Below are 72089 nucleotides of genomic sequence, written 5' to 3'. Positions count from 1 at the left end.
ATTGACTCTCTTAGATGGCGCCTCTATCCGCTAAACTCTGTGAAGCGGCCACCACGAATAGCCGTGGTAGTTTCGGAAGTGGCGATCCAAGCATACCTCGAGACGTTTTACAGGCAATAAATGTTTGCACCACCACCATAACCACAGAGCGCTGCTCAAGAGTTTGCCATCCGTGATATTGTGGTCAAAGAGTTCGGAACTGGGTGCGCTCTTGAGAATGGTGTCCTATGAAGTACTCTCACTTTTTCTCTTAATGAAGAGCAAGAACTGCGAGAGCTTTTCAGTACTTTTATGAAACACTCCCTCTGCCATGGAGTTCCTAATCACAAAATCCTAAAACCATTTCCCAAACTTAAACCTGTAAAATCATTGTTATTCGGCGATAATTTATCCGTCCGTGTGGTTTAACAAGATCAGTGGATCTTCATTACGTGCAGAATCATATTCTTATTGCAGATATCCTTCGATTTGACAAAAACCGCAGAAAATATGTTATTCGCTCAATCGCCAAAGCAGTGTTGCCTCTGGGAAGCTGTTGTAACTCTCTGCGATGAAGAGCACAAGCTACGTTAAGCGATGAGCTAAATTCAACATACATTCAGCGTTGTGGGATACTTATGCAGACAACATAATAATTAGGGAGTCAATGGTTTTCTCCGTTAATGTAGCAGTAGGAACAGCCACTGAGCTCTAAGATGTAGGCGTAACTGAAAATTATGGTGGTAGTGCGAAGCTATAATAATGGAAGGGATAGGCGTAATGTTAATGTTGGAAAGAAAGGAGTTTAGATCATTGAAAAAGGGAGGTCTATATCTTGCATAAAAGTAAAAAAAATTTAATGTACTTTGACAGTGCAGGTTAGGGTTTTAAACGGTAACCTATAGTCGATTAGAGTGACCTAAGGGCCACGAAAGAAACACATTGTCGGTGGTCACAGAGGATAAATAGGAAGAATGAAGCTGGAAAATTTTGCAAACAGTGGAAGTGGCTTGAGGTCGGAACGACTAATTGTAGATATATGCCACTAGAGTTAATCTTGCGATCGTTTACCCTCGGCTCATCCTTGCACGGTGTTGCCAATAGTGATCAGAGGACGAAATGTAGAGGTTATGAATGATGTCAGAATCTTGAGAACAATAGAGAAGGGTGAAGTTATAGGATTCATAAAGTGCCCCGAAAGAACTTTATCTCACTGAAGCTCTTAGAAGTATACAAAAATCTTGCTCTATGCAGCGGTGCTTTCCCGTTTCGGGCATATTTGCGCTCGAAAGTCTAGCTTAGTTTAGAACTCTAATAAATGAATGGCTGCTGAGCAGCCCAGTGATACTGTTTCTTCACTACACTAACCAAAATGGATCAGGATCGAGGGAGCATACAATCTGCATGCCATCTCTGTCCACTGTGTTTCTTGAGTATGAATTTTAGCGCTTCACTGTTGCAGCCATTAAGAAAGCTTTAATAGCGCTGCATTCTTGCAGATTCGCTCCTGAAAATGAAGCCAACATAAAGAAGATGGCGTTTGTGCCTTTTGGCATTGGTCCACGTAATTGCGTCGGCCAAAGGATCGCAGACCTGCAGGTGAAATACACAGTGGCGAGACTGCTCCAGAAATATCGCTTGGAGCTCGGTTCGTCTCAACTGGTGAGTCCCTAAAGCGTAGGTTGTGTGCCGAAAAAAAGATGTTCACTCACATCAAAAACGGAAAGCAGCATCACGACCATCTCACTGCGACCGGCAGTGTCGTGTTTTTGTAAGCACACGATAAGTCACATGTTACTAGGAACTGTCTCTATTGCCTCAAATACGGAAAATACAAAGAGGAGGAACTCATTAAACTAATTTTCTTCATAACGAACGATCTTGGTTTTAATCCGAGAGGAATGGTTTGTCAACTGCTGGTTATAACACATCTCCGGGAGACTGGTCGTGGCATCAGAGGGAGGGACACAAAAATGATTCTTCATATGTACACTATTTAAAAACATACACGCACTGTCAAGCCATGAAAATTCTCGGTTGAACTCGAAAGACTGTGGGTATCAAATTCTTTCTCTGTTAAACCAATAGCCTAATCGATAAAGATGAGCTCCGTTCTTTTGTGTGTTTTATAGGATACTCAGTCATTCGGCAGTCGCATAAAGTTTCGACGTTTACGCTATGTCGCGTAAGATGCGAATCTCAGCGATAGTTTTGCTGCATATGAACTTGCGCGGCTTCGCGTAATATACTTTAAGTGCGTGACATTTGCATGTAAAGAGAGCGTGCCGGCGCTGTGTGCTCTCATATTGTAGCCTCGGCCATCTCTCTGCAAAAAAAAAAAACAACTGAAGGTAACACCAGTCACAATGGTGGCCTCGAGGCATTCGAGGCTTATGGCACGAATGCCTTATGTAGTGTGACGTCATCAGGAAAGGTATCGTTGATGATGAATGATCATTGTAGAATAAATATTACAGGCGCAGAGAGGGTTAATTACCGATGTCGAAAAAATAACTTGGTGAACAATGTCCCTTTTTCAGGGAGCAATGAAGATGGGCTCACGCGCCATGGTGTCAATGCCAGCCAGGGGCCCATGGATAACGTTTCACAGGCTCAAGAAATCTACCTAATCCGGGTGGTTTGTCAATCGCAGCGAGACGTTGTCCACTGATTTACTGACAACGAAACGAAAATATTGAGAAGGAAAAAAAAAAGCGTTTTATTGAACCGGTGTTAAATCAGTGTGTGACCAGCTGGAAGCAAGCTGATATCTAAGAAATACGTAGCAGTAGATAAATAGCAGTACATGTATATAAAGGAAGTAGGCGAAGAATGGCACAAATGTGACAGTCGACACAAGAAATGCATGTTTTAGCGTATAAAACGTATATTAGACTAATTCTTGAGAACGCCTCAATAGTACGGGGCCCGTACACCCAGGAAAACGTTACACAATTAGAAAACATCAAAGGAAATTGGTTATATTTCTATTTAACTCCTATACCTGGCAGTTATCTCCGACGGGTCTTATAAATTAGCCCAACTTGGAGATATTAAAAAATAAGATGTTATAGGGGCAGACTAAATTACGTGCATTGACGTTATAATAATATGCTGGGGATAGACAAGGTTGTACATACTGATTTAATTTCTAGGCGCCCATAACAATATAACTATCCGAAAAAAGTTTTCTTGTAGAGCCAACGACTATGAACACTCGTTTTTTAAACTAACAGTAAGTGAATGGAATGGGCTCACCGTCAGTACAGTGGAAAGCCCGAACGTCCAGTCCAGTCATTCTGCTACATGCTCAACAGCATTTAGAGCAGATACTTTTTTCTTTATTGCATTTAGACGGGATATTGTTTCATTGTACGTTAGGTATTAAGTGCTTCGTTTGCTTGCTCATCGTTAATCTCCGTAGACTTCATTTCCTGCTCTAGCAATCGAGCATGCTTGGTGCATTTCAGCATATCAGTACGATTGTGATGCCTTTTCTGCGCCTTGTTGTCTATGTCGCGTTTTCCTTTTCGTTCATATTATTACTGCTTGATTTACTCCTGTACAACTTGTGCGGATCAAGAAATGCTTGATTGTCTGCTAGACTGGCAAATTTTTCTCCAGCCGTGTTGTGCGAAATTGTTTCTTGTGGTATTTGTATTGTTGTTCTTTAATTGCATTATTTCAATGCTTTATATGCTGTTCATATTTTTCATGTGTTTATCGCTCGGCCCACTTCTACCCAAGGCCTAAGACTGAGGTCTGCATGCAGTATCTTCCAAATAAAACTTTCAGTAGAACGGAATGCCTATTGATCATGAACTGTTATCCAAAGCTAGCAGAACGTTAATGTCTTGAAATTTTTGTCGGAGAAAATTTCTACCCTTTGGAATGAATATCATAAAAATTCTGTGGCGTCCCCACCTCCAGCCACTAACAAAATGAGCGTCTGAGCACTCAACGACTTTATGCTTTGCAGCCAAAACAAAAGAGCAGAAGGAGCTGAAATGACAGTTTTAACATACGTATTGCAGTTACATATCTAGAGAACAAAACTCTCAGCTTACGGTGTGCACAGGAAGACGTGATATTTACGGCCTCATTATATTGTTCTTTCAAAAAAAGAATTTTTTGTTGCATTCCATTCTTTTGAAACGAAGAAGCATGTGTGCTGGAGAAGTAGTGTCCACGTACAACGGCTGCCATGAACTAATATCTGCTCTGCTCATTTTGGTCTTCATCTTTTTCTGGCTTGGTATTTTGAGGCCAAGGATTTGCCCCAGCTTTGTTTTCCGATTAAGGCAAGAATATCGAGAAAATTATGCATGATAATTTCAAACACTCCGTGGTGGATTTCTGCAGTGTAACGACACAGCGTCATCGATGTTCCCAAACTTTCCCACATTGCCATCCGATCAGTTGTCGCTTGGCATGCTCTGGAAATTTCTTGTAGCTGATATGTCACATGCTGTGACGCGTTTTGAAAACATCATCTGGATCAAAAATATGACTTTGTCGTCGACTGCAAGCAGGATCATGGCATCTGTATGCATGGCAGGGACAAAGTATTTGCTGCACAGCAGCGAAATTGACGCAGTGGGCCACATTAAGCCCGATTGCGTATGCACGTTAAAATTGGCAGCATGATATCTAATAAATGGAGCTGTATAATTCTTTATGCGAAAACAGAAAAAAAGAATAAGCTAACCGAATTCATCAAGAAAACCTTCCACATTTTATAGTCGAAAATGCATTGCTTTAAAGTGACAATTAGAAAGACATAGTCAAGGTGACTCAAAAAATTTGCTAGTGCCTGTTTACCTAAGACATATACGCACAATATTTTATTGAGTAACGTCGGTAAAATCAATGAACACTTGTTATTGTTTAAAAAAGGAGCTGTCACTTCTCTCCATTAGCTTATTAGCTTTCTAAATGTCGTTGCCAGGAACAATATAAAACAACTTGCGTCTCATTTGTACGCGTGGTGATCTGAAAGAATACATCCCTTCGTTAGGCCAAGTGAAGATTTCGGCTTGTACGGCATGTGTTCTTTATCTACAGATACATTTCTGTTCCTAAATCCTAAATTAGAGAGCCGTCACATTTGTTTAAGGACTAATAAGAAAAGACCTGGTGCCATAAATGTTATCCTGAACAAAATTGTTCACAAAAGAAAATGCTTCGTTTAGGTTTTCCAGAAGAGAACGCAGCCTGTTGCCTAAGGAAGCAGTACACTGTCACTGCAAAGACTTGCTGTTCGCTAGAAACCCGCGAATTTCGAAACGGAGGTTGCTCTTTAGCACGATGATTGTGTTTTTTAAGTGTGTAGCTTGAATATTTTACACCTTCAAGGAATAACTCCTTGGAGCTAAGAAATATTGTATTCTTTATTACTTTAATGGGCTTGGCTCTCAATTTTGCAACCTTATTTTGTACCTCTTCCGACGTGGTCGGAGGTTTTAATGTAATTAAGTCTTTAGCAAAAACTTTCGAAGCGACTATATTTTGTACTAAAGCCAGCGCAGCTTGTTTTGTGATGGCACCTAATGAAGATTAATAAATTAGCAGAACAGATTCCAAAAGCGCTCTTCACTAATTCCTCAGACATACAAAGCTTGATGATGGCAAACAAAGTGTTGAATATTAAGTAACTCTGAGGACATTATCCTTCCCGCAGGTCTAAGATATGAAAAGAAAATGAAGCTGTTATAGCCCTTCTTCACGCCGCTACGCTACGAAGATGCGGTGGCACTGATGTTAGAAGCAACCTTCGTATAGTACTCAAAACATGTTTTGCCTGTCCGGGTCCAGCGCAGATGCCGCAGCTACATGCGGGTCTGCGCCACCGAGTCGTTTCCGCGCCCAGAAGCAGTATATGTTGGCCAGCTGCGTCCCCGTAGGATGCAAATAATAGGATAAAAAGTGAAATAAGCGAGCCCCGATAGGTTTACCGTAAACAGATGCGGCAGTAAGAAATTGGCCGTGTTCGTCAAGCTCAAAGCCTGGGTCTCGGTGGTGTCATTGATTGTATGCGGCAAATATTTCGCACCGGGGAAGCTGTTAATCTCATTCGCCGATAGATAAACTTAGTATGCTTAAAACTGCGTAAAAAACACTAACATTGATTTAACCGCCTCAAGCAGTGTTTGGTGCGCACGGGGCTCCGGCTTGCTCACTTGCAACCAAGCAAAGAGTTCTTTTGACAATGCAATTTTTTTTAACAGATATGGGTGTTATGTGAACACGTAAGGCCACCTTCATGACATTTATTATTTACTTGGCTCTATTCCTTAATATGGCAGACATAATCAGTTTATTTCCTCAATATTTGTATTCATTTATTATTTGGTTTCTTTATTTATGCCCTGAAGGCATGCCGCATTCAAGAGGGAAGTGCGTAGCTTGACGGTTGGCACATCATATATCGCAGCACGCAAATAATAAACAATATCACATGCACAAAAGTATTGGCAAATTCGTCCAAGACTTTCGGTATTACAGCATGTTGACCAATTCATGTTAACAGCGTTTCGAAATAGTAAAATCTCAGCAGTCATGACAACAGAAGAAAGAAGTCTGCTGAACTGTGTCACTGTTACCCAGTCACTAATAAGAACAGAAAGTTTGGCTAGTTGGTGTGGATTCATACTTGGCAGCGAAGAAAAAAACGAGCACAAAAGCGAACGAGGAGACACAACGCAAGCGCTTGTGTTGTGTCTCCTCGTTCGCTTTTGTCGTCGTTTTTTTTTTTGCGCTGCCAAGTATGTACCCAGTCACGTTGGTATCGTACAAAAGAGCGTGCTTTGTCATTCGCGATAGGCAACGTAATTACGTTTAGCTGCGTTCATTGTGTCATACGTCATTTCCTGAAGCGACGCGGGATTGCTAGCTTGTGTTCTAGAAAACAGTCCCGGGTGGCCATTGCCCGAAAGCAGAGTGCTTTTTTCTTTCCTTCTGCCATCGCATGAATGGGGCGGGCAAAGGATACCGTTAAGCATGCAAAAACAAGTGCGAGCAATGCTAGTTTAGTTTATCCAACGCAATTTGCATGTGTGTGCTATGTTTCAATCTCAGCAGCGGCACGTTTCAAACGCCAACTTTGATCCGCAACCGATTCGTAAGCGGGGTTAACTAAAAAAAAAATCGTCGGGTGAAACATTTTAGCAAGGTGCGTAAGATTAGGACAATTAACTGCAGCACTACCTGGAAGCGCAAAGAGCTGCAGGTGTGTCAACAGACGGCGAGCTCACATCTGTTCGGCTGAGGCGATGCCAGCGTTCATCCTAAGTATTGTCCCGAAGATCACGCCGGCTATTACAAAGTGTCACGGACTGGAGATTTTATGCAGTGGCTAGCGTAGAAATAAAGAGCAAACAACGTGCTTCAAACTTACCGCCAGCCACATTTACTATACATTGCCGGAGTATTTCCCGGAACACGCCGTACGCGTTCAACGGAAGCCGGTGCACTTTGAGCGAAATACTAAGTTCAAAACATAAACCAACATGGCGATTCGAATAAAGAAAAACCGGAGCGGACACTTAAGCTCCACCTTAAGTGTATGACGCGATAGCTTTAATAGGTGAATGCCCATATAAGCGGAATACCCCTTATAGCGGACATTTAGAGCTTTTGACGAAATAACACAGCTCAAGGCGTCAGCGTTATGCTGTGTCGATCGCTATGCATCACCAATGTTTCAAGTCTTTTGAAGGATACAAAAACACGTAATCACGCCCACCAAAGTTACTTCTTCCACGGACGCTGCACAAGAGTCCCACTCCACGACTTTGAATCCAACCATTTGGGCTCTGCTTCATGCCACATTCATCAAACTCCGGACGTCATTACAAACCAGATAAAAAATGCCACTTTTCAAATGCTACAAATGCCACACTCAATGATGAATGTGGCATGTATGTGCGCTTGCGCAAGGAGTGGCTTTAAATATGTAGTAGAAGCAATAATAAATCAGTTGAAAGTCCGGCGACAGTCTGTGTGTGTCTTCTCCTGGTCCTGCGTCTTTTTTCGCGTGTTTTTCTTTTCTCTTGAATATGTACCAACTCGCCCAGCAATTCAAGCTTCTGAATTCTTTTTCATTTGCTGTATGTGCTTGGCCTGTGTGAGTAGGCTCAATGACCTCAACTCTGTAATAGCAAGCAGGCTCGCTAATGTAATTTTGTCGCGAATGGTTTGGTTTATGGGTTTATGGGAGTTTAACGTCCCAAAGCGACTCAGGCTATGAGGGACGCAGTAGTGAAGGGCTCCGCAAATTTCGGCCACCTGGGGTACTTTAATGTGCACTGACGTCGCACAGTACACGGGCCTCTAGAATTTCGCATCCATCGAAATTCGACCGCCGCGGCCAGGATTGAACCCGCGTCTTTCGGGTCAGCCAGCCGAGCGCCATAACCACTGAGCCACCGCGGCGGCCTGTCGCGAACGCGAATGTCATTCATTCTTAAAGTGACAATATATATTTATACTGTCCCAACGTTGTGAATATCTATCATATTTTGAGAGCAATCTGTTTCTCTTCCATAATTATTTTTATAAAGCCTAAGGACAGCTTGCTATTATGTATTAGGTAATATCTGGTTTCCAATTTTGGGCGCGGCGGTTTTCGTTGTCAGCTGTTTCCATCCAAGCACGGTATGCAGTTGTATGTAACTGGACCTGAGTGGTGACAGCTCTAGGCCTACTTCCAAGGCGAGGCGTAATCGTTCATTATGTTTTTAATATTCTGCATGACATCAGTGCGCAAAGATTACTATGCGGGAGACACTGAGGGGCTGTTTCGCAAGGAAGCCGAGTAGACGGTTTACGTAAGAAGGATTTCAACATCATCAGAACCAGGAAAGCACAGAGAAGTGTTTCTTCTTTTTAAATTTGTAGTGCTGATCAATCAAAAAAATATTAAGGCAACTTTTTTTGTGGCTCAAAGATAAATGATTATACGGTAGAGTAGTAGAAGACATCGACATGCCACCGGTGAGATTTGCAGCCACGACTTCCAAATTTTGCGCACGATGCAGTGCCAACATAGCCAAGCAGGCGGCCGTCCAACCTTCTACTTTCGTGGGCATTTATGTAGCCTGCACCTAACCTTGAGTTTTTTGACCAGCGCCACCCCCTCCATGGTGGCGGACATGATACATCCTGGTTTGGTAACACAGGCGGGGCAGACGACAATTTGGATACGTAACATCAGAAATAGGGGCAAGCGGTGTTAAAAAACTAACTATTCTTATGATTTCGACAAACGACGCGGACTGTACATGTCTGCTGCGTTTACGCATTCAAGTGGAGCGCAATGTTTTGATGTTGACGAGACTGCTTTGAGTCATTACTTCTACAGGGGGACGTCTGAAGCAAACAGATGAATGATACCACAGCAGAGGTTTATGAGTTAACTTAGCGTTTATGAGTTAAGATTACCCGACAGTCCTGTACTATGGGACCTCCTTGTGTACTGATTTTATTGTAATCACTATTACTGTGTGCGTTACTCAATAAACTTGAAACTTGAAACTTTAAATTACCATTATCTAACTCTAGATGTAACTGCGCTCCTCTCCCAGCTCTTTCCATCAGGAATGGATAAAGTCGTTAGGTGATGCCCAAATTATCAACCGTGCGAACGACTCAAGAAGCGTGTTCTCCCGTAGGGTGACGCAATGAGAATCGCGTCGCGTTAGGAGTTGTTTTACGTACTAGATTTTCCCCCCTAATTCAGTGGCCCTCATTAATGCCCATGTTTCCTCGTTTGAGCACGCAATGTACTGTGGCCGTCGAGAAAGTGCCACGTGAGAATGGATGCAAGGTAAACAAGAAAGTTAAGGAAGATAAGCTTATTTGGAATCCATTTAGTGAGCAACGCCCGTACTCTCATTGGTCTTGCAAGCGAAATGATTGATTACCGCTTCGACAAAGCTGAGCGTAACTGCTTTGTTTTCCTTCGAGCGCTCACGCGAGACTCGACAAAACCGCTAATGATGGTTGGAGAAGCGATGTTTTGTAGCCTAAACAGCAGCGCATGTGACTTGTCCGTTCGCCACATTGTCAGCCTACTCTTGTTCAGCAGTCCTTAAAAGTTGGACTCCTGGCTTCTTTTTAGCTTGTGGCCTTATGGGCCTTGAGAAGCGCCCCATGCGGCCTTATGAGCACGTATGAAGGAAAAACTGGTACGTATATGTCACTGCTGTTTAGATTACTTAGAAACTTCCCGCAGCTAAACCTTTCGGACACCTCGCTGAGTGAAGGCGTGACACTCCTTTAGCGCGTCCAGTGCCCTGCCCACCTCGGTCACGGCACTACCTGTGGCGCATTCTTGACTGTCCGTTCGTAGGACACGTAGGCCAGGCCAATTTTAATCCCATCGCCACAGTGACCACATTCTTACGGCTCACCAGCACAGAACTCTCATCAGCAGAAATTTTCGATTTCGATGTACGAGTATAACGGCGACCATGACACGGTTTCTGCCAGGAAAAATCATTCGTACTACTTGTAAATGTGCGAACATGTGCTACTTTGAGCTGTATTGTGAAAGAACACTTATGAAGCCATTTTGAAGTTCAGAAATAAGGTCCACAAAGCAAATACGAATAATAGAAAGCAATAAGGATTTCGGGAATAAAGGTGAGGAGTGTAATATTACCTCACTACTCACAGTAACACAACCCAGCGAAACTGCGTCAAAAAGAACATGTGCCAAAGGATCTGTGCCATCACAAGTCCGTGCTCGCCAGTAGTATACCTACACGTCGAGAAAACAGGCTTGGCCCAGAGAACTGCTGCTCGTGACATCAAAGGCGCGTATAATGCAGGTAATGCCACATGTACCGGCGTTGATCTGCTGCACAGGTGTTCTTAACAGAATTCCTTGTTGACTGCTGGACTGAATAAAGAAGAGTGCTGTTGCCTAAGTAGGCGAACGAGAAGTAACCAATTAAAGGCAACCGATGTTTCATGCGAGAATAATTCAAATCACGACTGACCGCCCTACAGGCAGATAACTGATCCTTTGGTAGAAGACAAATAAAAATGAAACGAAAGGAGAACAAAGACAGGCAGTTTATTGTTTATTTGCGCCTAAAAACAACACACACACACACACACACACACACACACACACACACACACACACACACACACACACACACACACACACACACACACACACACACACACACACACACACACACACACACACACACACACACACACACACACACACACACACACACACACACACACACACACACACACACACACACACACACACACACACACACACACACACACACACACACACACACACACACACACACACACACACACACACACACACACACACACACACACACACACACACACACACACACACACACACACACACACACACACACACACACACACACACACACACACACACACACACACACACACACACACACACACACACACACACACACACACACACACACACACACACACACACACACACACACACACACACACACACACACACACACACACACACACACACACACACACACACACACACACACACACACACACACACACACACACACACACACACACACACACACACACACACACACACACACACACACACACACACACACACACACACACACACACACACACACACACACACACACACACACACACACACACACACACACACACACACACACACACACACACACACACACACACACACACACACACACACACACACACACACACACACACACACACACACACACACACACACACACACACACACACACACACACACACACACACACACACACACACACACACACACACACACACACACATATATATATATATATATATATATATATATATATATATATATATATATATAGCAAAAAAAGAAGTAGTCTCTGAGACGAGGAGAAAAAAAACGCTTAGCTGCTGGAAAGCTCCATAGTTTTCCTCTGTAGCAGTACGGCTGCATTTGGATGAATGGTGATGAGCAATTACTCTCTTACTGATAATGTTACTCCACTCTGGCGATTCCTTCGAACACAGTGTAGTGGTTTCGAGGCCGTTTACTGTGATTGTTTACCATGGCTTTTCAAGTGATTCTTTAGCATTTACGATGACAGGTTCATTGCTTCGCTTGGTATTTGGTTGTTTTGTTCAGAGTGTAGGAAGGTTGCTATTTTTTTCCTTAATTGATTTGGCACCCGCAAAACAATTTGTGGCAGGATGCAGCGATGACGTACAGGTAGCGCAACCGCCTCGCGTGCAAGAGAACCATGGTTCAGATCCCGATGCTATGCAATTCTCCATAGGAAAGATATCTTCTGTCGATAGAATTGCATAACTAGGCCGACAACGCACACTCTCTCCAGAACAGCCCTTGGGAACGCTAGAGTACTACTGCGCCCCCAGATATTTTATTAACACACCAGTTAACCGCGGTATTCAATCCCCAGCGGATGCGAAACAACTGACAAAGGGGGCGGTGTGACCTGTGACGCAGCGGAATGCGCTAAGAACCTCAGGATCCGGACAGGCCTCCATTAGAAACAGGAACTGTCTATAGTGCCAAAATCCGGAGGTCTTATTGTTCCTAGAGCTGCACGTTGGCTGAGTGTCTCGCCACTCCCACAAACTGAAACGTCAGTGAGACAGACTGCTCGGGAAGAAGCTTACACGGAGCTGCGAATAGCTAATTATTCAGCTGATTGGCATCATCGCCATCTGCTCACCGCACGAAAGTTGGCACGAGAAATGACCGTGTTTCGATGGCGAGTTTTGTGAGCGATAATATTGCACTCAGGGAACAACACACGAAAGTTACCCAGGGCCTCACTAGTCGGCTGCACATGCACCGAGCGGCACGCGCTTCCGTGTTTGTTGATATAAAGTGCATGATTGCACCTAAGGGGCACAGTATACAACTCGAAGCTCATACAATTAACCCATCAGAAACCAGATGCTAACCGTCATCAGGCGTCATTGTGCCCTTTGCGGCTACGATGGCATGAATGGTATGTGGTGCTGAACTGTCCGATGCTACATGCAGGCTCTGATAGACGCCAGTGATGCAGGACACCTTATTAATTCCTACCACCCAGGGATCTTTCCGTCCATTGACATACGTACATTACATGAGAGCTCTTTTCATTTTGATTCCATCCAAATGCAGCCACTGCGGCAGGAGCTTTGATCTAACAACCTTGTGCGCAGCAGTCGGACTTTACAGCCATTGAGCCACCATGGCAGTTAGTCGCTATGATTATATAAAGCGAAATTTAAAAAATGATGATCGATTGCATAGTTAGCCCAGATGCAAATTATCGCGATAGCAATTCGGTTTTCTCTTCGGTTCCGGTGTTCAGATGCAGTGCTTACGGATGGCAGTGGTTCGTGTAGCGATAATGGGCTAATGTTCATTTATGCGGAATTGGCCATTCTTTATTTTCATAGTTCCCTGGGAGTCTTCCTACCACTCCTGGCGCAGTGGTGCAGCGGTCAAGCGATACCTCACTGCCCTTCTATGGCATCGGTCGGACGTGGGTTGGGTTGCGACCCAGGTAACTCTTCCCATGCAGTCTCTCATGATTAAGTGAGCGGCCGCCTGACACGGCGGGCAGGTTGCTAGGTGTATATATAGAAATATAAACATATTTGGTTGCTAGAGGTAAAATGGGAGGTTGAGAAACGCTTCATTTAGGTAGAAATCCCTACCTAAATGAACCATATATATATCGTATCTAAAAATATATGCACCAACGACACCCTTCCCTTCCAGCAACGTTTGCAAGGAAGCTAACTAAAGCTCAACTCTGCACGCTTTTATAAAAAACTTGGCAATATTAAAACCGTCACATCCACTTCACGCCTGCAAGTGATTCCAGAAAGAATCGAAAATGATGGCAACACTTAGATGCGTTATCTGCATGTTGCAAGCATATGCTCAGCACGTTGTTTGCAAATGTGCCCGGAAAAGATACGGCGCTGGTGAGTGGGGCGACCGACCTTGCGAAGTTTCTTTCCTCCTCCCCCCTCCGAGAGAATAGAGCCACAGTCGCCGCTTCGCTGTGGTTTTCGTCCAGCTGCGGCGACTCATTCGACTACATGTTTGTCACAGGCGTGCTTCTCGTCCTATGCACATCGCTGCTGGCGGTCCTGCTAATGTAAGTCAAGTACATACCGACGGCGCGTTCAGTCTGAGTTGCAGTAGACAGACGTTGAAGGCCAGCATTGAGATAACATGACTACCTTGAGCTTAAAGGAAGACAAACGCAGACTAGTGCGCCTACATCGCTGCCTCGCTTACAGTGCTGGTTACACTGCATTTGAAAGACCGTCGTCGCAAGGCCCACTGCAATCTGTAATCACTAAAAGCTCTGCCTATCGCAAGTTACCCGAAGAAATCTGAACCCCTATTATTAACAGACCCCAGTCGTGGAGAAAAAAAAAAGGAATGTTTTAATGAGATAGCATGCTGCGGGTATTTGTCGTTTGCATCTACCGTTAAATTGTTTCCACATCTGTTAATATTGCGAGCAATAGGAGAAATAAATGTTCTGTTTTCGCATTTTGTGTTTGGGTGTACTATGCACATGGTTTGGTATACTGTATTTAGTTTTATGACCTCCTTTTTTATTATTTATTATATTTCTTTGTAGATACTGCCAATCATATCCGGGATTATTGCAGGAAGGGCACATATAAGTTTGAGAGGTACATAAAACGCAATGAAACGGGCCATGTTTGGCAACATGTTAGTGCCATGAGCGGGATGTAGCGGCTTGAGTAGTAGAAAGAAGCATGCAAACGAACAGTGGATCTGCCAATATACATATTCATATCAGTTATAAATGTTCGAAAAACTAGATCACACACAACACCCCTAAAGACAAAAAAAAACTAACAAACAACGATGTCACTTTATAACGATGCTTGCTTTATGTGGTTCATAAGCAACGAAAAAAAGTTGTCAGTTTTAGGGCTGTTACGAATTGTAGGATGCAGGGTATTCCATTCTCTAATGGCTCGCATAAAAAATTAAATTTGAACCAGTCAGCATGAAATAGTTGTTCGTTTAGCGCTTGTCGATGATTATGCCCTGTGCTCCTTGTTGTATCACAGCTAATGTGTCTTGAAGTAGTTCTGTGTAACTGCTTGTGAATTAGCTTATACATAAATCTTTAGCGCCCCTCGTGTGGCTGTGCTTTCGAGAGTGAGAATATTATCGTTACTGAGTAGCTCAGTAGGAAAGTCGTAAATTATATTTATTAGAGATTAATCACACTGCCTTCTTTTGCACTCGCTCTAGTTTGTATATATGTTCTTTAGTAAGTGGAAGCTAAATGATGTTAGTGTATTCTAGGATGGACGTGATGAAGGTATTGTGGGCTTGTAGTTTCGTGTCAAGCGGCACTAGTCGAAGGTGTCTTTTAAAGAATAGCAGTCGTTTTAGCGCGTTTTATGTGCAGCTATTAATATGGGGGTCCCACCTGATCTTCTGTTATAGTATCGCGCCAAGGTATTTATGTTCATGGACAGCAGTGAGTAGGATTTTATTGATACTGTATGAGAAATTTTGACGTTTTCTTTTTGGTTATTTTTAACACAACTGATTATTTAACGTTGAGTAACATTTTCCAGTCTTTGCATCAACGTGAGATGATCTAAAACGAGTCGTTAAGCGTTAAATGCTCTTCATAAGAATTAATTTGACTGTATAATATATAGTCGTCGGCAAAAAGCCTATTGTCTGCACCGATGTAAGAGCCTGTATCGCTAATGAAGATGGAAAATGATATAGGAGCCAACAGAGACACCTTCGAGGAACTCCAGACATGACTGGCACTGGCGCAGAAACCTCGGTATTAATCCCTACAAAACGTGCTCGCTTACTCTGAAGTCTTTTATCCAGTTGATAATGACATTATTACCTTATGTGAACCCTAGCTTACGAGAACGTTTTCTGTGTGATACCCGTTCGAAAGTTTTTGAAAAGTATAGAATTATGAGGTCAATTCGTTCATGGTTATCTAAGCTGATAGATATGGCATGTGTAAGTTGAATTAGCTGAGGTACTGTTGAAAGTAACTTTCGAAATTCATACTGCAATGGCGACAAAATGTACTTCCGTTCGAGGTGCGTAATGTGCTTAAGGATTATACGTTCGAGAAGTTTACAGGCAGTGCAGGTCAACGATGTCGGCTGGAAGATGGAAGCCTGAGTTTTGCTGCCTGATATATACATGGGTATTACTTTAGCTGTTTTCCATTCGTTGGGTAAGGTTCGAGTTCACAGTGATCTGTTAAATATATCATACAGCTATTTAGCTATCACTTCTCCACGCCTCTTAAGGAAGATGTTAGGTATGCCGTCAGAACCGGCGTCTTTCTGAATGTCAAAATATAATGCTCTTTTATTGCTTACCAGTCACCTCATTCCACGTTGTTTTCATACGTGTGAGGGCAACAACTTACCTATCCGTGCGCAAGACTTCTCAATAGTTTAATCTCAGGAGGTTTCGCATACGACCACAGCTGCAAATCATGAGCAAGCAGGGCTCGCACCGCGAGCTATAGCGCGGGTGGTAACCGCTCATTGCAAGAATAAGTTACCTTAGCAAGGTGGTTTGCGAGTATGTTTTTGCAGGCTAGTTGGTGCCTAAGCATTCTGGGTTTTTTTGCGCAAAAGACACGACACAAGGGAAACGAGGTAGACAGGACAAGCGCTTACTAACAACTCAGGTGTTTATTGATGGAACATTTGCTTAAATACAGCAGCTGCTCTTATCAAACAAGAAGAGGGAAAGAAGAGCCTTCGCATACATATATATATATATCAGATCAGCACAGATCCCATCATCGCACGAGAGAAGGCATGTGTCGAGCTCTAATTCTGTGCAAGATAACTGATTTCTTTTTTTGAGAGCACAATTGAAGGATTGCTGACGCACGAGTTACCCGATTTTCCTATCTCATTAGCCTCAATTATCTCTCTTCCAAGTTGTGTCTTGCACCGGCGCAGTACTGACGTTTTTTCGAGCGCGGCAGTGCAGTTGCGGCAATTCCGAATATGGTCAATCATTTTGCTACCTGACTTGTTCTTGACATCTCTTGCGTGCTCCCTCAGCCTTTCATTAAGGCACCTGCCAGTTTGGCCAATGTACTGCTTACCACAGGCAAGTGGTATCGAGTACACAACGCTCTTTTTACAGGCCACGAATCGCTGCTGGTGCCGCTTCGCACAAGCGACGGCCGCATCCTCCGCATTCACTCTCTTGCAAATCCTGGAGAGTTTTTCAGGAGCGTTAAAAACCACTCTAACACCAGCCCTAGCACCGATCTTCTTAATATTATGCGAAATTCCGTGAATGTACGGAATAACCGCCAATTTCGTCCGGTCAATTTGATCGGGTATGCTGGCTGGTTTCTTCAGCAGGTTCTCGGCAGTTGATGCCAGCAAGGCCGGCTGGCAGCCTGCGCTCGAAAGGCGCTGCAACTGGATGTCAAAGCTGCGTCCTACCAAATGCAGGCAGGAGTTGCTCAGAGCGTTGGAAAGGCACGATTTCACAATGCCTCGTTTTACGGCTTTGGAGTGTGCCGAGCTGAACGGAAGCAGGGGCTTGTTGCCTCTAAGCTCAAAGGCCCAACATACGTGTTCACTTGAAAAATGAAGCCCTATATCTAAAAAACCTAATAAAATTAGCTTCCGGTAACTCGTGCGTCCATTCTAATGGTGCTAGGCACTCTGAAAACGTCGTTAGATGCTTATGTACACTAGCAGAAAAAGATTCTTTGTCACAATCCACGAACACAATGAAATCATCAACAAATCTAAAAAGTTTTAAAACGTTAGTGTCGCGAAGGCAGTCATGCAGCACCTTGTCACGTGTCGCTAACAAGATGTAAGCGCTTGTCCTGTCTACCTCGTTTCCCTTGTGTCGTGTCTTTTGCGCAAAAAAACCCAGAATGCAAGGTGGTTTATTTGTAAGTCTGCTCGGAGTTTCCGTCGCAGGCTACGAGTGTGGAAACAAGAGGATTTGTCGGTGGTAATTTCTATTTAGGCTAAGTTAGGAGAAATGGTTTTTCTTCGTGAGTAATAATGATCAAGCAGTGAACAGAACAAGTAATATATATATATATATATATATATATATATATATATATATATATATATATATATATATATATATATATATATATATATATATATATATATATATATATATATCCTGTAACCGTTACGAACTCGCAAACGGTTGATTTAAGACCAGCAGCAAAATATATATACAAGATGTTGTAGGTAATTCTGTCAAGTTTAAAATAAAGAAAGCAAACGCGACGTACAAATATTACACGAATGCAGCATTGTGGTCAGTCGTCTTAGCCACGTAAACGTGTTTTTTTAATGAAAAAAATAAGTTAGCTAACTTTTTATTCCCAAACTTATGCGCAAAATGGTGTTGAGCTATGCTCATTTCAGCAGTTTTCTTGAAAGTAAATTTAGCGTGGTGCCTTTATTTTTTACTCCTAAAATAAAGCCTGCGGCATTTAGCAATTCATACATATGGGATAACGCGCTGACGTGGTTGGCACGTGCTACGCCCCCCCCCCCCCCCCATCCCCCCTCCACACAAAGGCGCAGTGAATGAACAGGCCCCGGGCTCTAACGCTGGCTTCGCGATCACCGCAGGCATTTGACGTTGTTAAGATAATCATGCTGCAGGTACAGAGCGACCGGATCGTCTCCGTATATTGGCACATCAATACAATTTTTAAATATTCCAACGCCTAGTAAATTTAAGGATTTTTTTCAGCCTCAAGAAATGAAGTATACTAAAGTGGCTGTGAAGAAAACAACTGAAGTGCGATTACTCAGTGCTCTGCAACGTTTACGTTGAAAGTTTTGTGCCAGCTTAAAAAAAGCCTACTTTAGCTTTGTTAATTAGTCCATGAGGAGTATTTTTTAAAAATATGTTCAACTTGTGATGGCCGACGGCCTACAACTCTGAACTAGTCAAGTGTTCCGTGCAGCACAATGTCATTTCTCGAATATTTATAACCTGTATATTTATAACCAACAGAGCGAGCCACAGCGCTGCTGACAAGTACGACCAGAGTAGTGCATCTATATTATTAAACTTGGCGTCCGTCGGCTTGCCTTTGCGGTGTGTTAAAACGTAGTGCATTACTCGAAGGGAGTAATTAACGTTGAAAATATTGTGGGCAGCATGAATGGAGTGCGTTGAAACTATAGCGACACCTCGACTACCACCATCTCATATTTGTGTCGTTAATACAATTCACCAGTGTAGAGCAGCTTGTCATTTTCATGTAAGAGCGCCTGATCTCACAGCATAGTTGCAAGGTGACTTCACTTTATGCCTTCAAGGGAAGCAGCCAGTCATTTTTCGCTCGACATTTGTGGCATGCCAGCAGAGCCTACTTTTCTAAGAGAGTGCGCGTTGTTGGGCGAATCGGTCGACCGTTATCAACAGAGAGTACTGCGCACACACAATCAAGGGCAAGAAGGGTCAACAATAAGCGCTTGTTGCGAACCCTTTTCGTCCTTGTTTGCGTGTGCGCTATACCCTCGGTTCATAATGTCCGTATTGGGAGATAAGTCATTATCGCAGTGAATGAACAGGCCCCGGGCCCTAGCGCTGGCTTCGCGATCAGCGCAGGCACTAGACGTTCTTAAGAGTCTTGTTGCAGGTAGAGAGCGACCGGATTGTCTCCGTATATTGGCACATCAAGACAGTTTTTAAAGATTCCAACGCCTAATAAATATAAGGACTTATTTCAAGCTCAAGAAAGGAACTATACTAAAATCGCTGGGAAGAAAACAACTGAAGTGCGATTACTCAGTGCTCTGCTAAGTTTACGTTGAAAGCTTTGCACAAAATTTTTAAAAAAGTAGCATACCCCAGCTTTGTTAATTAGTACATGAGGAGTATTTATAAAAATATGCTCCACTCGTGATGGCCGACGGCCTACAACTCTGCACTAGTCAGATGTTCCATACAGCACAATGTCATTTTTCGAAGCGTGCAACACTTCAGCAGAAACAAAGTGCATATTTACAACACGAGCAGCGCCACAGCGCCGCTGACAACTATGACCAGAGTAGTGCATCTACCTCAGCAAACTTGGCGTCCGCCGACATGCATTTGCGGTATCCTTCGAACGGGTTGCATTGCTGTAAGGAAGTAAATAACGTTGAACATGCTGTGAGGAGCATGAATGGAGTGGGTTAAAACTATCACCACAGCTCGACTACCACGATCTCGCATTTGTGTCGTTAGTATAATTCGCCGCTTTACGAGCAAGCTTTTCACGTTCACGTCACAGCGCATGATCTCACAGCACAATTCCAGTGATCTCAAACTCTGCCTTCAAAGAAAACAGCAATTTATTTTTCGCCCGACATTTGTGGCATGCCAGCAGAAGCCTACTTTTCTGAGAGAGTGCGTTATCAACAAAGGGTATTGCGCGCACACAAACAAGGACGAGAAGGGCACACAATAAGCTCTTGTTTACCCTTTTCGTCCTTGTCTGCGTGTGCGCAGTACCCTCTGTTGATAGTGTCCGCAATGGGAGATAATTTATTATCAGTACGCACCACGCGCGTGCCCCGTGCAATCATTGCCAGCCCATCACAGTCACGTTGGCGCTTCTTGGACAGTGTCGGAGCGTATTAAAACTATTAGGCGCTTGTTACAAAACTGTGTACATTCCTAACTGACAGTTCTTTCTCTGAGAGCGCTGCACTTTCTATGTATTTTTGTTTTGCTTTTAGATAATTTGGCATCCATCTTACTGAAACTTGGTGTTTTTTAGAGAGCAAAAACAAGAGCCCCCACTCGCATTTACGCCGTTGTCGATTTGTCCGGTCCACCTGCCCACCGTGGCAGGTGGCAGGAAAAATAATGATTGGTCGTGAGAGGCAGTTCTAGGAGAACAACCTAAATCCCACAAGCCCCACCGATTGCAGCACCTGACATCACAGGGCAGTGGCCCCTCGCTTGACCACTGCACCACTCTGCAAGGAGTAGTGTGAGGACTTCCAGCGACCTATGAAAGCAAAGTAGAGCGTGATCAATTCCGCACATATGGGTATTAACTCATTAACGCTATCATGTCATAGCCCTGAGGCGGAGCTTAAGTGTCATTTCGGCGATCTTTGTCTGAAACCTGATTGCCCTTGAAAACCGAGCCTGGAAACGAAATCGAAGTGAGAACCGAAGTGCTGCCGCACCTAGCTCGCATTTACCCTAACCACGCGAAATCGTATGCTTTTTATTTATTTATTTTCGAATACCTTACAGGCCTCCTAGGGGGCATTGAGTAAAGAGGATAAATACAAAAATGTATTTAACTGTTCTTAGAAAAACGATAGCAAAATCTCTTAGTACAAACATTGTTAAGTTCAAATAAGTGACTGAATTTATCACGATGAACAGAAAGCATGCAAAAAATGTATCATGAACAAACGCAATAAATCGCAAAACATTGACAATAGTAGAACCCCCTCCGCCATTTCCCAGCATAGAGATTTTTTTTTAGTTTCTTCTGTCATGCGCCTCTTCAAAAAGAAAATGATTCCATGATATTAGAGTGGCAATTTTGCAATTTTCGGTGTTTTATTATTTTACAGTGTCCACCTATTTTAAAAGTAAGCAAGAAGTATTGTACAGTCTTTGTCACCCTTGTGTACGAGCGCTCGATCAGTGAGCACCAGGCAATAAAAACTGAATTGTACACTAACACAAAGTTTTCGGGTTGAGTTCTCGTGTCCATGCGACATTTAAGTCTACGTGCTTTTATTTCCGCGTGAGCGTTTCCTTTACAACCCGGAAGGTGCGGTGAGGTGGCGTCTAGTATAGAGGGAAGTACGCCTTTCGAGCGCTGTACACAAGTGTGACGCAGAGTGTGCGTGCTGGTAAAATAAGAACCATTGTTGTGCTCATTTTTAAAAATAAAGAATTGGCTTTCAGGGGGCCTGGAAATGCTCTTATGGAAGAAACAATCTCTTTTTTAAATAGAAATATTCACTGATGCCTGAATTGAGCTAACCGTAAAATGCTTTTAGCTCGCATTGTCCACAAACTCAGGGGAACCCGCTAAGAACCTGACGGAGAACACGATTTCATTTAATTCATTTCCATGAACGATTACGGAGGTTAGGCGGAAGGCTTCAGTAGCACCTTGACTGCTCCTCAGCCCCTACAAATCACAAGCCCACGCTTTGCACAACGCGACACGCATTACTTAGCAATGTAAAAATAAGAATAATAAGGATGATAATAATAATATTAACAATAATAAATATAAATACAGTTTGCACAACAGAAGCTCATACACAGAGGAAAAAATCCGTAACAATTAAAGGCATATCACCAAACGCAGAAGCTTACATGCGAATAATAAAACTACTTACAACTTTTCAAATTGATACATAGATTAGGCATATAATATTTACACATAAAAGCACGCAAGGCTGTAAATTATTTAAATTCAACAGATCATGAAGGAAAAGCAAGACACAAAAAACTTGGACTGAACGCAGGCTACAGTAGTACATAGAACAGATTTCATAAAAAGAAAGGTGCATATTCAAACAAGAAAATAGAACATAGTTTATGACTGTCAGTCACTAAACTCCGAGTAGGAATTGTTCGAAAAAAAAAAGTACACCAGAAGAACATACATTTGAGTTCCTTTGGGTTAAGACCCCAGAGATCAATATTGTTTAGGTAGGTGTTAAGTAGATCAGTGATTCGATGTGGTAATGTCTGGAATAGATAATACAGGTAAATCCGGAAGTGATCCACTTTCAAAAACTCGGAACTACGTGCGGAGTTATGTGCGGGTTATTCTTAAAAATTTGCAATTACTTTTTTTTCTCCTCAATTAGCCAAAGGCAAAGATGACGATTGCACATGTTTTCAACATGTATTATGGCAAGTTTTATCATTTCTTTGCGAATATTACAATCGTAATACGAGTGTTTATTAACAGTAATAATTCTTCTGTGTAATATGCTCAGTTTGCTAATATTATTTGTAACAATTTTACTCCAGAGCAGACTGCAGTATTCTGAATAACAGGCAAGTAGCGAATTATAGACTAGCAACAAGGCGTTTCGGTGGAGATAGCTTTATGTCTGTACAAAATTGTAATGATTGGAGCAAGCTTATTTGAATTATAATACTGTGTTTATCTCTGTACAAAATTGTAATGATTAGAGCAAGCTTATTTGAATTATAATACTGTGTTTGTTTCAAAACATATTATTCGTGAAGACTACTCCTAGCGTAGTAAATTCACTCACAGTTACATTACATGCTTGCAATAGTGCGAATAAAGGTCTTAGACAAATACGAAGCTTTCCTAAGTACTCAACCAAGTTTGCCACGGTTCTTTTCTAAATGGACCGGTGTTTAAATGCGAGCTACCCGCAATACTTGTGCGCCTTTTTAAATTTTTTTGAAGGACATGGGGGTAAAGTTTCCACCTTTTCTCTCAGGGTTATTTTAACTCTCCTCTGTCTGGACGTGGCAGCGATATTTGTTCAGCTCGAGTCAGTGGGCAGGCTCATGCAATTTCCTTTCCAATCGTCAGAGACGAATACGGGCAGTTGAGAACAGCTGCTAAATAATAGCCGCCATCCCAGAAAGAGCAGAAAAGGCGGTCATCACCGCAGCTGTTGTTATACGGCCGACATCCGCGCAATTATCAGCGATAGTAAGACAGCCGTGCGCAACATGGCCTGCGGCCATGTCTCCCACGTGTACACCGCATTCTTGAAGTCGCCTCCACACCGCACTCGATACAACCTAATCTAGACTCCATCTAACTCTTGACTTCCAGGCAATCAGCTGCGCACACCTCAGCCAGAGAATTCGGCTACCGGGCGAGAGAAATTACTGGGAGAGAGGTGGCATCTAAATCCAGGGATAGCCCCTAAACATACCAAGAAATTACATTAGCATACCGACCGTCGCGGGCCTTCTATCCACCCTCGCACAAGTCCTGGCCAAAACTCAAGCGAACGCATGGCGACGACTACAGAAAAATACCTCCCCGTTTCTACTCTCCAGAATACGCCCACACAGATACGCACCAACATGCAAATCCTGCTCAGAGTCGGCCACATGATAACGCTCTCTTTGGGAATGCCAACACTTACCCTTCACGCACCCAGCAATTACCACGACCGAACACTGGGAAGTGTTGATTTGCAACTCGCAAGCCGCAACTCAAAAGAGAAGACGGTAACCTGGGCTGTGGAGGCCGCCGCGGGGCAAGGGCTTGCGGCCGTCTGATCTCAAGTCCCTCCCTAAAATCTCCTCGAAATAAAGTTGTTTTCTCCTACCATCGTCGGTCGGGTCGGCATTACTGTCTAGCAGGCATGTTTTGGCATCTGACGGGCAAATGCCCGGTTTGACGTGGCCGCTAAAGCGGGGAAGTGCCACCTGAGAAGAGTCGCCTCAATATTTTGCGGTGCGTTTTCTGTATGGTCCTTTGGGGGTCGGAGATGGCCAGCAGCCGGTAGCCCCGGGGTCTTCGAATGCGTCGATGGAGCCCGTAATCGGGGCCGCTTGGGCAGCCTTGTCGCACTGCGGACACGTAATTCTCTGTGGAGTGCGCCGCGTCGTTACTGTGGACGCTATATTCTTCGAAGACGGCGTGGGAAAGAGAGCAAAGCTGCTGCCTGCGATCTCGGTCTAGCTGCGAAAAGCCGTGAAGGGGCCGTACCGGTTCTCCTACCGTTCCAGACCTTTCGGCCGCTTATGCCAATCAGCTATCGCTGATTAATACGCCTAGGGGCCAAGCTTAGCTCTACCAGTCATTTTAATATTGGCGAGTTTAAACAAAGCGGAGACCAAATAGCGTAGATGTATACTGGATTGACGCATGCCTGCTACGCACGCACAGTTTCACGGTGTGCAGGAATGTGGGGCGCGCACCTGCCACTGCGCATGCGCGGCACGCATACGCCAATCCGGTATACACCTACATTAATGCGTCTCTGTTTTTCTGAAACACGATATTAAGTGTCGCTAAGGCGAAGCGATCGCTGCCATTAATCGCAAGAATAGAACCGCCTACAGCCAGCAATCGCCTCACCCGCTGCCTCGAAGCTTAGGCACTATCAGCTTACAAGACAGATTATTAGGTGTCGGCGAGCCTGTTATCTAGAGAGGTGAATTAATTGAAAAACGAAGAAAAGGGGTGAAGAAGAACCTCACGGTCGGATCGAGTAATAGGTGCAGCGAGCGGTTGCCAGGACTATTGATATTCTTTTTGGCTTCTTTCCACGTATAAACTTCACCACTGAGTTTAATCTGCGGCGAAAAGTTTTAGTACTCTGAGGCTGTTGCAAAAGTCGCTAGAAAATAAAAACTCATGTCGTGCGCTTGAACTGTCTCTGCGATTAATGAAATGACGGCTGCTTGGCTATAGGTGACGAAAAACAAGCGGCGTCGAGCCGATGTCGACCAAATTATCGCACTTATGAATATTGATTTCGACAGCTTTTAATATTAAAGATAAAACGCCATGGCCCAAGAATTAATAGCTGCAAGTGATAAGTCTTCGAGACACTCAACGTTGCAGTACTTTTTTCTTTAACTTTATTTGGGCTTTTTTTATGAAATGCTATGGCGTAATCTTTTTTGCCGCATTCTTCTTGATAATAAAGCAAACTGAGGGCTTAAATAGAGCCCGTATTGCTAACACGAAGTTAAATGCGGAAGCACGGAGTACTATTAACCTAGATGACAAGTATTGGAATGCTTAAATGCATTCGCAAGAAAAGAGAATTGTGAAATGCATCTGTAATGGCGAAGAGTGAAGTCATGCCCGCGCAGCTCCTCTCCATAAAGGAAACGAAACAAGAGGCAGAGACGAATGCCACCCAAGCGCTGTGTTATATACGCCGCTGCCCCTTGTCCTCCCTTTTTTTTTTTGCGCGGGGTGAACATAAATGGCCACCAACTGGCCCAGTTTTGTGTTGTGCTTAAGGAAAAAGATGGGCATTCCGATTGGTAGAGAAGTTGTTTTGCGTTGTGTGGTCTATAGTAAATCCCAAGGCGTGGTGTTGATAGCATGTCATTTATTTATATTTTATTTATTGCGAGGTGCCCATAACAGAGATAAGGTTTTTTTGCAGTGGTGCACTCAGAGCAGTGAAAGAGAAAAGACCAATGAAAATAATAAGAGAGAATGGCAAAAGAGCAATGTAAACAATGGAAACAATGCGAAAGGCCAACACCGAACAAGAAAAGTGGAGACTTATGTCAAGCAGGAAACAGCCAGGTTGACGACAAGGTTATGCTACGTTTCTAGATGCTTCACGTTCTGTAGTGGCACATGGTCTATGAGAAACGCCACACTGGAGGACTCGTGATTAATTTTCATCATGTGGGGTTCATAACAGGTGCTGTAAGGGCAGAGTTTGTCGGAGGCTTCGCCTTTCACCTCCATAGAAGTGAGGCAGTTGCGGCCGAGATTCAGCACCACGCCAGGTGGTTAGAACGCCCGCGTAGTTTAGATAGTGGAGAGGGCAAAACGCCCTTGCACGAAAATGGAGGCATAATATGATCCAAGGCCGCTGCGAATTGGCTCGGTGGGGCACCAACCATGAATCGAATTTGTGGGATTTTCTGACTTCCTTGCACTCTGCTTATAAGCGTTAGATGGCGCTATAAGAAAAAGCTATAAGGTGCGCGTTTATATTCTTCGAACGAAGGTAGGAACTGAGCTTTATTTACAGTCACACATGGCAGAATGCAAAAGCTCCGGTATAGACAACGGTCAGAAAATAAGCTGCACGTCTCCGGGCAAAGAATAAATAATAATAATAATAATAATAATAATAATAATAATAATAATAATAATAATAATAATAATAATAATAATAATAATAATAATAATAATAATAATAATAATAATAATAATAATAATAATAATAATAATAATAATAATAATAATAATAATAATTGTTTTTTTGGGGAAAGGAAATGGCGCAGTATCTGTCTCATATACCTTTGGACACCTGAACCGCGCCGTAAGGGAAGGGATAAAGGAGGGAGTGAAATAGGTGCCGTAGTGGGGGGCTCCGGCATAATTTCGACCACCTGGGGATCTTTAACGTGCACTGACATCGCACAGCACACGGGCGCCTTAGCGTTTTTCCTCCATAAAAACGCAGCCGCCGCGGTCGGGTTCGAACGCGGGAACTCCGGATCAGTAGTCGAGCGCCCTAACCACTGAGCCACCGCGGCGGGGCGGCAAAGAACTCTGAGAACAAATTTTTTCCTCTTTCAGATTCACCAAATGTATTGCCAGTTTCTTCATTAAGCTTTTCTTTGTATTATTCCAGTGTGTTTGTATGCATTAAAATTATTTTAAATATTACTTCCGTGTACTCAGGTGCACACGACTATAGTGCCCCTAGAGTTCAGAATGAAGAAGTAAAAAGTGGAAAAGAATACTTTCTTAACAGGGTTCCTTCCAAGAATCCAAGTGGGGCACTGCTAAGAGTTCTTGGCACTGTCTCGCGGCTACGATGAAGGAGAATTATTTAAGGGTGGTTATTTACACCACATTTATCGGTTATTCAAATGATATAGTGTACGTAGTGCATGCATTATTTAGCCTAGTTTGTGAGTTCTATGTGTAGTCGTAAAACCTGGTCGTAACTATCCATGAAGGCCAATATGAGACTTTTATTTTATAGATGGCGCCACCGGCACTTCTCCTACTTCGAGAAACTCGGTATCCCAGGGCCAAAGCCGAACCTTATATGGGGCAACCTTCGTGAATACCACTCCAAGGTAGGAGCTATGTATATTAGTTTCTAAAACGCTGTATTAAATCACAAACATGCAAGGATATGGTGTGTGGGGTATTGGCATATAGGGCGAAGGCAGTCAGAAAAAGAGCGTTACGCATGTTGAAGTGCAGGCCATGCTACGTTTAGCACACATCGAGACTGCTAAAACTGTTGAATGGCGGGAGGGATTGCACTTGATCGGAAGGTCAAAAACTGATAAATACGCCGTACTTGAATGAGTGAGAAAATTGCAGCCATTGCCTCTCAGCGCCTCATTGTAAGGTTGTAATGTTTGCCGGACGTCTCCAGCTTATCGGATGGTGACTGTATGATGTAGATTCTGAGTGTGTCAATCCCCTTTCGAGTGATGTTGTGAAAAAAGCCATTGAGCTTGCGTTTCTGTTCTCCTAAATCTTCGCTTCTACGAAAAAAAATTAATTTTAATGGGAAAAAAGCTAGAGTATCACACGTTACGTGGCCTTAATAAATTGCCGTCTACTCCCTTGTTGCGTATCTTTCGGATCTCTTTTACTTGTTTCTATTGCGGATTTGACCGCCTTTCTTATGAGTTGTACAAAAACCGAGTACTGAAGCAGTTCCTTGGCACAGTGCCCGCGTAGTACGTTGTGGATGCTGCGGCTTTCTAAGAAAACGTGCTGGAAGATTTCGCTACTATGACTTAACTATGCACTCTGTAATTACTGGCAAATGCGCCCCAACTAACTGAGTAAAAAATTGCCGCAATTTCTTGTATTGCATTCCTAATGACATGACAAGCCAACTCGGAGCATAACAGTGCGGAAGCAGTGCTCGTTGCGCTTATCAAAGCAACCAGGTGGGCACTATAGTACGATACAGCTCAAGAAAAAAGCGGCTCATACCTCCCAGATGAAACCCCCCTGCAAATAGCGCCAACCGATTGTAATGCCGTCACGATTAATTTCATACGGAGGCATCTGCCGGACATTTGTGATGTCCCGGTTGGGGGTTAACCCAGGCCAGTGAGCTAGAGCTCGTATATCTCTCGACATGTAGTCCGCTATATAGACACCGTATTCTGAGAACTGCATCCAAAATGCGACGATTATGTCGTTGCCAGCATACGCAGGCATCAATATAAGGAGCTATTCCACAGAGAGGCGCGGGCAGCAGCCTACAATGTGGCATCGGCCCCGAGCGCAGTTTCTACCTCATCGGGCAGATGGCCGCAGCATCCAACTACCTGCTATGCCGCCGTGCCTACGGTCCCGCCGCATACCGGCACTGACACCACGAGAGATAATGAAGAGTTCCCAGTTTAATTCCAGCAATGTTCTTTATGTTTCGAAATAAAATACATCCGTATCTGCCTTGAAACTTCTGCTCATTTTAGTCTAAAATATGTATCTCTGCTTATTTCGTTCTTTAGTCGTGAAAGTGGTCCACAGTCAAAGAAAGAAAAATATTAATAGTAATCTGTCATCGTAGTACTGACTCCGCTTAAATTTGTTTCTACCATCACCATTTACATTGCTTGCCCTATACTTGCCTTTTTCGCTCCTTTATTCTGGAAACTCATTCATCGTGTGAAGTACAAAATGAAAACCCGAGTTTCCAACCTGTTTTTGTCCTAATAGGCCATTTCTTGTAGCGTTCCTGTTTAGAAGCCGCCAGCCACAAACACACTTTACTCTGCGAAGAACAGATGTGAGGGAGCGTAGCCGTTAAAAATGCCTATGCAATGGCCGCTGCTCTTCCTTTAGCGTATAGTTAGGAGAAGTGCTGACTTCGTATAGCCCGACCCGATGTGCTTGGCCCATCTGTGGACAGGTTAGCCGAGTAGCACGTCGCCAGCGTGCACTTAATAGCAGTTAACGCTCGAAAACTAGGGGGACACGAAAGAACAGCACACGACAAAACAGCATGCGTCAAAACAGCGCACAAGAGCAGTGCAGTGACGAAACAGCACAGGAAAAAAACCGACACAGCGACAAAACAGCATAGAAAAAAAAATAGCACGCGTCAAACTAGCACGCCGGACAAAACAGCACGGCGACAAAATAGCACAGCGACAGAACAGCAGGACGACAGAAGAGAGCAGTGATAAACAGCACGACGACAAAACAGCACATCGAAGTACGGTGCAGCTTTGCTGGAGGGATGAACTATCACAGCCATAACCACAACCGGTAAATCACAACACCTGCGGCAGCGACATTTCGACTTAGCGAGTGCTCGTTTAGCTGGTTCATTCAGAAACAGGTCTGGCTCATTGATTGAGAAACAGCGTTGCTTGAACGGTGCGGTGCATATGGCAGAGCTAGTGGTTATGCATAGTGCTTGCTTGCCTGAACACAATGCGTGCGCATTGTGTTCACTTAAAAGAGGCTAGCATTGCACCTAATTTTTGTCATGCAGTCCGCCGCGTTGTTGGTTGAGAACACGTCCTCATAGACGAACACGTGGACAGGGAATAGCTCAGCCATTTTGTAGAACATGCCTTGCAAAAACAGCGGCCAGAAAGCTATACGTCTACGCAGGACGTCCCTGAGAGAATACTTGTTTCTCAAAATTTTTTTGAAGATATTGCAAAGCGCGTCCATAATTTTACAAGACGATCGGTCTGTGCCTTCCTGTTGCATTTATGGTAATCGTCGCTGCCTGACGGTCCAGATATAGCATCGAAAGACATAGGGAGCTAAACACGACACATGACAACGTGTACAGACGATAAGGTCGCTTTGCAAGCCCTAGGCCACTCGTAAATGACACAAGTGCACTCCCCGGTGGGCAGCTCGAGCACTCTAGAAATTTGCATGGATGACTGTACGAGGGTTGCAAGAACATCAAACATTTTAGATCGTGAAGGCGCGTTAACAGAAAACAAATACTTCATGAAGGTCTGTGCACTTCGAACAGCTGATGTCATGCTGGCTCACCTGATTAAACGCCTCATTATAAATCTTGGACCTATCTTGGAAGTCGTGGTCGGTGAAACATACCGTAGCATAAGGATAACACATCTGTGACTAGTACTCTGCATTTGAAAATTCAATTTTGCATTGAGGCTCAGCATACTGATCCCTCAAGACCAAAAAGTGTGGAGTATTAACCACTTTTACAGACCACAAATTAAATGGTTGCATTATTATCGTGGCTCGTTTAGGCCATTGAAAAAATGCTGCTTTTGTTTTGTGTTCATAGGTTAATAGATATATTCCAAACTATTTCATGATGTCGCATGTGCGGTTATTTATCCGCCAAACACACTGAATCTTAAATCAGAAGCAGCTTCTTGCTCTCGAAACTTTCTCCACTTTAGCCTCCTATGTCCCATTTCCTTCCGTATTCTGACTCAGAAATACAGTTTCTGAGTAACTTCTCAGGCCTGTCTTGAGAACAGAGTTTGTGATGGAAGCGATTGCAATTGGTGGGTGAGTTACCACAATAAAACAGTTTTGTTTTCCCTTCGAACAGGAAATCTTTAAAACGATAGGAAAGTGGCTAGACCAATATGGCGACGTTTTCGGGTAAGTTATTGTTTCGAAAGAATAATTTATGCTATCCGCATTTACTTTAAACTTCATCAAGGGCCGTATTATATACAAGCTGTCCATTTTCCATCCTTCATGTCGCGTCCATTTGGTTTTCTTTCATAGGTCACTCAGGTATATTCGCGGCTTTCAAGCATCCGTGGGAAGCGACCAGACCACTGGGTGGTTGGCGAACGGACCGCACCGTTGGCTGCCATTGCGTGCGATACGCAGCCAGTGGTGAGGTGCATTGCAGCGCTCTGTCGACAGCAGGCGACCGCACCTGGCCAATGGCTGCCATTGGTGGCTTTATGCAACCAATGGTGAGGGCCGGTCGGCAACCACCCAGTGGTCTGGTCGCTTACCACGGATGCTTGAAAGGGGCGGGTACATCTGAGTGACTAATGACAGCTAGAGGACTAAATGGATATCAAATGGGCAAAGGGTAATAGACAGCTTATAGAATACGGCCCCAGATTTCTTTCCTCCTGCACAGCGCAACTACAGACTGCCATCTTTTCTTCTTTCCTGCTTCTAAAATATTCGCAGGTTCTACAACGGGGACGTTCCTTTTGTTGTGCTGAGAGACCTCAATTTCATAGAATACGTCTACGTCAGTAACTTTCAGAACTTTGTGGATCGGGGCGTGAGTACTTTGAGATGTCTTAATGTTTCCTTTAACGCGAACCACTCTGGGTGGTGCACTGCAAACATCTTATGGTAGTCTGTGCTACTGCGCGATATGATTGCCCAGTTGTGAGGATGCAACGAGATGAGCTAACTGGCAGAGAGTCGAAGCGCTGTTACTTCGTATGCTGAATATATCTTAATTCGGTGCCTCTATGATAAAATGGAGCAGCGCGCTCGTTATCGACACCAACAATGATGCAGCGACTAAGCAATACCGACGCCTAATTTTCTAGAACTTATTTAGTGCAAAGCTACTCAGCTCACGAGCGATGTATGTTTAGGAGCAACGTGCATTTATCAGTGTTTAATGCTAGAAAGAGGTATCACTTGCACCATTCTCTTTCTGCACATTCAAGAATGTTTGCGACTAGAACAAAGCTCGGCTCCAAGTTGTACGTTATTTAAAGCCACAAATATAGGGATGAGAAAACTGACTGGATTGATTCTTTGATAGCCATTGATCTCGACAAAAAAAGCATCAGTTATGCAAAATGCATGGAACGTGTTACCGCAGGCTTTGATCTCAAAAATAAAGTCGTGATCGGGGACAGTGTCGGGTGACAATACACAAGAGAACCTTTTTCTTTTAATTTGCATGATGCTATATTTCTTTCGCAGCTCACCATGATGACGGACCAAATGCACCCCGTACTCAAACACTCCATCATGCATGTTGGGGGATCTCAATGGAAGAGCATCCGTAGCTGCATAGCGCACGGTATGACTGCCGCCAAGTTAAAACAGGTAACACCTTTGCGTTTCCGTTCAGTTATTATTTGAGGCTCAAACCACCGGTGTTGGCCACTCATTATGGCGCCGGGCTATTGACTGCGAAATGGTGTGTTCGCCGCAATTCCACCGCAGGTAGGAGCAGAGAGGCTCGTTTACTGAGTTGCATAAAGAAAGGCAGATGTGGGCATTCGTCTGGAGCTTTTTAATGTGGCATACCTCGTTGATCGGCTGACGCGGTGAGAGGTCTTCCACCTGCTTTTCCATCTGATCGAACAGTTGGTATAGAAGCAAAGGAGCCTTCTAAAACTAGGCTATAATTGCAGCTTCGTGACTTTGAAACTTATGTTATGATCAAGGCAATGCTTCAGTCACCTCTTCGAGATTATTTTAATGTTACAATAAGAACTACGCCCACAGAAGAGCAAAGGCATCCCCGAAAGCTCTGCAAGCGTCTCTGTCTTGTGCCCATCGCGTCGGCTTCTAACCCAGAAAGCTTAGTAATCTCACCTCTGCACTTGACATTCAAATTCCTACGTGTGGTCACTCGTACAATCTATGAATTTTATTTCTTCTCTATTTGGATGCGGATGCGTTACATCATTATTTGCTGAGGCAATTTTATCGACTGCCCTTTTTATTGAAATCGACCACTGTCGTAGGCTTTGTTGCCAAATCTCGGAATGAAGAAAATTTATCGAATAAGTATTGTTAGGGCACTGTCATCACATTGGGAGGAGCCCGAAACTCTGATTATTTCAAAGCATGACATGCTTTCGTATACTTAATTAGTGGAAGCTGACTTCCTGTCATTAACTGCATGTTGGGGCTTGAGAGAATCTTAGCTAGGGGCCATGACAGCAGAGCAAAGTACGTTGCCTTAAGCCCATCGATGTGTCAGAAATAAAGCATGCACTGGTAGAGAATGGAAAATGTGGTTGCTCACTCTCTATTTGTGGCGTTGTCCGTCTTTGTTGATAAGGCTTTTTTGTTGTTTGCCAAAACGTGCTCATAGCATTCTTGCTTGTGTGTGGCGATGCGCAGAGGCTATAAACGGCTGCACTTAACACGAAGATAAGTCGTCTGCGGAACTCCTAAAAGAATAGGGGAGACAATTTTCGATGTATTCCACCGAGCGTCATATCTGTTTTTGTGTGCATTTTTTCGCCGAAACGTGACACTATCGCAGATAACTTTTAGCGCGTTTTTGTACCTGCGATATCTTATTGTTCGCTCACCTCGAAGCTTGCTGCGTTTTATCGACGTTCATATTTCCCAAGCGCCGATTGCCCTCGATTGTGCACATTGTATGAGCGTTGAAGCACAAAGATACCAGCTACCCGATAACTGGAGCGCATTCATTACGCTCCCCGCGTTTCTAATGACTAATTCAGTCATGTTTTTGCATGAACATGTTCTGCCAACAATATGAAACCACATTCACAAAGTTTCATTCGTAAATAATTTCGCCTTTGCGGTCCACCGGCGCCCATGCGCTGAGTTGAGTTGAGTTGAGTTGAGTTGAGGTGTTGAACGCTACAGGTGGGGTTAGACTTGCTTTATCTGCCGGCAATTGCTCCACCGTAGCGTCCCTTCTATATTAACAATGTCCTCAAGCCTCTCGCATCTACACCGCTATGCGCACAGTCTCTTATAATAGCACACATTCTCTCCCGTAGTCACCATCTATGCACACCATCAATCCACACAGCGCTGATCCATCACAGTTTATTACGAGTTGCTATTCCAGGCGCCCGAAAATTAACATTTGCCGGTGCTGTGAATTCGGTTTCTAAAGGAACTGAATTTCCGCACGGAAAGCATTGCAAACTTGATGTCAATTTCTTTTGTTATTTCATTGAGTCAACCGCCTCCTAAATGCAACGAAAGAAGGCAACTAAAGATACAGTACAGGGCTTGAGAGCACAGTCAAATGGGATCATAACCAGGGAATTTTTTTTGCGAGCTCTTTAAGTCTATACACGTAAATCTGTGTATCCATGATGACTCTTCATATCTCGCCGCATGAATAGATAGTCTGTGCCTGTCCACTGCGGAGCTTGAACTTTTTACATATTAAGTTTATGGACTAGAATGTAGCTATTCGATGGCTTTATGTTTCATAAAATCCAGGCGACGAGACTTCTACAGGAAACTTTAAGGCCTTGGAGCGTACTTATGACGGCGTAAAGTACCTACATTAAAATTCCGCGACTATCTATCTATATTAGTGATGCAGCTGGTGAGAATTCCGCTCAGCGGCATGTCATCAGTACCTCCGAATGTTGAACAGACTTAAAGAATGCCTGACTGATGTTTGTCCAGCAAAGCGTCTAACGAGAAATCTCATGTTATGCCACCCAGATGATGCCGCACATCGAAGAAGACGCAGCCATCTTCGTGAAATCTCTCGAAGAGTACGCCGACAGCGGCAAAGAGGTGCACATGCTTCGAAAGCTAGAGGAGCTCTCTATGGACTACGTAGCCCGGGGCTCGTTTGGCATCGACGAGCATTTCCAGGGAAAACCTGACCACCCATTCATGGTTATCGCCAAGGGCGCTGTCAGGGGTATCATGACTGGCCCATTTCACATGATCGCACGTAAGTACCGAAGCTATCGAAGCGACGGCCTCATGGTAGAACGTTCACCTCGCATTATGTCGATGCTGGGTTTGATCCCCCGTGCTGCCGGCTACTGGGAATTTTTCTGAAAGGTACAAGATTTCCCCTGCCTGGTCCTGGGTTCTTCCGGGCAAATGCTTGGAAAAAGGGCTTGGCCAACCTCATCCCTCAAGCGACGGGATATCCGTTCTCGGAGGGTTGAAATCTGCTTTGTGCGGTAAAGCCTATTGTGCCTTTTGTTTTTAAATTAGTTGGTGGTCAAGGGCCTATTTTCAAGCATTTCATACTAAAAAAAACCGAGAAGCGGGCCAATGGGAGGCTTGCACCCATTGTGTCACTGGTGAACAAAATGCGGCGCTGGGGATCGAACACCACACCTCTCGCATGCGAGGCGGAAGCTCAAACCACTAGAACAACAATTAAAACTCAGCATTTTGACAGAATTGCCTGTCTTGGAATGTTTGATTACTTTAAATGAAAAAGACTGGGTTGAAGCGGTCTTGCTGTTTACTACAGGACAACAGTTTACTGGACTGCACTGCATCTCACTGTACTGTATTATAGTATGCAGTATCGTATTAGCATTGTATTACCCTACTTACATTGCGTTTATTTTGTCCTCTCCCTCCCCTGATTTGTTATTCCTTAACAAGGGCCTTTAAAGAACAGGCTTATATGCCTTTAAGGTTTGAAAGCGGTTAGCCGTAATTCAGTGGTTGACCGTAATTTGGCTAAGTGGCGTTGGCGCTCTGATGCTTAGCACTGTAGTTTATGGACTGGATTCCAAGCAGGTGTGTTTAGGTGCAGGCGAAACGCAAATACGACGTTGTGATTCAGTGTCTGCGAGCTTTAAAGCACCTCAGGTTATTGAAACCGATCTCGAGTACCCCTCTTCGTACCTCCAGTCCAATGAAAGCTGCTTGTAACACCGAACAGAAAGAGCGACAAACGCAGGGCAGACACAACAGGCGCTAGCTCCAACATGATATTTAACTGATGCTGGCAGACACATACATACTACTTTAGTCTCTCATACATAGCATCCCAGACGCATACATACCCTGTAGTTCTCTCGGCTCAGTGACAGCATTGTTAAGTTAAAAAACATTCGCACTTTCAGGCACTAGCAATGACAGTTAGGGAATGTGTGCATGGCTATTCCACGGTGCACGTTTGCACCGAAAAAATCCGAAGCATAAAATATGCTTCCGTAGGTAACCTATTTGGCAAATACAGTCAAGCGTTGCACAATTTTTCGCAAGTATGTACAGTCGGGGACAAAAGTCTGGAGACCACGTGTTTCTGAAACGAAGCCGATATTTCTATTATTAGCCAGAGGCTGGAAACCGCACTTGTGGAGACGAATGAACAAAACTTTGACATTCACCTCCAAAAGTGGGGTCTCCAGCCGCCGGCTAATAGCAGAGCTATAGGCTTCGTTTGGGGAACATTGGTCTCCAGACTTTTGTCCCCGACTGTACATTAAAAGGTGCAATTAATACAACTTATTTAAGATGCGCGCCGAAAATCGAAAACATAAAGAAACTTGCGTACAAATTATGTAGGCGAACGATTCTTTTATTATCTTAGTATCATTTTTAAGGAGTAAAGACTGCAAAATGCCATGAGAACACTTCAGTGCTGGAACAATTTTTTTTTGTGGCGTCAGGGAAAAGACGTTTGAGCGCATTCTCACTCCCAAGAAGTTTATATTTTGGGAACCTGGTTAAGTAAATTGTTCAGGGAAAAGCCTTCTTGAATCACGCTAACTTACGACAAGTCCGTAACTCATGATGAATTTCTGACGAATACAATTTGAAATTCCTAATTTCTCATTAGCATCTACGAAATAGCAGCCGCAAGAAATAAACACATTGACTGTCCTCAAAATAAATTCCAAAGAGATAGGGTTGTGAAGAAGGCCAGAGCTAGTTATAAGTACAGCTACGTATTAAATTCATAGCATCTTTGAGAGTCTGTTACAGCCAGAAAAAAATGCAAAAGTTGAGAAGTTTGACGCTCAAACAGCCGACTGACACCGTGTGCGCCACCTGTCTCTTGTGTCTGGAGGTTCGGTTTCGCGCGTGCGCACGTAATGGTCCTGGTACCTCTGGAACCACTTTAACATCCTCGCGGCACTAAGAGTTCGTGCGTGAAGGTGCTGACGACACTGACCTTATCGCGTCGGTTCAAAGGTCCGCAACTCTGGATATTCACGTAGACATTGCCGAGATTCGCGTTTCCGGCGACGTTCGCAAACTGTTCCTAATACCACTTAGTGCGACTTAAAGCGATAGCGTTAAATGCCTTGTTTAGAAGAAATTCGCTGTCGGCTTCGTCAGCGTTGTGAGCGAAAAATCACGAACATGGCTCTAGTAGGCGGTTATGTGATTGCGGGTGCACGTATACTGCGCAAAAAACGAAGAACAAGCCACTTACAGTAGCCACCATTGCAAAAGCCAAATCAGTGCATGTGCCTTTTGCTGAAATACACGTATAAGTGGAAGTACACGCCCTGTGTGAGTTTTTTCGCAGTTCTAGTACCCATGTTCTTATGTTGTCTTGCAGGAACAGATCGAATTTTGCATTGCGGCTTTAGATTCTTAAGATCCGCAGCCTAGTAGACTTGAAGCTACCCTATGATGAGAGTGTCGGCGCAGAAGGCTTGTAACATGCCAGCACTGCTTCATGCAGAGGAATACTAGTACAGCTTGAGAAGTAAAAGATTACCTTTTAAGGTGTATAGAGACTCTCGATCTGAGGTATTAATTCCAAGCAATGAACTTGTGCAGGCAGGTTAATGAAAATGGCTTCAGTTGCTCGTGGGCCAAGTTTTAGAACTTTACTAGGAACTCGTAGTTCCAATGCAAGACATGCAAAGATGAAACCACCATGTCTACACGTGTTCTTTTAATAGACGCACCCACTCTTACTACGTCTACTCTTGAGACAAAAAAGCAAATATACGGACAGTTTTATCAGAGCTGAATGCAAAGATTATATTTTGGTATTGCATTTGGTATTGAATTGTAAGATAGTATTTTTATTTATTGGTGTCTATATATATATAAGAAAAGAGTTGAAGTACACTTGAAGAAACTTTTATTTACAAACGGTTTCGAACGGTTGACCGTTCTTCATCAGGGTAAGATAATTGTGAACACAAATGTGCGCGTTTTCGGAGCACCGAATGCACGTGGAGAGGAGAAAAACGCTCTCTTTTAAGCAAATAAACAGATCACACAAGAGACAAACAGCGAGCGACCAGACTCCTACCTTCGACTGAGGGAAAGGAGGAGGGCGGTCAAAGGAAGAGACGGAAAAAAAGAAAAAAAGGAAAAGGGGAACAAACACACACACACACACACACACACACACACACACACACACACACACACACACACACACACACACACACACACACACACACACACACACACACACACACACACACACACACACACACACACACACACACACACACACACACACACACACACACACACACACACACACACACACACACACACACACACACACACACACACACACACACACACACACACACACACACACACACACACACACACACACACACACACACACACACACACACACACACACACACACACACACACACACACACACACACACACACACACACACACACACACACACACACACACACACACACACACACACACACACACACACACACACACACACACACACACACACACACACACACACACACACACACACACACACACACACACACACACACACACACACACACACACACACACACACACACACACACACACACACGAGCGCGCGCACGCACACACACACACACGCACACACGCACACGCACGCACACACACGCACACACACACACGCACGCACGCACGCACGCACGCACATTTCACCTTAATTAACAAGGTAGCTATGTTGGTTACAGTAAATTCCGGGACAATAGTGGGCTGAAATAATCATCCATGAAAAAAGAAAGGTCGTATATTTTTAATTTCCTGAATAAGATGACCAGGCGGCAGCGCCACTTCGAAGGCATTAGTACTTACTTGAAACTTTTGCAAGAAAACAATGATGTGTTTATGTGTTTGTGTTCCTCTTAGAATGCACTACAACCTTGGGAGTGCTTATGAAGCCGCTCTACTGGCTTTCACTCATCCTAGGAGAATATTCGTTTGAAAGCGTCAATTTACAGACAGCTAAAGTTGTTCAGCTCAGAAAAAAGGACCCTAAGGTAAGTGCGACGTTCTGTTTTATGTACATGTAAATATAAAACGTTGCCCTCCAGGTAATTAAACTAAAATCTGGAAGCTCTTATTTTCAAACTATCATGCGAAGCGAACGATTTTGGTGTATATTTCAAACCCATGCCTGAGGCACACCATTCATGGTGAAAAGTTGCCGTTACCGCAAGATTTTGTCTTATATTGCTTTCTAACGGCACATTCGAATGAATTTTTGCGCGAACAACCCTTGCCCTCTTTCGGAAGCAACGTATTGCAGAGAGAAATCGGCTCGAATCAGGTGTTTTGTACCAGTTGTAGAGTGAAGCAAGTCCAATGCCCTAAAGAAAATGCAGCAAATTTGGTCTTTTCACCACAGCTCCGGAAGCCAGACATCTTGCAAAACCTCATCGACGCGGAATATATCGAGGCTGGAAATGAGGGAGGCGATAAAGAGGTCTCGAACGGTAACATCATATTACCTTTCATGTTAATAACATTTCTAAGTTTTTTCTCTCAAAAAAGTGAATTTCTAATCGATAAGTAGAAAAATACCCTAAAGAACTTGCAAAGCGCCCGTAAAAAATAATCATTGTTTTTGCGAATGACACTGAAATAAATGATTTGCATTCCCAAATTTTCTGGCGCTTGCAGCTTAGTGAGCACGGTGTCGAAGCACGTTCCATTAAGTATTTGATCGAGTGATGGCATGCTATTGCGGACACATATGTCAAGTAATGACTGCTAATAAAAAGAGTCAAAAATGACTAATTCGAAATGAAAAATAACTTTTTCTGTTGTATAATTCTTCCACGACAATTCTTCCAGAACGGACCACTTCAGAGCGCAAAATAAAACTGGTTTCTAAAATTCGGTCTAATTACGATAAACAGAGACTACGCTACCAAGTTTCTACAGGGATTAATAATTTACCGCCACGTCTTCACTTCAATTTCTCCTCAACGTGATACAATTAGAACCTTAAACGATACTTGATAAGTGGTAACATTTAATTTCCGTACGACTTATCTCGAGATTTCCTTACAGTTCTTGTGTGTCTTCTTTGAATCGTGCTGCTTTGTTGAATTAATATATATTCTGATAAGTAAATCTTGGTTGTGTTGTATGTTCTGCGAACTTTATGTAGAAAAGTGAGTGTTGCAAATCGTTTTTGTGCATCATTGCGTTACAAACTGCATATACGTCCTCTACTTCTCCTAACTTGTATTACATTAAGATAAGACGTACAAATAAGATTCTTTCAATTTTTTTGCTACTGTCTTGCAAACTGTATATCGGTGCTGAGGCCTTCGTCAGGCTAGCCAGAGTTTTTCGTGAGCTCTCCCTTTCCATCGAAATAAAAGAAAGAATTGAATTGAAATGAAAAATAAAGGTTCTGTATGTACCCTTTTTAATTGCCTGGTGTAGACAGGATTGATAAATTAGCCATTTCAACCCTTGCTTCTTTTAGCGCTGAATTGCATGGCATGCGGCAAGCCAGCAAGAGGTGGGGGGGGGGGGGGGGGGAGGGGGGTTGCGGGTATATGTCGAAAGAGCAGCAGCCGTCGTTGTAGTTTTGGCAGACGCGGCTGCTACGACATGCGTCTTTTTACCTCGAGATCTGGTTCTAAAAGATTTTATCACCGAAGTACGCTTCCGTCACTGAACCCAGCTTAGTATGCTTAGCACCAGATGGAGCCACAAATCTGGCGCGGTGCCGTGCGGTGCGGACGCTTGTTTCGGTGCTCTTCGGATTACGCGTGGTGACCGGGAGCGGACGGACAGACGACTGCAAGAGCGCCGTGACCACGACAAATAGATTAGTTCTTTCGTTTAATATTTTGAGAGTTTATATTTAGGCTATTTAGGTGAATTGCCGGCGAAATAGCAGGTCAGTAACCTGGCGGCAGGGTCTATTCTGGCCGGCAGCTATAGATTTGCACGGCTGATTTGTGAGTTAACTAGTTTAGAAAGGTAGTTACTATTTCTTTTCTAGGAGATCGGCTTTTCCAGTAGGCAGAATTTTATTTGTGCACGTGGTTGCGTGTTTTTTTTCTAGCATTTTGTGGTAGCAATAATAGAGTGCTGCTAAGATGGACAATCAACTGAAGGTTGGTTAAACGCAAGGAGTGTGAGGCGTCGGTGAATTTGAAGGAAACAATGTTCGAATCTAAAGAGGAGGCCGAAGGCGCGGATTTTATGTGCAAATGCTGCGTATTAAGTGCACGCCTGGACAGGGCTGACGAAGCGAACACCTGCCTAGCGTTACGTATGGATGCCCTAGAAAAAGAGCTACATGTAGAGACGGCAGAGAATCGGAAACTCCAAGAACAGCTTAGTCATTTGTTGGAGGAAAAAGTGGCTGACACCGCCAAGCGAAGCCACATTGGCGGACATTCCAGCGCCAGCCCCGTGGATGGGGCCTGCGCTGGCATGGACATAAGGAATTAGGCCAGGCAGGTTCAGACAGGAACAGCTACGCACATATGGTAGCTAGGAAGTCTGTTGGAGATGGAGAGAAGGGGAACAAGCTAACTCCCAGGAATGAGGTCAGTCACAGATAACAGGCAGCATAATAATTCGGAAGTTAGGATGGAGGAAGGGAACAGCCTAGTGCTTGTGGGTGGTGACTGCAATATGTGGAGGTGGAAAAGAACTATAATGGAGCCGCCTGTAAAGGGTGAAAAGCGGGTAGCAGTCGGGGCATTCCCGGGCAGGACACTGGACGCAGTACTGAGAGAGAAAAAAAGCGAACTTTCTAAGAATGTTGCAGAGCGCAATTTGGTAGTTGTAGCGGCGGAGCTCAATGATGTTTTGAATGGTGAAGCCACAAAAGTAGTGGAAAGATTAGCGGAGGGAGTTTACGATTTAAGGGCGACAGTCCAGCAAGTCCAGATCGTGGTGCGTACAGTGCCGGAGGTGCAAGGACGGAACGGAGAAGTTGCCAAGGACGCTGTGGCGGTTAATCGAGGGATAAGGAAGTTAAGCCAGGAGAAAGGCTTTGAAGTGGCAGACATAAACAGGGAAGTGCATAGGGCAAGCTTTGGCGGAGGCTTTACACGAGATGGCATCCATTCTAATGGAAGGCTAGGAGCCGAGATCGGCTGGCACCTGGCAGGCCGGGCAGTAGCTTTTTTAGGGGGTCCACTGCAGCTCGGGCGTAGGGGTAGGTAGAAGCTAAGTACAAAGTGTAACAATGGCGAATGACGCCAATAAAATGGCCAATAGGAGGTCCATGAAGAAAACTACCAAAAAGAAATTTAACACCAGGATCAGGTATATAAACATGCAAGGCGGTAGAAAGAGAGCGAAGTGGTTAGAAATAGAGCAGCAGTTAAAGGACGAAGAAGTAGGTGTATACGCGCTATGCGAGATACATCTCAGGGATCTAGAAGATTAACCGTTTATTGATAGCTATGCCCGGAAAGGGAGCAACGGAAGAACAACGGAGAGGAAGGGAGCAGGAGTAGGTATGCTGATACATCAAGGAACAAATTGGCGGAGAATAAAGTCGACTTGCAAAGAACATGTCTGGGTATCAGGTACAATTGCCGGCAAAAGGACATGACTAGGAGTAGTTTATTTAGGGACAGAGAAAAATGCAGGCAAGAAAACAAGGATCTAGTTAAGTGTATAAATTACGATATAAAGCAGTTTGGAGAAGGTGCCGATATTATTCTGCTGGTGACATGAATGACCACATTGAGGATCTGGATGGATACACAGACTATAACGGGAAGTTAATGCTTGACTTCTGTGAGCGACACAACCTAGTTATTGTAAATAGAGAAACTAAGTGTGAGGAGACGACCATTGACGAACAAGAAGACGACCATTGACTGCTGCTTAACGTCGCAGGGGATGTATAGCAAGCTCGCAATAATGGAAATAGACGAAAAGGGGAAGTACAGCCTCGGAAGTGCTCATAAGCGTATTAGTCTAAAGTTGGGAGCCCTGCTTAAAAGAGAAATGCAGGGAAATAAAAAATAGCACGCAAAATTAAATGACGAACAAAGAGCGCAAATAGCCGCCGGCATAGAGGAAGCAATAGAGAAATATCCCATGAAAAAGTGGGATTATAATCAATTATAACTACTCATTAGTACAAAAATAAAAGAAGTAAAAGAAGTAAACCGCTGGAGAAGAAAGAGGAAGTCGCGAATTTGGTGGAATAAGGAAATTAGGGAGGCCATCGAACTACGATAGTTGGCATCACGGGAATACAGAGAAGCAAGGAGGGCACAGTTATCTGAAAAGGAAATAGGCCATAAATGGGCATCTTATCAAAAAAAGAAACAGAAAGTGCAGGTCCTCGTCCAAGTTAAAGTAAAGCTGTCCTCGGATCGCTGGCTGGCTGAAGTTCGCGTTGCAACTAAAGGGGGGCCAAGAAAATTCTGGAACCATATAAGCTGGCTGGACAAAGCGCATCACAGAAAGCATGAACAGATTCACGATGCCGAGGAAAAATGTTTAGAGGGAGATGACGCTGTGAGCTACATGGCATCAGTTATAGTTGAGTCATTTAGGAAAGACGATAGTGTAATCGCCACAAATGAGAGAGCAAGGCAGGATAGCACAATAGAAAACAGCTTCGAACTGACCAATCTTAATTAGAAAAAGGCGAAAGCAAATATTTCAAAATGCACGTCCGCAGGGATAGAAAAAATTCCAATCAAGTTGATCAATGAACTTAGCCCTAGAGACAAGGAAACGCTGATAAAAGCATTGGAGGCAGTCATAAAAAATAAGCAAATTCCGCACAGCTGGAAACAGAGTGAAATGAATTTGATTTTTAAAGGAATAGGCTATTAGACGAACAAAAAATCCTTGCGACCGATTACGATAACGTCAATTATATATAGGCTGGCGATCCAGGCAGTGAAATTAAAAATGCAGTCTTAGGTAGAAAGCAATAGAATACTTGGAAAACTTCAAAATGGGTTCAGAAATGGTAGGCGCTTAGAGGAAAAGCCTGTTCCTGCTTCCTGGTGTTTAGCCTTCCTGGACATAAGCGGTGCATACGACAACGTGAACAGGGAACTCCTGTGGAACATATTAAAAGATGAAGGTATCGGTCATGAGGTAAGTGATTTTTTACAGGGAATATATCGAGAAAATGAAGTTGAAATCACATGGGAAGGAATTAAGGGTAAGGCAACTGTCGAGGTACACAAAGGATTAAGGCAAGGTTGTCCTCTATCTCCACTGCTTTTCATGCTTTATATGATAAGTAGAGAAAGAAGGCTGCAGGGAAGCAATCTGGGCTATAGGCGGAAAGGTTGTTGAGCAGCTACTGCCGGGTTTAATGTATGGGGAAGATATTGTACTGTTAGCAGATAGCCAGGAAGATTTTCAAACTCTGGTTAATTGCTTTGGAGGTGAAAGTGGTAGTCTACGTTTCAGTTTTAGCGCAACTAAGTAAGGTGTGATGATTTTCAACGATACAACTTATCAGGAGCTTACAATACAATGCCAAGAAATACCCCGAGTGGCCAAGTACAAAAATCTTGTGGTATGGGTAAACGAAGGGCAGCTGTACACGGAAAAGTACGAACAATCTCTCATAGCAAAAGGGCGAAGAGATGCTGGGATAATGAAACATAGAGCATAGTGGGGGTACAACAGGTATGAAGTACTGAGAGGTATTTGGAAAGGAATAATGATGCCGGGGCTTACTTTTGGGAATGCGGTTCTGTACTTAAGGGCAGAAGTTCAGTCGAGATTAGAAGTAAATCAGAGAGGTGTTGGAAGATTAACGCTAGGTGCACACGGGAAAACCACAAACGAGGCAGTACAGGGGGATATGGGCTGGGCATCATTCGAAGCGCGGAAAGCTCAGAGTAAAATATCATACGATGAACGCCTGATGAAATTGGATGATAACAGGTGGGCAGCTAAGGTATTTAAATACCTATACAGAAAGAACGCTGACTCACAATGGTGGAAAAGAACTTGGAAGCTAACCAGTAAGTATGCCAGACACGAGGACGGAGAAAGAAAGAGCATTAAACGAGAGGTTAAAAACGCGGAAGGTAAAAATTGGATATATTCAATGAAAAATAAGCATTGTCTAGAACTATATCAATACTGGAAAAGGCAGATCAGGAAGGAAGCGTTTTATGATAATTCAAGAGGCAGTGCCATACTCTTTGAAGCTAGGTCAGGATGTCTTAGAACGCGCAGCTATAAAAAGGAATTTAGCGAAGGAGTTGACACGTGTGCTGTGTGTGGTAAATCTGTAGAAACAAGAGAACACCTCATAATAAAGTGTGATGTTATCCATCCCGATGTCGATGCAGGCACAGTCATTCTTCTTGAGGCCCTAGGGTTTAGGGATAGCAATAGTCATGTAAATAAATCTGCGGTGGAAATTAGCAAAAAGCGATTGGAAGATTGGTGGCTCACAAGCAGAGAGGTGACATAAGGTTATACGTGTAGGAAGACGTATTTACAGAAAATGGCGAATCTTAATAACTTACAGCACAGTCAAACAGACTTAAACGAAGAAAAAAGCTGAGCATGGTGGCAACTTGCATCACCACGTTTCAAATGGGACGCTGCAACCTTCCATCCATCCATCCGTCCACTACATGTGGTGCGTCTTGTTCGTCCCTTCAAACCCAGATTGAGTTCCGTCCGATTAAGACCCAGAGAGCGTTGTAGGTAGCGCATAGCTGCGAGATAGTGGTGTTAAATTGTTGCACAGTCAGTTGTCATTACACGGTGTTATAGAATTGATCGGTTATTAGTGACTAGTAAACAGACTCAGGTCTCAAAGAATTCGGCAACTTACTAATCAAGGGTAAGCTGCATAGAGAAGGTTTTGCAGCGTTCCCGCCACTTAAAAGCTAGCACGGGAGAAAAACGGGTACTCTTCACACGCTGCACAGATTTAGACCTGGAGAATTTTATTTCCAGCGCCACTGGAAGACAACGCTCAGAAGAAAACACGATGACCTTAAAAATCGCACAATGAGTCGTGCTTGCATCACTGCACTCCGGGGCACAAAACGCATGAAAGGCACGGTACAGAGAGAAATTATTACAGTAGCGCTTTCGCATAGCTTTTTGCGGCATTTGTGAAAGCAATGATCATCATATGTAATGGTCATAGGGCACTTCTACTCAGCAACTTTCGATTGTTAACCCTGTTGATGCTGCTTGAATTCAGCTACGTTCCGAGAATAGCGATTAATACTTTTAGCAGCATTGCCGTCATTGTCACTAACAATAAGACTTTCTGAAAGAGTGAGCGTCACGCGACAAAAAAGCAGGGGACTGCATAATTTATTAGCTTAGCCGGAAAATGCAGGAGGGAGCCTTAATTAAAGGCAATTAAGCACTGCCAGGCGCGACGTGTCGATGGCGCTCAGCTTGCAATGGCAGTCGGTGGTCAAAATTGTGATGAAGTCTCTGACATTTGCCTCATCGTGTAATATAATGAATACTGAGCGAAGTTTATAGTAAACTATGAGAGTACTCATTCGAAGGGCATTTAACAAAACGAATAATTTTCTTTTGGCGCTTTGCTTTTTTGGAAAAGGTTTGAAGCGCAGAGCTCTTACCACCCAAGAAGTGATAACCAGCGCTGCTACGCTTTTCATTGCTGGGTAAGCACAACGACTTCCTTCTTATACCGGCAGTAAGGCTGGCTTTTTTTTTCTCAACGCTTACTTTTTACTTTTTTATCAGTGTCCCACACCGTTCTACACTAAGCACCTTTTCGACAGTTCTCGCAGAAATGTGTCGTTTAGCAAGCACTTTTTTGTAGCTCATAATATGCACGCTCGTTTAAATCTCAATGAGATATCGTTATAGTGCGGCAATTGGTACTTGTGAATGACTTCGGATAAAAGCAAAGCCTATGTCGTGACAGGTTTTTAAGGCTGATGCCCTGAGCGTACCGTCTTAGCTGTCAGGTCTAGAAAAGGCAGTGTCCTGCAAGTGTAACAAGAGAGACATATTTATTACTCAGGTGTCGAAGAGCTAATTAACTGCCTACTTCTCTCAGCAAACAAATAATAAATGCATAGTTAACGAAGATCAGTGCATAGTTGGTCACCTCCATCGAACATTTTCAGTGCCTCTACCGAAATGAAAATACATGCTGTAGAATATCATAGGAATTCCAAACAAACAAAAACAAACAGCCCAGCATGCCATCCTTGAGCCGATTACTCTGCTCACACACTGGAGTCAGTACACAACACAGGGTAATTTAAGTTATCACGTACTGTATTATGCTTCCCCTTCTTTGCTTAAAATATGACTAGCCTATCACGTTTCATATAAAATTCACAATTGTAATGAGGATTCGAAAAAGTTGCGTACTCGTACGTTTTGAGCTCGTCATTTATCTAGTGTTTCACCGAAGATCATCAGCAATTTTCAAAGATGGGGTTTTCAAGCTAGAAGAGCGATTTTTTCTGCATAGCACTGATAGGAGTGGAGCGTGCTAACTACAGCTAAGACGTGCTAACTAGAAGGATCTTTTACTAATAGTGAGTAGTTAAATTTTAACTGCAATTGTTAGTCTCCTTATTTACTTCGAGGTATGTAGCTCACCTTAAGTATTACCCAGATCAATGCTTAGAATTTTTAAACGCAGTTATCCTTGGCGCGGTAACCCAGCAACATTTCTCTACTTCGACGAATTACGTGAATTGCAGGGGTTGCTTCTCCTGCAAGCTCCTTGAAAGCGCATGTATTTTGGCGCGATGCGTCCCTAAATTGTTGTGCTACAGTGCCGAGTGTAAGTGCGTTTTTTTAAAATTCTAAAAACTGATATGCATATTACTTACGGGGTGCTACACGCCCTTGAACAAATAAGTAGATTAGCTGTAATAGTTTCAAAATCAGCGACTCAGTATTAGTTAACAAGCCTACTAGTTAGCTTGTCTGAGCTGGATTCGGATGGGCTGCACAACTCAAAAAAGCTATTTTTAAAAACTGCAGAACATTTTAGGGAAAATGCCTTGTATACCATCACGTACTGATTGCTCTCTCGCGTATCGGTCAGCGTCATAACGTAGGTACTTAATTGTAACAGACACTTGAAAGTGTTTGTTTTTATCCTTATATCCCGAACGCTACAGATGAGTGGAACCATTTGTATGCCAGAAATATTGCTATTGCTGTCGCATTTGTATACAAAGCAGCTGTTGAATCTTATTTCATCAGCTACTTAGAATACAGATAGGGCGGCAATAGCAATGATTGAGGCTGTGAAATGGTGAGGGTTCTGTACGTGTAAACAATCAAGTAATATATATATATATATATATATATATATATATATATATATATATATATATATATATATATATATATATATATATATATATATATATATATATATATATATATATATATATATATATATATATATATATATATATATATATATATATATATATATATATATATATATATACGTATCTTTTGCGTGTGGACCATTTCTTAGTCGGATCAGAAGAAATGTAAAAGAAAAACGCGGGATTAAAGTCACGAGTCATTCAGACAAATGTTGGTTCTAAGCAACAAGATTTGTCGGAATGAAACGAAACGGTCATATACCACACGTGTCTATCATACTAGCATCAAACATAAGGGAGAACAACAGCTGCTCAAAGTTGCTTCCCTGGGCGTTCAAACCAAAATCAATATGATGATGCATACTTCTGAATGCTTCTAAAGCCCGAATATCAAAAGATATCGCATCAATTACGCGACAGATGATCCTAGAAAATCCTTCGGAGAACATAGTTTATTCATCTAGGCGCATCCCACTTAATCGTACAAAGAAAAACCTGTTTTGAACCGAATGCGCTTACACGTCGAACGGCTTGACATGATAAAGATTATCGCTCACGATTGCAAGTATACGTAGGAGCATACGGCAACGTACAACTGCCCACTGCTACCTCCCTTATCTTTTACAGCTGTGATGTCTCCTCGCTCATGTGCACTGAGTTACATTTTTTCTTTGATCATTTTAGTACAGCGGTTTTTTCTCTTTTTTTACAAAAGCTAGAAGTTGTGCATTTAGAAAATTGTACACAGACACTAGAATAGCTCTTTGGCTACTCTATGTAGAGAGCGTATTAAGCACAACTATTGCAGGAAGAGCATGCATATTTTGAACGATAGCAACGCAAACATCGTAACGCAGGTTTGAGACGACGGCAACAGGACTGAGTTACATTATGTTCGCCCTAGCAAAGCATCCTCATATCCAAGAAAAGCTTCGGCGGGAAATCATCGACGCCGTCGGAACCAGCGTAAGTGCCTTTTGTTTCAGAACCAAGCTAATCAAAAGGCTATCTTTATAGAGCCGAGATGTCGCTACAAATTTAAAGATCACTGTACCGAGCCAAGCAAGAGCACCTTTCCTCTAGGGGGTCCGCAGCTATTAAGAAATAAAGAGTAGTGTGCTTATCTCTGTACGCAGCTCGTCGGGATATCTGCCGGCGCCCCGACTCTCCTCGCAAACAACCTGGCGGTCACAGGCGTCTTGACCAGCGTAATTTCCACCAAAATGCACCTGCGAGGAGGATTACCTAAACTAACTTAAATAGCGCGTTACGCACATAAATATTAGAATACCTTTCCAGGAAAACAACATATGAAAGAAGACCTGAAGTTTTTAGCTGCATAAGGGGGGCCACGCATTTATGGTGATGTTTATACCAAACAAACCGTCGGCTTCTTTCATATATATCTTAATATGTCCTGTTGTTTCTTACATCATGCTCCGTTTCAAAGAATGTAGTGTGATGAATTTAGTTGCATTTTGTTAATGAAGTCATGACTTGAAAAAACAAAATTTAAACATTTTTTCTGAAGTTTTCATCGACTGCAATGTTTTATTAAAAAACGGTGCTTAAGTAAAAATTCCGCTTCAATGATAATTTAACCCACCGTTTTTATTTTGAGTTTAATCAATTTCGTTCAACTTATCCTAGAGTTAACACCTCTTTTTTGGGCTAGTTGGTGCACACTTGAATTCGAGTAAAAATAGCCGAGCGGTTATGAGCACTTTGGCACTTGTCATCACAGGCTCAATCACGTCCGCAGAACGTACCAGTAACAACTTCAAACACACCCCTTAACATCCCCTCACTTCACCGACTTCTTTCGCCGCACCCTCTTTCCACCCCAATGCATCACTTGCAACACCTCCCCCCCCCCCCTTTCCCGACCTTCTACCACTACCTATTGGACACCTAAATCCTCAGCGGGCTCCTCTCATCCTCCCCCCTCCCTCCTCCTAGGAAATCGTTCTTCTGGCCAAATAGCACTAAGGCGCCCTTCCTGGAGTGGATAATTTTATTTCAATTACATTGAAGTGTTCGGCCTCCTTTTCCTATATTTGCATATTTGTAGGGAGCAAGAGGAGTTGCGCCAGAGTTGAACTTTTTCTTGAGCGTTTAGAATTTTAGAGAAATGCTCAATTTCTTGTATTTAAGTGTTTACAATACGGGAGCAAGAAAGTACTAACAATATTTTTTGTAGGGCTCCTTGGACTACGAAACCGTGATGAAGAGGCTGAAGTATTTACATTACGTAGTGGATGAATCACTACGCCTCTATCCTCCGGGCCTCACGTGAGTACTTCAAGGCAGTCTGCGATCATTCGGTAACTCGAGCTGAATGCTAGATTGACTGAGGTGTTATAGCGTGAATTGACGAGGACATGAGACAGGAAAAGCACACAACGCTATATGAGCGGTTATCGTCAAGTTCTGTAGAGCTTTGAACGAGAGGAAGTGAATGAAGTCTTCGTGTGGGGTCTGTGAGACCCTCGAAAATATAAAACATCATCTTGACTTTGCAGCCTTTGTTGTAGCCGTTTTTCATGCGGTCTGGGAAGAATTAAGACATCAAATTCTGAAGAATCTAATTCGGAAGAGTCTAGAAAAACCCAGACGATTCTACTTGAGCCCTGGAAACAACTTACCGGCTTGATTTGAAATACGTTATCCAGTAAATTACAAAAAATGCAGTTTATTGGCGGACATCCTGTCACAAAAATGAACATTTAGAAACAAGGTGCGCTACAGTTAAAAGTGTGGAAGAGCGCCTCAATCAGGGGACGGTCGCAACAGTTTTCCTCCCGAGCTGATGACCGGTCCTACTTATTTATTTTTTTTTTATTTTTTTTATTTATCAATACTGCAATCCCCTCTGGGGATTTTAGCAGGGTGGGATACAATAAATACATAATGAAAACAATAACACAGACAAAGCATATAATACAAATTAGATCCATGGAGCTTAAAACAGGACTGTATTTATTTATTTGTTTATTTAGCATTTGAAACGGCGATCATAAAAAGTTTCATTAAGTACTCGCGGAGATGAAAGTTCTGATGTGAGATGGGTGCCAACTCAAATTTTAATTAGTTTGGATGGGATTTATGACTCACATGCGACGGACACAATTATACTCAAGCACACAGCAAAACATGCGCGTCTTTTTTAGGCAGGAAATGTTCAACACATTGAGATAATGGCATTTTTTTTCTAAACTGTCGGTTTTAAGCCCTTAAAATTTCACGAGCGCATTTACTTCTAGAAGTAGGCGGGTCTGAAAAGGTGCATTTTTACGATAAACATTTGGGAAAAGATTTTTAAAGCACGTTCGAGGATTTCCATAACACCGGGTACAATTAACATTTGCTTCTTTTCTGAAATCTCGCCAGTAATATTGTGTTTTTTTTTCTGGCTGTGGGGCTTCCGCGGGCCAGTATGAAAACGGGCGTTACAAAATCACGTAAAATAGATGTTATCGCTGTCTATAAGGTTTTCAAGCTCATTATACAGTTTTTTACGCGTGTAGTGTATCTGCCACATGGTACAAGAGGCCGTTTCTTACATGCTACTTTAATTGGAAGTATTTATTGGCCAAGGGCTGCTCAAGTGAGAGTTGCAGTTTTGCGCCAGGGAGCTCTAGGAGTGTACTAAAAAAATTCTGTTCTACATATGCGGCGCCAAGCTGAGCTTCCTCTTTATTCTCACGAAATCCTTTACACTGCGCAGGTTTGTGACACGGCAGGCCAAGGAAGACTTCGAATGCAAAGGGATCAAGTTCAAGGCCGGAACTTGCTTCATGGCGGCCCAGTACCACATACAGAGAGACCCCCGATATTGGACGAAGCCTCTGGAGTTCAACCCTGACAGGTGGGGAGTGAACTGAAAACTGAAAGTAGCAGTACAGAAAAGTACTCGCAAGTAAAGAGCGCATTGTTGTTCAGATAAAACCGAATTGAAATAAATTATAAGTTTCGAAAAAGAAGAAAGCTATCTGAATACTATCGGTCTTATGATAACAAATAAAAATGTGAGGATGCAACACTTTCAGCGTAGCAGAGAAGCGCACTCAGATATTTATGTTCTCACTCAAAACGACCCCTTCGGTATTTTAACATTCCTGCTGGGTTACTGTCGGTACCGTTGCTTATGCAATCTTTACTGGCTGACGAGAGTGTTTATTAGATTTCTTCAAGATTAATGAAAAAAACAAGAAAATCACACACATATAATTGCGCCATGTAGCTGCAGTTAGGTACGGTTTCAATGTTTTTTTTTTACGTTGGGAAGCAATATGTATTCAAGACATAAGCACTCGGTTCATATACGTTGCGAAATTATTACCTCCATGAGCGATTGCACATCAGGTAACCCGTGACACCACCTACCGGTGAGGAACAGTGCCCATGGCGTTCTGGTGCTATGCATAACTTCGAAGCTTCGACTACGAGCAGCGAATAACGAAATGCTGTGAAGACAGTGAGCGACAGATGTTTTAGTAATGATACTTCTGCACCACAAAAGCAGCACTAGGCGATAAGAAGTAATCATCTGCGATGTTCCTTTGAAGAAGCGTCGCTACAAGTTGCTCGGGAGAAGTTGCAACATGGCTCGCACATTTCCTACCATTGGCACTCAAAGAAACAGCTATCTGCCATTGCAGTGACGCTACCACTCCGCCACTGCGCTGGTAGTGGTATGAGGACTAGCCGCCATCTATGAATGTTAAGTAGAGCACGATTAATTCTACATGTATGGGCATTAACCCATGGAGCTCTGAATGGTGTGCGGTTTGATGGCCAACGCGAAATAAGTTACACGAACGCACAGAACACCACAGACAATCCACCACAAACGCGCCAACGGAAAAAGCAGTAGTTCACAATGCCTTTGCATTCATAGCAAGTAAGGAGACATGAGTGCGCTAGGTAGTTTTTCGCTGCACTCTAACACTAGGGACCACTTGATGCTTGCTGACCTCTTTATTCTGCCTTGAGAAACGCTGGTGATGTGTCGCTCACGCAGGTTCGCACCTGAAAACGAAACCCCGAAGACAAAGACGGCAAACATGTCTTTCGGCGTTGGTCCTCGGAACTGCGTGGGGAAGAGAATGGCGCTGCTGAAGGTCAGGTACACCGTGGCAAGGCTGCTGCAGAAATACCGCTTCGAATTGGGCCCGTCTCAGATGGTAAGATTCGCTCGAATGTGCAGTGCACGAGTGGGAGTCTACGAGTGAAGCACCATCTTAGTCATACTCGTGCTTTATCCTACTGAGTCGCACTCTCAGCTCTTTAACCTGCACCTGTAGCTCAGCAAAGCGCATTTTCTTACGATCGGTCGCTGCAGCAATTCATCGCGGCGTATCAGTAGCCCGTTGACCTGCACTGCCATGACAACCTTGCATTCTTTTGAAAATCGCGATGGTTGTTCTGTTGATCCTATGAAGAAATAGCACGTACTATTCAATTCCCACACAGCGCGGATGCAAATCTCACGCAGGTCTAGTACCGAGGAAATATAGGAATAAAAGTAACATTTTATGGCCAAGAGTGCAACAGGAGAAAAATGGAAGTGGAACTGCTGGGGGTGGTCTGGCTAGGAAAAAAGAAACACTCCAGCTCATAAATATCTTGTAGTTGCAGGCTACCTTCGATGCGACTTTCCATATAAGTTTGTCTTCGCTAATTTAACAAGCTCAAAAGGGCTTGGCGCTCCTCGCTTTCCAGAGATACCTTCGAAAGAAAATCATAACACCCATACCAGGGTTGGCTTGCAGAAATGCCTTTGAGGTTCAGTTTTTAACGCCATAGCTTTAGAGCGTACGTTCGGCAGTGACCCTGGGGGTGTGAGAACGAAATTCCGTTCAGCGGCAACCCCTGGAATGTGAGAACGAATTTTCCTTGGTCGATGAGGATGTGACGTCACAGACTCTGGAACATATATCAAGGAGCATCACGTCATATCAAGAAAAACCACGCGACTCAGTCGAGTGGGACGTCACGCTGAAGTGAAATTCACTAAGGCATCAAATAAATTATTTGGAAGTCGTAGCAAGGTTAAAATGTCATTATAACATGTAAGAATGTCAAGGAAATAAAGTACGCTCGAAAGAAAATTGCGGCGAACTGGGATTCGAAACCAGGACATTGGGTCACAAGTCAAACATGCTACCCCCCAGCCATCGAGGCAACTTTCCTCTCATTGCATGAAAGTCAATCCCGCTGACCTGTCAAAGGCCTTAAATACACGAGGCATGTTTGGTGGACTTTGTTAGAGGGAGGCGTTGTGTTTCGTGTGGCGAATAAAAAAAAAATCAGCTGAAAATAAATTTAAAAAGGAATAAATAAAAACTTTAAAATATGAAATAAAATAAAGAACAGTCTGTGTCTGGGAAGTGATATGTCTTGTGGTGAATAAAGAAAAATAAGTGAAATTCTTAAAATGAAAAAATAAAAACGCAAAGAAATGTGAAACTAAATAAGGAACCGTCTCCGTGTTTGCGAAGTGATATGCAAGTGGGGACCGCAGGCCGCTTAAGAGACCTTTTAATACCCTTAAGGTGGAACATAAAATTTCCCCAATTTTTAATTTTCAAAAGTGAGGCACAACTGCCTAGAAGTAACAATGCAACGCTGTAGCGAGCGTAGAGAATGCACGGTGGAAGCGCGAATAATTTCGAACGTAACTTTGCGATCCGAGTAACATAGTCAGACAGAACTCAAGAAGGAAGCGACAAAGGCCCCTCGGAAGAGCTCCAGCCACTCCAGCCAATGGCGTCGACGGATTCTCCCCCTTGACTGAATCTCCCCCTCTCCTCCTGGACCCATTCTTTTTGATCTGCTAGCGTGATATAGCAGGGGGTGGCAGGTGAAAAGGGCATAGCCAGGGCTTAATTGGGTTAACCGCTGCGTCATGATAATCTATCAACGTCATTGACTGGAGGCTGTCATCTGCCGCTTCGTTTCTGAGTTGTATCCCACTATAGATTTGCACTGGCGCAGCGTCGCCAACGAGTCTGACAATATGTACAGGCATGGATCGCGAAAGTATGCAGTGCGATGGTCTTCCTGCTTGGCTGAAAAACTGCAGATAAAACATGTCATTAGGTGACCCGCGATTTTACCTTCACCTCATCGTCTTTCTGCAATCTGTGTGTCTTCAGGATGACGATTATCCCACCTTTTCAAAAGTGACAGGAAAAGTGGCTTCCTTAATATTCGTAAGGCGAAGACGGCGTGCACAACGCTTGCTGTAGTCAAATGATGCATATTAGAAACTGGGATACAGAAATGAGTTCGCAGTTCGCACTGTTGTCGTCGCCTTGCGCAATGTCCTGGCGAGACTGCATAATTGATGTGTTGCGTTTTCTGCGGTTCATTCGCAGGGGTCCATGGAAATTAGCCAGTACGCGATGGTGTCCACGCCTTCGAGAGGTCCCTGGATTTTAATTCACAGTTTGGCGGAAGTGTGCCGTGGAACGTGATGGGCTCATTTTGTTTTGTAAATAGTCCAATAAATAAATATTGTTCCAGAATATGCCTTTCACAGAAGTCGTGTGACACTCAGTACCCATCGGAGTGAGCATGTGTGAGATGTGTAGCAAAAAAGGTGATCGCAATCGTCTATTTTTATTAGGCGATAGCTTAAGGAGCTCACGAATGGTAGTGCAACTTTTCCTAAAGATATCTCGCACTAAAAGAAATTATCGGATACAACCACATCGTCGCCATACGACAACGCGCTCATTGCGGTCACGGGTGCCTCTTTTCTCAACGTATGAAAATATAGTATAGTGATGGAAAAAAGCCTCACGAGATGAGATGCGGGGACAAGAAATTGTTGCCTCGCTATCACGTGGGATGGAATTTGTTACAGTGGAAGGATGAAACGTATAGGATAGCGCCTCCAGAATTTTAGTTTTAGTTTTAGTCTGAATATGCAGAAATATTTCTTTCCGCGCACCTCCAAACAGTAAAATTTTGTCCATGATTACATATATATATATAGATGCCAATAGAAAACCCTCCACAGTAGCATTTGATGCGCAATGACTCTTAAAGGGACACTGAGGAGAAATTGAAGTTGGCTTGTATCGATAGAATAGCAGCTCCTGATCACAAACACGCCACTCTTACTGAAAACAAAGCTCTTGTAATGTAGAAAATAGCAAGAACCAAAATACAGGCGTCGCTGCCACAGGCCAATCTCGCAAGTACAGGCGTGATGACTTCCTAGGACAAGAGGCGCCACCTTGGAGGAATTTTCCTTACTTCATGGAAGCTACGAATCTCTGAGGCTGGCAAAGGAAGGTTGCGCACTGCACCGCTAGCCGTCAGAAATCACGGAGTCTGCGTTTACGTCACGTATCACGTCACTCCGTTCTGTGACGTCATAAGAGTTCTCCGTGTCGTCATAAGAGTTCTCGAGTTTGAATCAGAGCGGCGGGAAAAACTTTCTCAACTTCGAATCCAAATTTCTTTGAAATAAATGCATCTTTCGCGCCCGGACAAGCGGCAACGAAGCCATGAAATGCCGAACTTTCAGATTTTGCTAACAAAAAAAAATGATAGAGTTCTCCTCAGTGTCCCTTTAACAAAAAGCCAAGCAAGCACCGCCTTGCTTTGTCGTTTGCCAGCTGAGGTTTCCCACGCAAAAAAAAAAACACCAGAAACGTCCTCTTTGAGGGAAAGCCCATAACCTAGAAAGCCATGGCATACTAAGCAGGTGTGTGTTACTAGCGCTGCGATATTTTGTAAAAAAAAAACAAAAAACATTGACGTGTATTTTTCGCTACTGGCGAAGGAAGATATATCCTATAAAAAGCAATACAAAATAAACAATATTGTGGCCATAACTTTGACATTTAAAAAGTTGTTGGAAAAGCTTGGAATTATAATTTAGTCTTTTGTAGGGCAGCTTAACACATATGCCTAACTTCTTTCAAGTGCCGGCAAACAAAACTGCGTATCTACGTATCATATTTTTGCGTGCTGAATACTACCGAATTATCAAAGTAACCATTCAGTGCGTTTTTATCTTTCCTTAATAAGCCTACTTTGTTATCTAGGTGTTTTTACAAGCGCCGGTGTGTAGTTAGACGAAACCAATCTTGGCGGAAAAAAAAATTTGAAAAATTGCTGAACCTTTGAGCCTTTTCTATTGGTCCACTGCCTCAGAATACTTCTTGAAGCAATTTTAAAGTCTAGTCTTATACGTCCAAAAGGCTGAGGTACAGATGCGTACGACATTTTAGGTATTTTTACGAAGTCATTGGTACATCTGTGTACTCCTTTTTGTACACAACCAGTGGTAAAAACGGCTTCAAAGTGATGTCATTAAGTTCCCAGAGATATTCCAGACCAATTGTACCATTCGTCTGCATAAAAGCTATGCGTAGAGCTTGTGCCAAGGCACTTTGTGCTGGAATAAAAAATTGTTATTTCTCTACTTCACTCTAATACGAGCTTCACGCATGCGAATCTTGATGGTAAAAGTTACGTAAAGGATGATTATCCTGAATGAGCGATTGTGGGAAGAGCTGAAATTTGCGGAATATCTTTAACAGAGTCTAGGCAAAACAGAAGTTTTCATAATATCATCAATGCACCTTATTCCTGCGCTGCAGGCTACTTTTACCGGCACCGCAAACCATATTCGCGTAAACCAAAACCGGAAGTGTGAAATGATGCGCGCGTTCGGTTTCCCCAACTAATGCAAAGTGATTAAATAAACGAGTAGCTAAACGAGCGTTCATCTTATATCAACGCATTTATATTAATATGTGGCCCAGACATTATTGCTCGTGCAGCCCTGAAATTTACTCTGGATGGGGAGTTCAAATAGTGGAAATATTTGCGTTGCGTTTATTTACGCAGCCGAACGCCATGCTGCTACGGCTCGCTGAAAACGTCTCGCCAGCAATAATAACTCTAGTGAAGCGTGGTTGTTACTGTGCCCTGCAGACCTGAAACACAGTCGCACCATCTCGTGAAAAGATTGGCACCTGAACACTGGACCAACAAACCGCTTTCGATGATAATTAGTCGCAGCGCCAAGCAGACCAAGAGCCACTCTTTTATGAGGAAGCAGAAAAAATATTTAGGAATGTTAACGCTGGCACAAAACTGCGCAATACTTCTCTCGTACTCGCTGCTTTGAGGACACTGGATAGCGCCTATTAATAGACGCTTCTGTCCAGGTGCCGCGCCTCGGTTCCTAGCCATCACCTTGCCTGTCCGTATAGAAATTTTGTAGAAAGGCTACAGAATTTTAAAGAGTGCGATATTGAGGCACGTCGGCTAGGCACTTACTACGCGCACGCCGTCAAAGTCACCATTGGATGTGGTCATCGTCGCCGTAGTTGTACTGCCCGAAACGTCGCACACTGTACCCGAACAAGGTTTTAATTTCGGCAGTGTAGAATCATAAGTGCGACAGGCATCTCAGTTGCAAATATAGTTGTGCAGTAACAGGTAGTAAATGACCATCAATAATTCATTAGGACCTTATACAGGAAGAAAATTTATAAGTAGATGCTAATGTTTGACCATGCTGTAAATTTTCGAAAGTATGAGATAAAACCTTAGTCTCTTAACTGATTCTCTGCCATGGGAAAAAATAAACGCATTTTGTTGTGTTTTCGCTAAGGTCTTCTGGTGCAAGAAAAATGAGATTTAAAATTCTAATCAATGCGTAAATATGAAGCCAAGAAAAATACCATTTAATAATATGAGCTTATAAAAAGTGTTTTTATGGCTTGTGAAATTTTATTTCCGAAATTAAAGTTTTTATATTGAATTGGATCAAAACTTCACTTCTATCAAAAAGGAAAAATATTGAACGGCACTTTGCAATAAAACATTTATCTACCTGCCTATTCAATAGAAAAATATTCTAAAAAAAAATGAAACTCAAGCTAGAATTCTAGCGTGTCGATTCTTCCACGTGTAAAGCAGTCACTTTAGGTCCCTATGCTGTAGCTGGGCAAGGTGTTGGCTTATGTGGAAGACGTACAAACGAGGCAAATAACACCGATAATTTGAATATATGAGTTTCCTAAAACGGCCGCTGAGTCGAGTAAAACGAGCCCAAATAAATTAACCGAGGCTCTGCCGCCGATGTTCTAGCCTTGTTCCTCGGGCATTTGTCGGCCTCTGAACTAAAGTCGGATGATGGGACAGCCTCCCCAGAGTCACTGCTGCCTAAATCTTCGACTATATGAACTGTGAATGGAGCTGATTGAATCATAATATTTTCTGCGTTTCAGGGCGCCCGCATTGGTGGAGGCGCCCATTCTCAACTTCTACACTACGCTGCTCTGAGAAGTGGTTCAAAAATAGGCGCCACGAGAAAAGGTGAAACTTAGCGGAAATTAAACTAATTTTTTACCTTCGAGGCACATGGCGCAGCATGTTCAAGAAAAGTGATGAAGTATTTGAAATTGAAGCTTGCATTCACTTCACTGTTTAGCGGGATCTACCAATGGCCGATGCGCGCTAGGGAAAGAGATAATCTAACCGGCTCAACTTGAACCTGTACAAGTAGCTCAAGCTGGTCCTTTTCAAACTTGTTTGGTTTATAGAATTTACCGTCTCAAAGCGACTGAGGCTATAAGAGACGAAGTAGTGAAGGGCTCCGGAAATTTCGGCCACCTGTGGTTCTTTAACGTGCACTGACGTCCCACAGCACACGGACTTCTAGAATTTCGCCTCCATCGAAATTCGACCGCCGCGGCCGGGATTGAACCCGCATCTTTCGGGTCAGCAGCCGAGCGCCATAACCACTATGCCACCGCGGCAGGGGCTTTTCAAACCTGTATACGGAGAAGGCTTATGCGAGAGCTATTTAAACCTGTCTGCCTTGAGACGGCTCCTAGAAGAACCTGCACATACCTGTATGCCTGCTAGACGGCTCCTATAGCGCAACCTGTACATGCCTGTATGCACGCCTTAAGGTGCTTATATGAAACTAGTTACCTGTATGCCCCTCAGTCGCTACCTATGAGAACCTGTATGGACCTGATCGTAAAGACAGGCCGTCACATGATAAATCGTTGCTACCGGGGAGCAAGCGCTAAAGAAGCGACCTCCTGGACAATAATCTTTATATCTCTCTGTTGGTATCTGTCCGCAGCTCGGCCATTCCCCACCCAGACGCCATACGGATAAATTGTTTTCTTTTGCTGCCGTGCTTTGGCGAAAGCTGCAAGGAACCGCTGTTATCGCGCTCTTAGGGAGTGAAGGCAAACACTTGCCAGGGGGTATCGCGGAATCTGGTCGCTGCTCAAGTGGCGTTATTTGCTGCCTGCCTCAAAGTGAATGGCAAACACGAGATAGAATCACACAGTTCCTGCGCCTCGAAGCTAACGGAGAACAGCATGCTGCTGACGGCTGCAATATTCGCCATTATTGCGACTCCGTTTCTTGCCGTGCTCATGTGAGTAATTCATCGTCTTAAGCCCAAGAAAGTTGTCTGAAGTTGTGTATTTTAAAGCCGCATAAGGCGGCACATATCTCAAGAAAGCATATCGTCTTCTTTCACTGCTTGGTAAAATTTGCTTCAGTTTTCGGCGGTGGTCGCCAGCTTCCAAATGCTACAACAGTAAGCTGGCCGATGGCGCAATGACATCTGACGTTTAGGGGGTTTAATGGCCATATGCACGAACGTACAATTGCCCGTAACGAAGTGTGTGGCGAAGAAAAAAAAATACTTAGGAAGGGATTAAGCCCTGGGCGGGAATGTCTTGTGGTTCGTGAAAAGAGTGCCTTCTATTAAGTGAAAAGATGTTTGCTGGAGACCTAACTGATAGTGCTTCTGTCGCAGCAAATGTCTTCTTTAAAATATACCAGGAGCTTGAAGGAAGTTGGCAATATTATTTAAAAACGGCGTTTTCGAGGTAAAAAGAAGCTTTCGGCCGCTTAGTAATACCGGTGTTGTTTGAAATAAAAAAAAAACAGGCGAATGATGTCAACTAGTATAGGGATTAACCAATTTGTAATCGTTAGTATTTTATGTATTACCGATGGGCGCCCGACTGCAACTAGCGACTTCTAGCCGGCCGTTAGTAATGGCCATATCAGTTTCTAAAATGGTCCGTACCACCGGACGGTACTCGACTGCCTTCGAGAGTCTCGTGTGTATTTTCTAACTGTAAACATTACTTTATGGCAGCGGGCACGGTGTCGCAAGTAAATAAAAACATGGTGTTACCCTCGCTGCCGTGGCACAACAAATTTTGGCCTTTTCTCAAGCCATTCGAAAAGTGCGCAACTGCAAGAAGCGCAACGACGTTCACCCAATCACTACACTCCGTGACGCCCATGCCACGTAACATTCTCTGCCCGATCACACTGCGGTGTTTCCTGCTTCTCGCCACTTCGCTGCTCGATCGAGCGTGGGCGGGTCGGAGAATGTCACGTGGTACGTGCGTCACGGAGTGTCGTGATTTGATTGCGAGGTCTTCGAATGACGGGAGAAATCGCCCAAGGTTCTTGAGCCCCAGCACCGAGGGTAATTGCGTTTTCGAAGTTAAAAAAAAAAGAAACTGATATATATCTATTACTTAAGGCTACAAGTTGCTGATTGAATTCAGGTGTCTATCGGTTATAGGTAAGAATCACTTCACTAATTAACATGATTTGCCTGTTCTTTGTCGTCCACCAACACTGGTATTGTTATGCCTCAGAGAGATTCTTTTTACCTAAAAAACAATTTTTTAAAATCGTTGGTGGGCTTGTTTTAAACACGGCATATGACGTCGCTTGTGAACAGTCTTGTCTGGTAAAGCATACATACAATGTGGGTAGTCCGTTGGATTAAGTGATTATTTTGTGCGAATCCGCCCTCGATCACAGCAGGACTCATCTCTGCCAACTCAGTTTTCATGTGTCGAGCAATAATCTAAGCGCGCACGATTAGCTTTAAGAAGCAAGGCTTGGTAGTGCCAGTAGGGGATTATTAAAACAGCTGCAGAAGTCAAAGAAGGTAAACATTTCGATTATGAATGTTAATAGTTAGAAAATTAGCAGCTGTTTTCGCTATTTCTCTTGCTTGTTCCGGACATTCCATTTATCAGCGCATGCTCAGCGGGATACAGCGGGGCAGTCTGATTTCTGGCATTACTTTGCGAGTCCAGAACCTCCTGCTACCAAGAAGCCGCTTTTATTATGCCTGCTCTGTTTTCTGCTCACGCAGAATTGGCAAGAAGAGTGCCGCTCACTCACTCTATAGCTAATGACTAATGAGAGATAAAATAGCCAGATGATGTTGTTTCCTTCGCATTTTTCATGAAGCAAAGATATTTCCGTAAATTCAGTTAACTGCCCCTAATATTTCGAAAATTTTGACATGCTCTCAAGTTCAGAGGTTAAACCATGCCGAATATTGGTGCCATGGCTGTTCTGACAAATCGTTGACGAAGCTGCGCCCTGCGGTCCTCGACCCCCTGAAGCAGCTTACATATTGTCCTGTTTTCTGTTGCCATGCACTGTAGCGGTGTTCTTCCGAAAGTTTAACGAAATAGAGGTATTTCTGTTGCAATTTATTTTCTTTTTTCACAAGTTTTAAGAATATATTGAATGACTACATCCTCTTTTCTTCAAGATGGCGGTGGCGTCACTTTTCGTATTTCAAGAACCTGGGTATCCCTGGTCCGAAGCCAAGCCTAATATGGGGAAACATACGAGAATACCATTCTATGGTAAGCACTGACCCTGAAAAAGAAGTACGTCGGGAGGTAGGGCAGTGTTATTTTAGTTTCTTTCGGACACGGCACATTTCATTTATTTATTTATTTGTACACGCTGCTGCACTCTTGGGCTATTGCGGGAGTGGATGTGATAAGCATAGTGTCTAACAACAAGGAACAGTACCTCAAAACAAGTTTTTGAGAACAGAACGCGTACGAGCAGGCAAAAACTGTAGTATTCGATTACACGTGGAAAGAAACTGCATTTAAAAGTGCGTGCACGGGAGAATTAAGGCACAATCTTAAGGTGATCGTGATTTATGGTTTTATACAGCTTAGCAAAAATTAGGCAAATATTTAAAATAGTAGGCAAGAGTAGTTAATAATGGAATCCATAATCATTTGAATCAGTCTGTCGGCGAGCTGAGAGTCGTTGCAACCTTAGAGGTGAAAACATTGTGGAAGGCGGAACATTTTTAGCGAACCGGCTACATGCGAAGCGAAACGCTTTCTTCAGGACTACCTCGATTTAAGTAATTTCCATTGTTTATACATATTGCAGGCAGGAGAAGCGTATTCTAGTACCGGCCAGAATTCTTATTTTTACATTCGCATATGCCCCATAAAAAAACAAAAAACAAATTGTCCGTTAACAGCAGGAACAAACAGCCCAAAAGAAAACTTGCTTTGTTGCCCAAACTATCAAATAAATTTAGTCTTTTGCCGGAAGCCCATATTACACAGTATTTATTTTATTTCTTTGTCTGCGTGCACATCATAGTCACGTACGCCTTCCAGCATTGCGAACTTTTTCAGTCCAATGGCTATTTAAAGGGTCTCTGGAATACCTTTTAAGAAGAGTACATAAACACGCTCAATCGCTACATTCTCTCGTAATCAACACTAAAGCTAAACAGTACACGTCTACACGCAGCGGAGAACCCACATTTGCGCGCGAAAGTTGGCGAGCCCTTTCCGGCGACTTAATGCTTGCTCCCTCCTCCGGCTCACGCTCCTGCGTATTTCTGTTGAGATATGGCTCTTGGATAGATTCGTTCAGACGTGACGCAGGTACCATGGCCGCGGCTAGTCAGCCACGTCGCTTCGGCTAGTCAGGAAGCTCCCCCCCCCCCCCCCCCCCCCCGTGGAATTCCCGCATGCCGGAGCCCTCCACTACGGCACCTATTTCTCTTTCTGCTTTCACTCCCTCCTCTATCCCTTCCCTTACGGCGCGGTTCAGGTGTCCAACGATATATGAGACAGATACTGCGCCATTTCCTTTCCCCAAGAAAACCAATTATTATTATTATTATTCATGCGTCGGAAGGCAGCGATGGACAGAAGGGGTACGGCCAGCGGAGGAGCGGTGACTTTTGAGTGTGCAAAAAGAGACGGGAGGAGAAGGAAAGGCGCGAAGACGAGGAAATTTGCACTTTGACTAAAAGATAAGTCAGCTTCTACAAAACGTGTAAAAAAAACATTCTTACTGGAGGATAGTCGTACAATGGCGTTCTATAACATCCCAGGAATACTATACTTTTAGTGAGAGGTGACCGGTTACACTTAAGCGTAGCACTACGTACGTCTGAACGAGTTATTGCTCCCACGAAATATCCCCAATGATAACTCAGGACGGAACACTGAAATCGTTATTTGAAGCTTAGTTTCATTTTTACAGCGTTCTTTGCAATATGGCTGACTGAAATCCTGACTGAATTCAATGGGGCATATTCATTATAGGGAAACATTGATTGTTTCTTAGAGTTATTGTGTGGATGCCCTCGTAGTGGAGGAAAGCTTCGATGCAAGACGACTGGCTTCTTAGAAAACTGTCATTTCACACACAAAAAAGGCGCGGCTAGGCTGGGTAGCTGAATGGAACCAGCTTCGGCGCCAGGATGCCAAGGGACTCGGCGACTATGGACGAGGGAGCTTTTTTTTTTTTTGTGGTGCGGGAGAACGGCCGAGCAAGCTGCCACTCTGATTAAACATGAACGGAATTGTTTGTTTTACCAAAATGCGTGACGCATCTAAATAAAGCAGAATGGAACCGGCTTCGGTTCCAGTTTACCGGTGCCAGTTTACCGAGGACCGCGCAGTGACCATTGCCGGGGGAATTTTTTACGTAGATAAGGAGTGACCGAGTGGAGTGCCATCCTAATTAGAACCAGTAAATAGTGTGAACAAAAATGTCAACTAAGCATTAATGAACGAAAAATGACACAGCAGTAGTAGAAACGCTTCTTAGAACTCAAATAAAGTACAAAATTTCGGCCACCTTGCTCTGTCAAACGAAACTCTTTCCCGTCTCTTTTCGTTTTTTGGAACAGGAGACCTACAAGGTGCTGGACAAGTGGTTTCAAGAATATGGCGACATCTTCGGGTGACACGTTTGCTAAATTTCATGAACCGGCCACTTAATGTAGAACGAAAGACCGCTGAAATCTGTATTACGTTATTACCTATTGTGTCATTGAAATTATTAAGACATTTATAGCAGGTCTCTGGTGGCGTTTTTAAATGTATATCTAAGCTCGTGTAATAAGATATACCTTGTCAGTACTGAATCATTGCGACATTCATGCAAGATAATTCGTTGTGAATGCTTTGAACTATACTTTTGATTGCACTACAGAACAATTATCTCGCAAAAATCATTATTCCTATAACGTTTTTTTTCCTACTGCCCTGTTTTGAGTGGCAGGGCTGTATACTTCTTAAAGCGGCAAGAGATCAGAGCAAAAGCTTATTAGACCGAGGCAATCGTTGCATCACCACATTTAGGATAATAAGTGCATTGTAAAAAACGGCCAACGGTTAAGTGTGTTCACGTGCATTAAAGGGCCACTGACTAAGGTATGGACATTTTAAACAAACAATGTTTGCGCCGTGCGCCGATGAGGCATCAAAGATAATCTCTGCAAAATTAGAGTGATGGACATCCCGAAAAGCGGTAAAGAATAAAATCAAAACCCGTTCGCTATTCCTTTCGAGAAACCAAGCTCCTCGTCCTCTACGCTGGGGCGTCGGAGTCTGTACGAAGCCTTAACCTGACAGGTGGTGTTTCAGGGAACTTTCCTCTCTCCTCCTGCAACCTGCAGAAGACGACATCTTCCAAAAATTTCACGAAAGGAATTTCATTGGCCCGCCGTTGTGTCTGCCGGGTGAAGGGGGCGCAGCGGACACTTCGCGTCGTCTTCTCGTTGAGCCCACGCTTTCCGTCGCGCCTTTCGTTTTTGCCCACGCATGCAAGCCCACAAAAAGAAGGTCTTTAGTTCCTTGTCTGAGTTCGCGTGTGCTTCAGCGCATTCTCTGCACTGGCCGTGTTGTACAGCCTTTCCTTCGTTCGCGCTCTCGACCGCTCTGCACACACGCTTGCTTCTTGCTCGTTTTTCTAGCTATACACTGCCGCTGTCCTGTTTTTCTCGGCTCCGTTGAAAGCCACGTAATTACAAACAGAGAGAAGGTGCAAACGCGCAGTATAAGCACACAAACACGTACTTAAAAGCGCACACGTCCACAGGCTTCCTTCCCAACCATGCCGAACGGTTCCCGGGTCCGGGCTTCGCCGTGCGTTTCAAACAAAAGGGATTCACGACCCTCCGGTCGTAAAACGGTGGGGAGTCTGTTCGGGGTAATGCGCTCGCTAACATCTCGAGGTAATCTAACTGGCCGCATTTCTCGATTGTTGAGTGTGCCGAGAAAATGGCCCAACATTGTTTCGTCGTTGGATGCGTACGCAGCGACTGGAGTCAAAATACGATTTGGTACAAATTCACAAAAGGTTATGCCTTGAGCCGTGTCATCCAGCAAAAAAAAAAAAATGCAGCAAGGGCGAGGAAGGACAAAGAAAAAAAATAGCGGTGGTTTAGCTCTGCTTAAACCTGGAGTGACGCGATAGCTACAGCTCGCCTAGTGGAAGTTGCTCAGTTGAATTGCAAAGTAAGTCCTCCGCCGCTCCGTTTCTCTGGGCGTTCCTTCTTATATTCGTCTCACTTGACACGGCGCATGCGCACAGCTGTTGCAGCTCGGTTTCGCCAGCGCGCCGCGCCGCCGGAAGCAGCATCTGCTCCGCATCACATGAGCAATCACGCGGCTGGTCACGTGACCATCCACGGCGCCATGCCGCCGGCAGCTGCTCCGCACCACGTGGCCAACCCTGTGGCGCAGCCACAGGGTGGCGGCACCGCCACCGCCACGGCGCCGCCTAGCTGACGGCTCGAAATGCTACCGTAATGCAGCTATCGCTACAAAAAAGCGCTACTAAACACCGCGAGGAGCCTCTTTGTCCCCCATCCCAATGAAATATACCGAGCAACAAACAGCAAGAAGAGAATGCTTTCCAAAGCGGGACCATAAAGTAGAGATGTGACTACCCCATCAGGCTCCACGCTTCCCGCTAACGCTGGAGGAAGAGGGCGAATTCCGCTTGCCGAGGCTAGTCGACGAGGCGGGAGAGAGAACTATCTAAGAAAAGGAAATTAAGGAGAGGAGCATGGCGCAGCAGCTTGATTGCGATGGTTATAGCTGCGCTATTAATGAGTGTTTGCAAAAAATGTTGCTTTCGCGCATTCTGGGAATGATGCCTTACAACCACAGAGCGGAAACTATTTGCCACTATAAGGTGGTCTGTGGCCCTTTAAGTAGTGCATGCCATCCTCTTTGTAAAGTTTCGAGCGCGGGTTTTCTTCGCAAAAGCAAAGTAATTCAGCTGACGAAGTTATTCATCTTTGCTCTCCCAAAATTTCAGTTATTGTGGCTGCGCGTGCCATGTGTCAAACTGAGTTTTCATTGAAAGAGACTGCATTCAGTACTCTCAGCGACTGGTTCTATATGTATGTAAGAGTGCCGCGCAGATTTTATTTACTTGCTTTGCTGTTAGGACGTTTTTTTCTCACCAACAAGTGCCACCCAGGTTCTACAATGGTGACGTGCCCTTCATCGCTCTTAAGGATCTCAGTTTCATCGAGTTCGTTTTCGTCCGAAACTTCCAGAACTTCGTAGATCGTGGTGTAAGTATAGCACCGTAATCAATTCCGTCGTAATTTTTTTAACAATCCAGAAGATAATTTTCTATTTAAATGCTCGCAGCTTAAACTAGAGCAAAAAAAGAATAGAATTATTTGACTACCATTCGGAAAACACGGCTATATTCTGATACGAGAAGAGGCGTGCAAAACACTGGGCTTTCAGAAGCGCCTGTGAATTTGAAAGTGCTTGCATTTAATTACGACCACAAAGAGCACTAGGAACGGTGCTTATCAACAGAGCAGAAAATTTACGTTCCTCAATAACGCCATCTGGCGCCATATATTGAGAATGCGCTATTTAGGCTTGCCCACACATCCCTGTAGTTGTCTAGATTACTGGAACGGCGTGCCGGGGAGCATACACTGGCGTCATTTGCGACTCACCTAGGGCTCGTAAGTACAGCTCAGAGCGCATGCGCATTCCCATGGGCTGTAGTATACTTCGTAAGTCTCAAAACGCTATATATCCTAACAATATCCTTTCTAACGTTCAACACGGGTTTAGGAAGGGCTTTTCTACTGTAACTCAACTAACATCGGTTGTTCATAGTTTTGCATCTGTACTTGATAAATCCGGCCAGGCTGATATTATTTTTATGGATTTTAGTAAAGCATTTGACCTCGTCTCCCATTCTAAATTAATTGACAAGCTTAAACAAGTTGGTCTTCCTAACTTTATAGTTAACTGGGTTTCAGCTTACTTACCTAACCGACAGCAGTTTGTTAGTATTGACGACCATTATTCAAACAGCCTGCCTGTCTCTTCTGGTGTTCCCCAAGGAAGTGTCCTCGGTCCCCTGTTATTTTTAATATATGTGAATGACATTGTAAAAGTAGTTACTCATCCCATTCAAATCCGGCTATTTGCAGATGATTGTGTTTTGTTTAATGTAATTACTTGTCGTGAATACCAACTATTACTCAATTTAAACCTAAAGAATATTCTGGATTGGTGCAACCAGTGGGACATGAAACTTAACGCTCAGAAAACCGTATTTATGAGATTAACCAAAAGAAAAACAGCCTTTTATACCCTTACGCTCTCCCATCATTTCCCCTTTCGGAGGTAACTGAATATAAATATCTTGGCGTGACGATAACTAATAATCTAAGCTGGAACAAACATATAGGTAACGTATGTGCATCAGGTTTTCGTAAACTTTGTGTCCTCAAGCACAAATTGAAGCATGCTCCTGCAGACTTGAAATTTTTAGCCTATTCGTCATTAATCAGACCCAAGTTAGAATACGCTTGCATTGTCTGGGACCCATTTACTAAAACTAACATTGAAGCGCTTGAAATGATCCAGCGCAAGGCCATTCGATTCATCTTTTCAAAATACCGTTCAACCGATTCACCTACTGCCATAATGCGAGCACACCGAATTCAAACATTGCAGGTACGACGTAAAATTCTCAGATTAAAATTTCTTTTCCTTCTCAAACATAACAAGTTGTCAATGTGCCCGGATCCCTACGTCAAGCCATTTTCCGGTCCACGACCAACAAGACATCGCCACTCTGATTCACTAGCTCCATTCACCGCCAGAACTAACCTATTTAAATACTCCTTCTTCCCTCGCACCGTAACTGAATGGAATACTTTACCTTTAACAGCACTATGTGACATAGATTCCATTGAAAAAATAGAAGATTGACGCCATCAAACTTATTTTGCTTTGTGTTTCAAATTTTCTTTCAGTGTTTTTTGTATATTCATGTTGCACTGTATTGCCCCTCCTGCTAGGGCCCAGAAGGGCCTGCAGTATTCTGTAAATAAATAAATAAATATCGAACCAGGGAGGCAGAGATGGACGTTACAAACGCACAAGAGAAGGCGCCGGTCGAAGGAAGGAAGGAAGGAAAACGTTTATTGAGCTCTAGAGAGTAGGTGAGAGTTTCTTTGCTCGCGCCTCCCTCTGCCTTCTGGTACACGCTTGGAACAGATGAAAGCACGTAATTCACGTTGAGAGAATAGCCACGGGAAAGCACTTCTTCCTCTCTCTCTTTTTTTTAAGGTATCGAGCTGACTGATATTTTTGTACGCCAAAATTCGTGATTTTCACAGCTGCAAGCGTATACCAACTATAGGCCCACAAGAATTCCGGCTCACGTTTTCGATTATTTTTTTTTCACAGCAAAGCTGCGTATGGCCCGTTTGCTGATTGGGCATCGGTGTTGATGGCGGATAAGATCATGTGACCGTCCGTTGCACGCAAGCCGTGCGTCACGCATTGTGCAACTTTCGTTGTGAAAGCGTGGGGCGAGCGGTGGACGTAAGACTCCGCCGATAGCTTTGAAACGCTTCTCGGGAAGCTACGTCCGTACCTGTGCTCGAGTTTCGAGCCGCACGAATATGAAAATTGGCATAAGTAATGCACAAATAACATTAAATTTCTCTTAATAAATATTAGAAATTAAGGATAAAGCTTAGTTGCAGTAATGCATTGCTGTGACGTGGCATGAGGTTGTTTTTTTAAAACCAGCATTCTTGGCGGCTCTTGCATATTTAGGATAGAACTACGAAGTATCTCTCAAACACGGCGGAGTAAAAAATATTTCCTGGATATTCCGGAAATTCTAACGTGAACAAATTTCAAAAGCTTCAGATGTGACCGCTGAAGCGGAACTACCTTATTTTAAGTGAGTAAACCCAAGCGCGTGTTCGTACTGCTGAACAGATGATTGTCTACACACATCACACAGTAGGCAGCCATTTTCGCATTTGCTGCTCTGAAAATTCCGGCTGCTGCTGGAGCATTCGATTATAGCCGAATAAAAAAAAATGCCCTTGTGCTATGCGAAATCAGTGCGCTGTGATCCCCAGGGGATTGAAAATTAACCCAGAGACGGTGTTTCTCGTGACCCATTTGCGTCTACGGCGCGTAAAACGCTACATAAATTTCATAATTATTATTGAAACTTCCTCCTTGTGCGTGATAACTGCAAAAGACGTCTTCCGAGTGTATACTAAGAAATACGCTTTCTGCAGTTTCTTGTGATCACAGACCAGAAGCATGCAGTCCTGGGGCGGTCAGTGATGCACGAAAGTTCTCCCGAGTGGAAAAGAATCCGAAGCGTCGTTGCACACAGCTTCTCTGCTGCAAAACTAAAGCAGGTAAAACTCTCACGCAGAACTCTGACATTTGCGCTGCCGCGTGTTCAACACGAGTTTCGTTTAAATTTAAATAAAACATCAACAATGTTTTATAAATTTCACATTTAAAACATGATATTTTGATATTTTTGTTAAATGCTCGTACTGCTTAGAAATTTCTAATTGTTTTTTCTCCCGCAGAATGGGTATCCTGTTCAGAACATACTGTGAAAAATGCTAGACATTACCAAGGGAAATACTGATTTAATATGTTTACATGTTATAATTGTGAGA

At 43.6% G+C, this 72089-nt stretch overlaps 3 protein-coding genes across 4 annotated transcripts in view; all 3 read left to right on the top strand.

The window, feature by feature from the left end:
* Positions 1 to 3777, top strand: part of LOC144128772 (cytochrome P450 3A14-like) — a 20255-nt gene extending 16478 nt beyond the window's left edge. Inside the window, exons 13-14 of the mRNA XM_077662447.1 lie at positions 1479 to 1641; positions 2520 to 3777. Coding sequence (XP_077518573.1) covers positions 1479 to 1641; positions 2520 to 2609 — 253 coding nt within the window. The 3' untranslated portion in view covers positions 2610 to 3777. The remainder of the gene's footprint in view (positions 1 to 1478; positions 1642 to 2519) is intronic.
* Positions 3778 to 14064: 10287 nt separating this feature from the next.
* LOC144128770 (cytochrome P450 3A14-like) lies at positions 14065 to 56530 on the top strand. The gene is made up of 14 exons (XM_077662443.1): positions 14065 to 14186; positions 27766 to 27862; positions 31318 to 31370; positions 31923 to 32019; positions 32682 to 32807; positions 35157 to 35394; positions 39552 to 39682; positions 40051 to 40138; positions 47215 to 47281; positions 49843 to 49951; positions 51186 to 51277; positions 52713 to 52853; positions 54009 to 54171; positions 56368 to 56530. Exons 1-14 carry the CDS (start codon positions 14128 to 14130, stop codon positions 56464 to 56466), a joined length of 1560 nt encoding a protein of 519 aa, XP_077518569.1. The 5' UTR covers positions 14065 to 14127; the 3' UTR covers positions 56467 to 56530.
* A 4683-nt stretch (positions 56531 to 61213) lies between these two features.
* The window catches only part of LOC144128771 (cytochrome P450 3A14-like), a 25765-nt gene continuing 14889 nt past the window's right edge, over positions 61214 to 72089 (top strand). Inside the window, exons 1-5 of one of the 2 annotated variants that reach the window (XM_077662445.1) lie at positions 61214 to 61418; positions 63585 to 63681; positions 66000 to 66052; positions 68585 to 68681; positions 71691 to 71816. In XM_077662445.1, the coding sequence (XP_077518571.1) occupies positions 61360 to 61418; positions 63585 to 63681; positions 66000 to 66052; positions 68585 to 68681; positions 71691 to 71816 (432 nt within the window). In that variant the 5' untranslated portion in view covers positions 61214 to 61359. The remainder of the gene's footprint in view (positions 61419 to 63584; positions 63682 to 65999; positions 66053 to 68584; positions 68682 to 71690; positions 71817 to 72089) is intronic. The other variant, XM_077662444.1, reaches the window with a different exon arrangement.

Source organism: Amblyomma americanum, chromosome 4, assembly GCF_052857255.1.
Source record: "Amblyomma americanum isolate KBUSLIRL-KWMA chromosome 4, ASM5285725v1, whole genome shotgun sequence".
Lineage (NCBI taxonomy): Eukaryota > Metazoa > Arthropoda > Arachnida > Ixodida > Ixodidae > Amblyomma > Amblyomma americanum.
Note: the sequence above shows the minus strand (reverse complement) of the source record. Positions and strands in the feature narration are given on the sequence as shown.

Excerpts from the sequence above, each read along its gene's own strand:
- LOC144128770 (XM_077662443.1), top strand. The coding sequence starts at position 14,128 with ATGTTTGTCACAGGCGTGCTTCTCGTCCTATGCACATCGCTGCTGGCG. Across the intron at positions 40,139-47,214 it reads CGATAAAGAGGTCTCGAACG|GTTTGAAGCGCAGAGCTCTT; the intron begins GTAACATCATAT and ends TTTTTGGAAAAG. Across the intron at positions 49,952-51,185 it reads TCGACGCCGTCGGAACCAGC|GGCTCCTTGGACTACGAAAC; the intron begins GTAAGTGCCTTT and ends TATTTTTTGTAG.